The 72,089-nt window shown below is 43.2% G+C and overlaps 1 protein-coding gene across 1 annotated transcript; it reads left to right on the top strand.

Moving 5' to 3' along the window:
• The first annotated feature begins 48,795 nt into the window (after window positions 1–48,795).
• LOC138357744 (uncharacterized) lies at window positions 48,796–50,829 on the top strand. Its single transcript, XM_069314744.1, has one exon. The coding sequence runs from the start codon at window positions 48,796–48,798 to the stop codon at window positions 50,827–50,829; it is 2,034 nt and encodes a 677-aa protein (XP_069170845.1).
• Window positions 50,830–72,089: the final 21,260 nt, after the last annotated feature.

Below are 72,089 nucleotides of genomic sequence, written 5' to 3'. Positions count from 1 at the left end.
CAACTGTTTATCACTTGTATAAATAAAGTAAACTTTATATATTGCTATTTTTTACCGTCGATTCCTACAACTGTCTAAATTCTCTTCCTCTAATTCATTAGCAATTGTAATATACTTCAGAAAAATTCGTGACGAATATGAATGAAAAATATTAACATCTATACAAATTTCCCGCAAGAAACAACCCTTAACTCATGAAATACGTCCCAAATAATATGTTAATTTTCCGGTTAAAATCCAGACCAATATTCTGCAGCCGGAGATGAGAGAGATTCCTCCCTCCTGCTGGTCGAGCATCCTCAAGCATTTGTCCTTCCTTCACTGTAAGTACTTCGTTCTCTGGAGAGGCTTCTGGGAAATGAGGAGAAGCCCAAGTCCTGCTGCCCTTCACCGCTCAGAGCTTTTGATTAAGCGGCTATATATATCTATATCTATATCTCCCACGTTGTCTCTCTCACTTTCTCTCTCCCATGTTGTGTGTCTCACTTTGTCTCTCACGTTGCTGCCTGGAAACACAAACCGTAACTGTCTCTATTTTCCGCTTGTTTCAACTTGTAATAAAGTTGTTACATCTTGGCTTAACGTGTTTATGACGTATTAGAACGTTGTTACAACTTGCTATATTGGTTGTTATAACTGGATAGGAGGTGTTAAAACTTGTTCGAACGTTGTACCAATGTCGTAGTTTCGGTGTGTGTTTGGCGGCCTTCTGGTATAACATACAAAACTGGGATGGGAAGAAATGATAATGATATAGCTCATAATTTAGATAAATTTCAAAACTAATTACCTGTTGGTCGCTGCTAGTCCCACTGGGTCTTGCATCATCCCGGCGAGGTCGTGTTTTGTTGCTGAATTATTCTCCAGTATTACCTTGTGGTAGCATGTGGGCTCACCCTCCAGGCTAGGCTACAAACAGATGTACATTTATTTCTGAAATATGTTGAATGTATACAATTTATATTTATACATTTGAATCTCGTAAATTGCAAATATTTACGTGTTAAGAATATGTGAAAATTGAAGCTAGCTGTGAAAATGGATTATGCTGTGAGTGCTGGTTCCCGACTGTGCATAGTAACAGCTGGAGCCCGACAAAGGGAAGGGGAATATCGTCTTCCTCTTGTACAACGCAATGTTGACATCTTCAAGGGAATCCCTGTTAGTCCCTGAATCACTGTTAGTCCCTGAATCACTGTTAGTCCCTGAATCACTGTTAGTCCCTGTTAGTCCCTGAATCACTGTTAGTCCCTGTTAGTCCCTGAATCACTGTTAGTCCCTGAATCACTGTTAGTCCCTGAATCACTGTTAGTCCCTGAATCACTGTTAGTCCCTGAATCACTGTTAGTCCCTGAATCACTGTTAGTCCCTGAATCACTGTTAGTCCCTGTTAGTCCCTGAATCACTGTTAGTCCCTGAATCACTGTTAGTCCCTGTTAGTCCCTGAATCACTGTTAGTCCCTGAATCACTGTTAGTCCCTGAATCTCTGTTAGTCCCTGAATCACTGTTAGTCCCTGAATCACTGTTTCAATTAGTCTTAGAGAGACTAATATATTGATTACAAAAAATGGAACTAATCAGAAAGAGAGTAAATATAGTTTAGGCACAAAAACAATAAGAGATTGTCAGTAGCATCAAGTAAAGATAATAATTTGACAGCAATAACCAAGAATTTCCTTTTTGCATATTAAACAGCAAAAATAATATCAAACAGCAAAATTAAAAGAGTAGTCATGGAAGACATCGTATAAAGAGAAGCCAGAGATGTAACGGCTTCACTTTCTGCATCTCATCATACCTGAAAAAAAAGGCGACTTGAATAACAATTAAAAATGTCAAAGCAATAAAGACCATTTTCTTTTGATTAAATTTAATTACAAGGTAAAACATATCAAGATATCAAGAATATATCAAGATATATTCTTGATATATACGTGATAGTTTACTGTTTTTTTTAAGTGCTTTCAGTCAGGTTCATGTTTTAAAATTACGTCGCAATTAATTCTTCAGTAATGAGTCAGAATTGTTTTGCTCTAGTTCGGTCGAAACTATTAAGCCAGGGGAGATATTTTAGCTTTCATCCTGCTCTTCCATCCCTACTGCTGTCATCCTTACTGCCGTCATCCCTACAACTGTCATTCCAACGGCACTACGGGCTCACCATAGCCCGTGCTGCTTAGAATCTTTTGTTCCGAGTGGCTAAATCTAAAAACACCAAAAATACCTCCTGTAATATACTTTCTACTATCCTTTCTACTCTCCTCTCTACCATCCTCTCTACCATCCTTTCTACCATCTATTCTCCTACCACTACTATTCCCCCTAACTTGAAAAAAACACACACACGATTACTCTTGGTTTCTTTCGGTCTAAAGAAATCTGCGATGATATGACTTGCATCACTCGACGAAGCTAAAATAGTGAGGGTAAACTCTCTCAAACTGAACAGGTTAATCACGTTAAAAGGACCCACCTGCCTTGCTGGAATTTATATCTCACAGGCGCCGGGTTGTGTCATCGGGTGATTTAATTACGATTAGATTCCGGCAATCGTTATATAAACATGAAAGCCAGGATTTATGATTTATATTTTGATGTGAAATTAAGATTTGATAATATTTCGGTACATTGTCAATTGCTAATGATAACAACGTAACATTGAAATGCAAATTGCAACACCTATTTATTCGGAGAAAATAAGTTAGCATAACAATTTAAAAATTGAATTTTAAGCACACTCAAACGTGATTTTTGTTTTTCATTGGAATAATTATGTTTTAAACGTCATTAAGCATTCCAAATTTTTTAATTGTTTTATTGTTGTTTGTTATAGATGTGTCGCCAGACGCGAAGCTTCTGAGTGAGAGTATGACATACATCATATATATTATACATGTACACATTCTGACAAATATTTATAAAACGTTAATTCAAATAAATAGGCTTTATGAATATTTCATTGTATATTAAATACACATTCGGAACACCAAATGGAAATTTTGAAAACAGAGTGAATTGTGTTCACTCTGTTGAAACAATGAAAACACAGTTTTCATTGTTTCAATGAAAACATTGAAACAATGTTTCAGTGTTGTTGAAATATTGTGATTTTTTATATTAATTAAAAAGATATATAATTAAAGAATTAAACAAATATTTATAATAAATTAAAATTAAATTAATTAAGCAATTTATTAAATAATTAATTTAAAAAATCTGAAATTTCAGATTTAGAAACATTATGTAGTGAAGTCAATGGCGGGATCTTTTCCTACTTAGAATATTCGTATACCTTATGCCCCCAGGGATCCCCCAGAACCCTCTTTGGAATCTGTTTCCAATCATGACAACAGGTGGTAATCATGCCGGTACATACCTTTACGCAAGACTCGCATGAAGCAAAACATTATTTGTTTCATAACAATAAAGACAAAGTAAAAGACCTCTATAGCCTTTTACTTTGCTTGGGTCAAATGATGGTCATTTATTAATTGAATTGATGGAACCTGACTCAAAGAGGAGAGATCCTTTTCGAGTATAAGAATTGAGGTAAACTGTGCAAAGTTGAGTTGACTTCTGGCTCAACTCAATAGCGAATGAAAGCACAGCGAACAAGCAGAAGCAGATAAGTTATCGGACCTAGTCGTGTAGACGAAAACAGCCTCCATACGTGTAAACGGTGAACTGATATCAGGGAATTAGTGGTATGCATGAAAGTGTTCTTTAAGACCAGTTGGTTTAAATTCGAAAGAATTTCTCGGGGAAAAATGAGTAGGGGCGAGAGACCTTGGACAACCCGACGGCTTCCTGTCCCCGCTTTGGCCGCTGGATAGATAGTGAGCCCTCATGTAAATCCAGGTAGAATTAAGCACCATCTCTGAATTTATAAATGACAACATACCTCACCTAATTAATATAAAAAAGCACAAAAAGCTTAATTTTGGCGGTTCAACCAAAGGCTCGAATCATAAACAAAAAATCACTAAGAAACAAGGCGAAAGAGAGCCCAATACAAAACTATAAAAATATATTACACACAGAAATCACAATTGCGTGATGCATCAATTGAACAAATATGTCATAGATGACCATGTCGTAGCTCAGTGGATTAAGGCATCGTCTGGGATGCTCTCGGACGCAGGTTCGAATCCTCGTCACGGCCCTTGTGGATTTATTCATAAAAATATATAATAAAATGGTATACACACACAAAAAAACTTCACTGGAGAGGAAGGAAGCAGAAATTTCTTGAGGATAAAGCGCGTTGCAATTGAGAGAGCGAGGCTGCGACCAATACAATTACCCGGGTACCATTGCCAGCAAACACAGGCTGTGAGGCAACACCCACACCACACTACAGAGGCCAGCAGGCTTTACGGGATGGCTGGTGTCCTCAGTTTATCTCCCTTCATCTCCCCTCCGTGGACAGCATCCGGACACATGCTCATCTTAGTGAGGTGAGGGTCTGGTACGTGTGGGGTGAGGCCCCGGCACGTGTGTGGTGAGGCCCCGGCACGTGTGTGGTGAGGCCCCGGCACGTGTGTGGTGAGGTCCCGGCACGTGACGTGAGACTTGTTCCTCGAACTCATCCCTATCTTGAAATGAAATGAATTATAGTCCAGTTACTCCTTTACTGGTAACCGACCATTTGGTATCGCTGCGTGTTGAATCAACCGGACCTCGCGTTGTCAGGCCCGCGCCTCGCGTCGCCCGGCCAGCGCCTGACGTCGTCCGGCCAGCGCCTGACGTCGTCCGGCCAGCACCTGACGTCGTCCGGCCAGCGCCTGACGTCGTCCGGCCAGCGCCTCGCGTCGCCCAGCCAGCGCCTGACGTCGTCCGGCCAGCGCCTCGCGTCGGCCGTCCAGCACCTCGCGTCACCCGGCCAGCGCCTCGCGTCGTCCGGCTAGCGCCTCGCGTCGGCCGTCCAGCGCCTCGCGTCGTCCGGCCAGCGCCTCGCGTCGGCCATCCAGCGCCTCGTGTCGGAAAATCTGACACCATTTAATAATCATACAGACAGATAATAGTTGCTGTATTGTATAAACAAGTTACCCATAGAAAATGTAACTTGTAGTGGAATTATCGTCTATAGAAAACGGAATATCATTACCACACACTTATATATTCACCACCTATTATGGTGGGAATTATTCTTAAATACATTAGTCTTTGGACTTTACCATCATAAAAACATCTCATATAAATTAACTTAATTATCAGTATTAAAGTAGAGTAAATGTTACCCTTCTATCACTTTCTGTCATCTGGACAATGTAGGCCAGGCGTCAGTAGTATGGAGTGTCAGCCATAGCCATTATTGTTGTTGTCACCTCCGAAACGCGTGGAGCAAATTCGGCTCCTATCATATCTGGACAATGTCGGCCAGTAGCGTCAGTGAGGAGGGAGTGGCAGCCATTGTTGATACTAAGACCACAGAGGCTCACGGGAGCAAATTTCGGCTCCTGTTAATTTTACTTGGACAAAGTGTTATGGAAACCAAAGGTGTACCATTATCAACACGCTGTCAACAAATCAAGTTAAGTGTTCTTCCGAAACCCATTTATCTTTCATTTATGGCCATTAATGTCAGTATATAGGGTGATCTGGTTAGAGCACGAGATAGCCTCATACTAAAGGTAATTAAGCCAGGTCTTTAAGGTTCCATGTACAGTGTTTTCTCTGATATAGCTTGTCATATACTAGGTTTCTGGCTTCACAGCTAGCGCCCTTTTGACAGGTCAAGACGAGGAAGCATGCTTTGTGCATCAGTTACCAGGGTGATGGAAGCTACCTCAAAGAGGGAAAATGTGGTGTCTACATCCTGGTTATACCTGGTGGACTAAGGCCTGCTGTACAAATAAGATAAGGAACCTCTTCAATGTTTAATAATGTGTAGTTAATACTGTAGTGTGATTGACTGCATATATATTCAATTAATATAAACCCCCCCTAATGTATAGAGGATCGATTTGTGAGATTATGAGATTATTGCAGAAATACAGTCCACTTAACATTATACAAATTACTATCGAAGTATATAAATTAACGTAAATATAAATTCTATATAAATTCATATAAATTAAATAAATATAAATCTCACAGGTCGGTTCCCACACCTAGCGTCGTCCGTCCAGCGCTTTGCGTCGCCCGGCCAGCGCCTCGCGACGGCCGGCCAGCGCCTCACGTCGCCCGGAGAGCCTCGCGTCGTCCGGCCAGCGCCTCACGTCGCCCGGAGAACCTCGCGTCGTCCGGCCAGCGCCTCGCGTCACCCTGCCAGCGCCTCCCATCGTCCGGCCAGCGCTTCGCGTCGCCCGGCCAGCGCCTTCGCGTCGCCCGGCCAGCGCCTCGTGTCGGCCGTCCAGCGCCTTCGCGTCGTCCGGCCAGCGCCTCGCGTCGTCCGGCCAGCGCCTCCCATCGTCCGGCCAGCGCTTCGCGTCGCCCGGCCAGCGCCTTCGCGTCGCCCGGCCAGCGCCTCGCGTCGCCCTGCCAGCGCCCCACATCGTCCGGCCAGCGCCTCGACCGGACTTGGGCTAGGAACCGTATGTCATCCTGGCAGCCCACTTGCGTTCAGTGCAGCTGGCCAGTCGTCAGCACCGGACATATCAGCGTCAGCTGTGCCAAGTAAGTAAGTAAGGAATTATCAAAAGAAGGCACCAAACCGGGAAGGCTATGTAGCACCAGCTGTGCCGAGATTCACAGCTGGCACGGCAGCTGTCTGATGCTGCCGCCAACTGCGTCAAGTCAGCACAGATGGCGTGGCAGTTGAATGGTTTCGTCAAGTTTCGACAGTCTCCGTGGTGTAGTGGTAAGATACTCGCCTGGCGTTCCGCGAGCGCTATGTCATCGGTTCGTATCCTGGCCGGGGAAGATTTACTGGGCGCAATTCCTTAACTGTAGCCTCTGTTTAACTCAAGAGTAAAATGTGTACTTGGTTGTAACAACGATTCTTCGCGGCGGGGATCGTATTCCAGGGACCTGCCCGAAACGCTACGCGTACTAGTGGCTGTACAAGAATGTAACAACTCTTGTATATATTTAAAAAAAAAATGAACAACTCCTGTGACAGTATTATATTTCTATTGTGGTATATTTCTATCACCAGATTTCCATTACAAATCTAGTTATTATAACGTGTATCAGCGGCATCTTACATGAAATATATTAGGTCACCTGCGGTCAACTGGCGCTGAGTCAGCTGTAGTATAAAGGTAGTTTAATCGTCTATGGTTAATGGCATAATTAATCAGTTAGGGGGGATGCTCATTAAAGCATAACGATGCTATGAATCATGTATTATGATCGTAAGTAGTTCGATCCAAATGGCTATTAGTTTTATGGTAAAATGAAAGCAGAGGCCTATCTTCATCTCCAAGACGCCGGGAAAACATTAACCACCGTTAATTTTAGTGATTGATGGAAAATGGGAAACATTTGAGCAAATGGAGCATATCCAACCAATTCAGTATTTTGTCTCTCACACTATATGATCTTGTTGCATCGTTGCAATATATGATTTTGTTGCATTACGACAGAGCTTCTCTGAACCAAGTGTATTAGGAAGCTTGTGCACCTGTAGATTAGGCTTAAGACACTCACTCACTCACACAGTCTCACAGCCGATCAGACAACGTTCGGGATTCGCAATCCATAGACCCTGGTTAGATTTCCAGCGAGACAGATATATATAGGCAGTTTCTCTGTAATAACTGCTAGGTGATGCCTCTGTTCACCTAGCAGTTATTACATTAGATAACTGAAGGTTAGAGAGGCGGGCTCCAAGAGCTAGCAGCTTTATCCTGCACAAATGGTAAACACTCACACCCAGGCATACCAACCTCACCTCATTGTACCAGTTGTCAAAGCAAAAAGGGCGGGAGGTTGATCTTTCTCAGGTCCTGAAGTCCAAGGGCGCATCTCCAGAGCGCATGCCCAGCGATGTAGGCATAGTTTCATGGCCTATACTGGTGCCCAACCACTTGGGCTGGACGGTAGAGCGACAGTCTCGCTTCATGCAGGTCGGAGTTCAATCCTCGACCGTCCACAAGTGGTTGGGCACCATTCCTTTCCACCCGTCCCATCCTAAAGCCTTATCCTGATCCCTTCCCAGTGCTATAATAGTCGTAATGGCTTGGCGCTTTCCCCCTCATAGTTCCCTTCCCCTGGCCTATAATGAAAAAAAAAATCTTTGGATTCAAGATTGCCTAATCACGTGTAATAAAAAAATAAAAAAATGCTCGTGGCGGAGGTATCTAGCCCCATAGAGCGCAGGAATGCCTAATAGTTCTTGCAGCGTCAATTAAGGTTTCTCTCCCGGCATGCAGTTTGGCATGCAAGGCCCCGTTAAGCACCCAGAACACACCGGCTAACTATAGCTGATAGTTCATAGAATTTAACGCTCTCCTTTCGCTAATAGACTGTCTTAGGGGACACACGCGTTGGTAAGTTGCATACTTTTCCCCATTGCTGGTTTCAGTGTATTGGCTGAAGGGTATATGGGGCTTTACCCAAGACAATCTTTAATTAGATACTAGGTATTTAATTATTGGTAATTTATTATATAGGAATTTAATTTGTGGTATTGAGCGTTTGTGCTCAGTACCACAAATGGCAGTGAGATTTCTATTCTCCTATTAACTCGGTTATTTTAAATAACCTTCCTCTCCCTTCCTTCACGAAACACGAAGACTTAGTCTCGGTTTGGAAAAAAAATTGCTCCTTTCTTTTTCAAGCCTAAGGGTAGTCCCTTGATATTTATTATAAAAGTTAAGCAATTTACCTGTGATCGCAGAACTTTATATTTCGTCTTAATTAATAGGAAATGTTTTAGCTGAGAGTTTAATTAAATAGTTGAGCAAATATTTAGCTTTCCTAAAATATCAAGATTTAGATTCGGTCTCTCCCCAACCCGTCCTCTTACAAATAACGTCACTATTGGCGTTAAGGGTGTGTGGGTCTTGGAGGCTTCACTGCCTCCAAGACCCACACACCTTGTTTAACGCACACAACTATGCTATTAGTCAGTGAATGACTGACTAAGGTTAACAACCTTCTCAACTTAACAATTCATCTTGACACGAGACTTGATTTCCTTTTGAGAAAATGTTCCTTTACCCTCCTTTTTATCTGCATTAATATGTACCTTGTGGTCACGTTATCCCAAGACACTACAGAATAAGACATGTTCGTAAGGGGCTTAGCGTAAGTATTTTCGGTGTTAAATACGCACATCTTAGAATTAGTTCACACAAGACATCAGAATTGCGTCTTGCAGAGACGCGGTCTTGAATTGACGTTTTAATATACATCTTATTTCCTATTACAGATAGATAATATTTCAGGAACTGAGCCACGGTATTTGTTTGAGGAACTAGTGTCTAACTTTGATAGTTTTAGCGTGTTTAGACTAGCTGGGTTGTTATAAATTCCTAAAAATATGATTTCTAGTATGGCACCATCTTTTCTAAGTGGGAAAGGGGAAGAAGAGGGAACGATTATTGGCGGCCAAGAGGGCAGTACAGAGTGATTAGTGAATCCTTTTCACTGTCCGAAGATTCGGAAATAGACTAAGTGTTCTTTCCTTGGGATCTCTACAGTTCTGTTAGGTCTTACGAAGCACTACACTGCTAGGTTATCAATGAATTCACTGGTGTTGAACCTTTTATGTTCTGAAGGTCTTGTCTATTCCTTCGAGTTTGACTCTGCTGAAGAAAAGCTGATATGATTTAGCACATTACCAAAATATAGTGGTCGTGAGGAAATTATTTTTGAAGCTTTTTACTTCGTTTAATTGTGTTTAAACTGACCCAATGATATTTGTAATCACAGAAAAATTCAGAAGATGAACGGTATTCTGACCCATAGCCAAGGGTGTTTGAACTATTAAAACCAAGAACATGTCCAGATGAAAGATAAATGGAAGCCTTAAGAACTAATGTGAAACAAAGCTTTTCTTACAGTAAACTCGTGGAAGTTGTACTGGAAGATTGTGGTGTACCGGTTCCATTAATTACAATTCAACAGGAAAATGAAGTTTTGATTCCACAAACGAAGATGACAAGTGGTGTGTGTGTGTGTGTGTGTGTGTGCGTGTGTGTGTGTGTGTGCGTGTGTGCGTGTGTGTGTGTGTGTGTGTGTGTGTGTGTGTGTGTGTGTGTGTGTGTGTGTGTGTGTGTGTGTGTGTGTGTGGAGTATTAGTGTCTGTATATGTAATTGTTTATATCTCAACGTCTGTGTATGATAAAGCATTTGATAAACGGGATTCGTTTTGATGCATTGTTCTACTGAAATGTTAAAATATATTTTGCTCATCTCTCGCTTCTCGAAAGTTAATTAATAGTTAAACCCCATGCCAGGAATTCCTCCACTTACTGTTCGTCTTCTTGCTTCAGCAGCAGCGGCGGAGGGGTTAATAAACATGTTTCGTATTAATTACTACAGAAATTGAAGAGGTCTACCAGAGCAAGTAATTGTAATTGTCTTAGACAAACACCAACACACACACACACACACACACACACACACACACACACACACACATATTTGATTGACAGACAGAATGACTTTGATTGATTGACAGATTGACAGACAGATTGACATTTGTTTGATTGACAGTTGAGAGGCGGGACCAAAGAGCTAAAGCTCAACCCCCGCAAGCACAATTAAGTGAGTACACACACACACACACACACACACACACACACACACACACACACACACACACACACACACACACACACTCACACAGTGAGGATTCTCCACCTGGGATAATACAGACCCAAACAAGGCTTCAAGACTATAAAGCGTGGAGATAGAAGTGGCAGAGGGGAACAAACTTCGTCGTGCTGGAAACAAATAATGGGCAATCCATTCACCTGGGCTGTAGGAGACTCGAACCGTGAACCCTACGTGTATGAGCCCGAAGCTCTATCGACCGAGCTATTGAGTAGTGTTACTCAAGAGTAAGACTACTTCTTTGTCCTTTAAATAATGGCAAGAAGCTCCCTGAACACGATTCGAGTTAAATGCATGATTAAAATTAACCTAACCAGGGAAAAGGGGGCAGTAAGAGAAGGCATAAAAGGGGAAGGTGTGATAAAAAGTCCAGGAAGTATAAAAGACCAACATAATGTTATATATTGGCTTGAGCTGACACTTAGAAAATGGACATTTTTACTTACTTAGAAAACTTAGAAAATGGTCGTTTTGTTACCTGCTTGCTGTTCCTGCGGGGTGTGCAGTGTTGGTGTGCAGTGTTGGTGTGCAGTGTTGGTGTGCAGTGTTGGTGTGCAGTGTTGGTGTGCAGTGTTGGTGAGGAGTGTTGGTGGTGCTTCTTAAAGCACCAGTGTTGGTCACTGTGCCTTAAAAAGGACACTGTCAGGCTATAGGATGGTCTGCAGCGACAGACTATGCTGATATTTTTACTTAAGACGTAAAACCTGTTTACAAAGGCTGAATATATTCATAGCACCTTTATGCAGGCGATGAGTCACAATAACGTGGCTAAAGTTTGTTGACCAGACCACACGCTGGAAAGTGAAGGGACGACGACGTTTCGGTCCGTCCTGGACCATTCTCAAGTCGATTGAGAATGGTCCAGGACGGACCGAAACGTCGTCGTCCCTTCACTTTCTAGTGTGTGGTCTGGTCAACAAGCATCTTTATGTTTCTCTAGACAGCGTTGTTCAAATTCAAAAACTAAAAAGAAATAATAAATCTAAATGAAATACTTGTTCTTTAATAGTTCTAAATGGAATGAACAGGTTCGAGGAGCGAGTAAGAACATTACATCAATCATGGACAGCTCCCAGGGAAGGGAACTATCAGGAGAAAGCACCAAGTCATTACGACTATATAGCACTGGGAAGGGATCGGAATAAGGATTTGGGATGGGACGGGGGGAAAAGGAATGGTGCCCAACGACTTGGGCGGTCGGGAATTGAACGCTGGCCTGCATGAAGCGAGACCGTCGCTCTACCGTCCAGCCCAAGTGGTTCTAATCCAGGAGTTTCCTAGTATATGTGAGTAATCCAGTCCAGAACATATTGGCCCCGCAGAGGAGCCCAACCAACTCGGAAACCCCGCGGCCACCAGACGGGCCAACCAATTCTCCTCATAGCACGTCGCATTTTGACGTATACTCCGCCTAAGGCCAAAAAATCGTCTTACTAGAAAAATAGGAGCGGCTCGCGAAAGTGACATACTGTCCCGTTTTCTGTTTTGGGTCCTCTGGAAGGTTAGGATAAAGGCACTTTAGTACGATGGTTTCTTGACGTTGCGGAAGTCTTAGGAGAACGGGCTGGACGTGTTGCCTTTGTCGTTGTGTGAGCTGCAGGATAAGTCAGTATACTACACAGTCAGTATGTATACAGTCAGTATGCTATACGATCAGTATACATTTGTCTTAGCCTCGATTATACTAGCTGAATGGTAAGTATGCTACCATGGTGGCCTTGATAAACCCTCCCCCCCCCCCGCTTTGGGTACACCTTCAACCCAAAACCAAAAACCCAAAAGAACCCAAATGTTATCGCTCTTGGAAGAAGTTTGGTATTGTAAACTTACATTCAAATTTTCAGAATTATACAAACAAATTTTAAAAGATAATATTCCTGTGGATGGATGGAAGTTTGTCATATATTTCATACATTTCTTATATATGTATGTATGTATGTATGTATGTATGTATGTATGTATGTATGTATGTATGTATGTATGTATGTATGTATGTATGTACAAAGCACAAAATTTGCCCTTGTTAGGAGTTTTTGCTTTTAAAATAATTCTTCTGTCAATCAGATTTCGATATATAAATGTTATAGTTGATATGGAATTAAATAAAAAGATTAATATGTAATATATTCATGAGAAAATATGATTTTTGTTTATATTCCTGCAAGAATCCCGAGCCCACATATCAAAGAAAATGGAGGAATAAATTTTACAGAATCTTACATGAAGCAGCATTTCATATACATGCAATTTGTCCAACTAATTTCACGGGAGATTTGAGCAGATGCTCGAGAAGAGCCTTGTTGAGCTTTATAACACTCTCTTGAACACTGACACACACACACACACACACACACACACACACACACACACACACACACACACACACACACACACAAGGGCGACAGACAAGAGGCACTGAACTACAGGCCAGTGTCCTTGACTTGTATACCATGCAAGGTGATGGAGAAGATCGTGAGAAAAAACCTAGTAACACATCTGGAGAGAAGTGACTTCGTGACAAATCGCCAACATGGGTTCAGGGAGGGTAAATCTTGTCTTACAGGCTTGATAGAATTCTACGATCAGGTGACACAGATTAAACAAGAAAGAGAGGGCTGAGCGGACTGCATTTTCTTGGATTGTCGGAAAGCCTTTGACACAGTACCGCATAAGAGGCTGGTACATAAGCTGGAGAGACAGGCAGGTGTAGCTGGTAAGGTGCTCCAGTGGATAAGGGAGTATCTAAGCAATAGGAAGCAGAGAGTTACGGTGAGGGGTGAGACCTCCGATTGGCGTGAAGTCACCAGTGGAGTCCCACAGGGCTCTGTACTCGGTCCTATCTTGTTTCTGATATATGTAAATGATCTCCCGGAGGGTATCGATTCATTTCTCTCAATGTTTGCGGACGATGCCAAAATTATGAGAAGGATTAAAACAGAAGAGGACTGTTTGAGGCTTCAAGAAGACCTAGACAAGCTGAAGGAATGGTCGAACAAATGGTTGTTAGAGTTTAACCGAACCAAATGTAATGTAATGAAGATAGGTGTAGGGAGCAGGAGGCCAACTACAAGGTATCATCTGGGAGAGGAAATTCTTCAGGAGTCAGAGAAGGAAAAAGACTTGGGGGTTGATATCACGCCAGACCTGTCTCCTGCAGCACATATCAAGCGGATAACATCAGCGGCATATGAAAGGCTGGCCAGCATACGAACGGCATTCAGAAACTTGTGTAAAGAATCATTCAGAACTTTGTATACCACATATGTCAGGCCAATCCTGGAGTATGCAGCCCCAGCATGGAGTCCATATCTAGTCAAGGATAAGACTAAACTGGAAAAGGTTCAAAGGTTTGCCACCAGACTAGTACCCGAGCTGAGAGGTATGAGCTACGAGGAGAGACTGCGGGAATTAAACCTCATTTCGCTGGAAGACAGAAGAGTTAGGGGGGACATGATCACCACATTCAAGATTCTGAAGGGAATTGATAGGGTATATAAAGACAGTCTATATAACACAAGGGGAACACGCACAAGGAGACACAGGTGGTAACTGAGTGCCCAAATGAGCCACAGAGATATTAGAAAGAACTTTTTTAGTGTCAGAGTGGTTGACAAATGGAGTACATTAGGAAGTGATGTGGTGGAGGCTGACTCCATACACAGTTTCAAATGTAGATATGACAGAGCCCGATAGGCTCAGGAATCTGTACACCTGTTGATTGACGGTTGAGAGGCGGGACCAAAGAGCCAGAGCTCAACCCCCGCAAACACAACTAGGTGAGTACAACTAGGTGAGTACATATGAACACTCACATACGGACACTCACATGCACACGAACACACAATCATACACAATTTATTCCTGGTACATAAGCTGGAGAGACAGGCAGGTGTAGCTGGTAAGGTGCTCCAGTGGATAAGGGAGTACCTAAGCAATAGGAAGCAGAGAGTTACGGTGAGGGGTGAGACCTCCGATTGGCGTGAAGTCACCATTGGAGTCCCACAGGGCTCTGTACTCGGAACTATCTTGTTTCTGATATATGTAAATGATCTCCCGGAGGGTATCAATTCATTTCTCTCAATGTTTGCGTACGATGCCAAAATTATGAGAAGGATTAAGACAGAAGAGGACTGTTTGAGGCTTCAAGAAGACCTAAACAACCTGAAGGAATGGTCGAACAAATGGCTGTTAGAGTTTAACCCAACTAAATGTAATGTAATGAAGATAGGTGTAGGGAGCAGGAGGCCAAATACAAGGTATCATCTGGGAGAGGAAATTCTTCAGGAGTCAGAGAAAGAAAAAGACTTGGGGGTTGATATCACGCCAGACCTGTCTCCTGCAGCCGATATCAAGAGGATAACATCAGCAGCATATGCCAGGCTGGCCAACATACGAACTGCATTCAGAAAATTGTGTAAAAAATCATTCAGAACTTTGTATAATACATATGTCAGACCAATCCTGGAGTATGCGGCTCCAGCATGGAGTCCATATCTAGTCAAGGTTAAGGCTAAACTGGAAAAGGTTCAAAGGTTTGCCACCAGACTAGTACCCGACCTGAGAGGTATGAGCTACGAGGAGAGACTACGGGAATTAAACCTCACTTCATTGGAAGACAGAAGAGTTAGAGGGGACATGATCACCATATTCAAAATTCTCAAGGGAATCGACAGGGTAGATAAAGACAGACTATTTAACACAAGGGGCACATGCACTAGGGGACACAGGTGGAAACTGAGTGCCCAAATGAGTCACAGAGATATTAGAAAGAACTTTTTTAGTGTCAGAGTGGTTGACAAATGGAATGCATTAGGAAGTGATGTGGTGGAGGCTGACTCCATGCACAGTTTCAAGTGTAGATATGATAGAGCCCAATAGGTTCAGGAATCTGTACACCTGTTGATTGACGGTTGAGAGGCGGGACCAAAGAGCCAGAGCTCAACCCCCGCAAGATCAACTAGGTGAGTACACACACACACGTTAGGGAACGTCGCAGCTGAATGGACAGCGCTCTGGGGTCGAAGTCCTTAAAGCCTGGATTCGATCCCTGGCAAAGGGAGAAACAAATGGGCAGAATTTCTTTCACCCTGATGCACCTATTTAACTAGCAGCAAATAGGTACCTGGGAGTTAGACAGCTGTTACGAGCTGCTTCCTGGGTGTGTGTTTACTAGTTGTGTTTACTAGTTGTGTTTACTAGTTGTGTTTTTACGGGGGTTGAGCTTTGCTCTTTCGGCCCGCCTCTCAACTGTCAATCAACTGTTTACTAACTACTTTTTTTTTTTTTTTCCACACCACACACACACACACACACACACACACACACACACACACACACACCAGGAAGCAGCCCGTGACAGCTGACTAACTCCCAGGTACCTATTTACTGCTAGGTAACAGGGGCATTCAGGGTGAAAGAAACTTTTGCCCATTTGTTTCTGCCTCGTGCGGGAATCGAACCCGCGCCACAGAATTACGAATCCTGCGCGCTATCCACCAGGCTACGAGGCCCCTGTGTGTGTGTGTGTGTGTGTGTTAGAGAGAAATATATGTAATAGGCATAACAGAGAAAAAATAAATTGTTTTGAAAAGTATGTATTCTGTAAATTCATATAGTGAACAGAAATAGTAAATACACACACACACAGCAGCAGCAGACTATCTCCATTTATAATTCTTTATACAACTGCCATGTTAGTCGCTAAATATTCTCACGACTCAACACTCAGCTTGACACAGAAATAGCTCAGTGGAGAAACAGGTAAATAAAAAGAATGGAACATGATACCTAAACCAATAAAAGTGAAGGAACAAGCCAAGAGATAACGCGTAAATGATGATTACAAATGGAAGAGGCAAGGGAAGGGTCCCACGAACCTTGAAGAATAAGGAAGAGAGAGAGAGACTACGACTAAGACTTTCAGAGAGAGACTTTCAGACTAAGTCTGAACGGGAAGTGAACGTTCACCTTCACTTTTATGTTCATTGATTAATAATGGATTTTCTTTCTAATTAAGATTGAATTAAAAGGAGAATTGCTGTGTATTCACCCTTCATTAATGAGACAGCAGCCATACTGAGCTGCAGTATTGGTTGAAGTTAAGTCAATTGTATATATTAAACTAATTTCTTCAGGCCAAACTACCCCTGCACCCCTCAGGCTCTTGTCCGGAGTCTGGGAAGACCTTGTGTGCCAAGATGGTGTGCGAGAGGGAAGGGGGAAGGTGAGGCATCAGACAGGTGAGGGTCAGGTGGTGTCAGGTGGTAAGGGGAAAGGTGAAAGGGAATGTGTCAGGTGAGGAGATGATTTTTTGCCAGAAGGTCTGGGTGTCTGAGGGGTGTGAAAAGATGACATGTTAGCTCAGAAAATGAGTAGTAATCTCATTTTTGAGATTACTGGAACTGCTAGAAATGCTGGAAATTTGGGAAGTAAGAAGTATGCACGTACAAAAAAAAATCACTGCTGGAAATGGGGAAGTAGTAAGCAAGAACAAAAATGTGTAAGTAAAAAGAGAGAAGAGGAAAATACAGGAAGGTTTGGGTTCATCTGGACACGGGAATCACATGACCGTGAATCACTGAAGTGCTCATCGTGACTATTGCTCCGGCATTGTGGGACCCTGGAAGTGTGCACCACCATTGGTAATTAATTTCGGGCTTCGATAGACGTACAAAACTGACAGGCGAGTTGGGGTAGTTGGGGCCTCGAGGCTGGAGGAGTCATGGAAGTATCCAACAGTTGATGCAGGATTTTGAGTCCTGGATAAAGGTGACAGGCTTTCCAGGAGCCTGAAAATTTAAGATCTGAAACGATATATATATATATATATATATATATATATATATATATATATATATATATATATATATATGTATTGTTTAAATACACAGCAGAGTGATCCGATACACTCTTACTGTGTATCATAGTGATCCGATACACTTTTACCACCAACTGAGATAAACTAACAAAATATAGAAGTATTCATGTGTTAGACTCTGGGAACCAGTGTAGTCTGCTCGTCTTGCACGTTTGAAACTATCAAGCTGGACGCTGATAAAAACAAAATGCGTCGACGACATGACATCAAAACACCTGAATTGAACTAAATGTTGAAATTTAGTTCCAGGATGAAGCGCTGGAATTTGGAGATTATTCAGCACATCCAAGTTTTTAAAGCAGGAGGAAGCAGGAAGACTCTGAAGTAATATAAGATGCAGGAAACCCTTTACCATTATGAGATATTAGGCACTAATAATTTTGACTGTTTGCAGATACTCTAGCATTTTTAGCGTAGAATATTGTTGTTATTACATGTAATGAAATTCTTATACGTTGATGATATCTATGTATAGAAAGCAGGGTCTTGAAAATTAAATTAACCACATTGTTGGCATCGTTTCACGCCCATAAAATTCTACTTAAGTTTCTCATGCACGTGGAATTCCAAATTGCTGCGGTAGTTCCACCAGTGTTAAACATTAAGTTCAATGTTCCTTTTTCATTTCCTTGGAGTATCTGTATTATTTTAATTAAAAATACTTATTTACAATGTCGATATATCGAATTTCGTTTTCGTTGGGTGGGGAGGTACTTGACTCCAGGTGTAAAAACTAGGAATGATTTCCAGGATTTGGCAAATAAATGGGGAACGAACCCCATTAATGCTCGGTTTACCTTTATTGCAGATGGGGGCTCTCGTGGTACCCTCTGTTCTTCCATCCTCCCCCCTCCCCCTCTCAGCCTAACCACTTGGGCTTGGACATTAGAGCAACGGTCTCGCTTCATGCAGGTCGGCGTTCAATCCCCTACCATCCAAGTGGTTTGGCACCATTCTCCCCCCCCCTTCCAATTCCAAATCCTTATCCTGATCCCTTCCCAGTGCTATATAGTTGTAATGGCTTGGTACTTTCCCCCTGATAATTCCCTCGCTCCATCCCCCCATCACAGGGTCGAAGTAGCTCCATTTCCATCACGGAATCAGAAATAATATGGGTTTAGCCTCGCGGATGATGACCGCCGTTTCGGTCTCAGGCTGGCATCACACATGGGTCGAAAACCGGGTTTAGAAACCGTTTTAGCGACCATCGTGAGCTGCTACGTCCAGCAGTTACATACCGAACATCTTGAGTCCTAAAGGTGGTATCCCCCGATCATCTGGTGAATTTTACAATTGAGAAAACATCAACTGGAATGGAATAACTGGAATGGGAGTGATGATCATCTGAACGGCAATGGTATTTGGCTAAAAATCATACACTCTAAACATTTTACAAGAGCTTGGGGGAGAGAGAAACCAGGGAGGCAATGTTGCGAGACAGCGGGAAGCATTATTCAAAGTACATGCAAATGTTGCAGAAGCAGGAACAGACTTCACTCTGTACTGGTACCAAGCCGCTAGTGATTTGCATCTCAAACCTAGAGGCAACTCGCAAGTAACGTAAGGATTGATTTAACGAAGGTTCTGTGGATAAGCAAAGATCAGCATTGCACATTGCATTTTGCAATCAAGGCTCGGCGGAAGAAAATGATAGAATATTGCCGAGACATTTAAGACAACACGACCTTATGTCTCTGAAAAAAGGAAAAATTTAATAATTTAAAATGTGGTTAGGTAAAGATACTTTACAATTTATACGGCGATTGTCCATAAAGTTTTGATAGATGTGGTTAAAGATAATCCCCCTCGCCCTCCCAACCCTTAAAAAAGGGGTTCCTCTACGTAAACTATCCAACATCTACTTTAAAATTCATACCGAATCTACATAGAAATCCGTGCGAACGACAAACCGAAGTTACTGCCGAGCAATGTAGTGAAAATCTAGTATCAAGTTCCCCCCCCCCCCTGCCTAGGGCCTGCCTATATACAACATCAAAGACTTTTTACAACAAGAATTCTGCCATAGACATACGGGAAGTAAGCACTGTTAAAGGAGAGTCATCCTCAGTAAAGGTAATTAGAACACCAGCAAGCAGAACAACCATAACATTTTAAGTTTTAACAGCAAACTTTTTCACCGTAAGAACGCTTTTCAGGGGGACACTGAAGTCCCACACTATAAACATCATATTCCCGTGAAACTTTTATATATAAATAGGCCTTATATATATATATATATATATATATATATATATATATATATATATATATATATATATATATATATATATATATATATATATATATATATATATATTGGGGACCATTGCAAACAAGCTTGAATGGTCCCCAAGCATATATGCGAATGAAAACTCCACACCCCAGAAGTGACTCGAACCCGGACCGCCAGGAGCACATTGCAACTGGTGTACATGGTGCCCTAGACCACTCGGCCATCAGTGACCGTATAAAAAATGGTGATAGCCGAGGTTATTTGAACCACCACCCGACGGCACTTTGATGGTAATCTTGGGTGACGGTTTCTGCGTTGCGCTAGAGTAGTATTGGTACAGTGTGTGTGTGTGTGTGTGTGTGTGATGTATATGTGAGGGAGCTGTATACATATTAAGTTGTATGCTTGGTAAAGCTGATTTCACGAGAGAAGTTTTTATGTGGGTGGAATCTGTAACCTTAAGTGAGTTGTATAAGTACAGGCTATATGGCCATTGTATATCACAAAGATGTCACACTGGTATGATGAATTAATGAGAAAATAATTTTGAGTTAATGAGGAGACTTTAACGGACGTTCTGGTGATTTCCAGACACCTCCCTTAGCTCCCTCGGCCAAGATAAGACCAAAGCCGACCAAGACAAAACTCTTCTGAATTTCCGAACTGGAGCCCAACCAGGATTTTTACAGTCAACCTGCCTTCACGCCTTCTTCTGTCGTGGCTGAGTGGGTTAAAGCAGGTGTTTGGAAATCACCCGAACGTCCGTTCAAGTCACCCCATTGACTCGAAATGATTTTCCATTGTATATGTTAAGCCGGTGTATATGTGAAAGGAGACGAGCGTATGATAATAAATGTGGTTTAAAAATTTGGATTTTAGGTCTGTATTAAAACATTTATGATCATAACCAAGAATAAAAGCCGAGACTCCCACCTACAGTCTCCCACCCAGTTAATCTCTCCCACTGCATCCATCGCTAGACCAGTCCTCCCACCCACACCCACCCACATTAGCCTCCTAATAGCTTCATCTGTCATTGCCTCTCTTATCTTAACAAGACCAAGTCATCAGTGAAGTATTTCAACACAGCAGCCTTCCATTACCACATAACTGACCCGGCCTAGCCAGCGTGGCTACCAGGAGAAAGTCACTGTACTGGCCTAGCCAGCTTGGCTACCAGGAGAAAGCCACTGTACCGGCCTAGCCAGCTTGGCTACCAGGAGAAAGTGACTGTACCGGCCTAGCCAGCGTGGCTTCTAGCACTTCCTTCCTAACCCTTCAACGCCCCGTTGGAGGGCTAAAAGGATGTGACTTTCCTGCCCTTTTCCTGCGTTTTCTCACCCTCTTCATTTAATCGTCGTTTGACGAATGTTGTACGATATACCTCCATCCCATTATCGCCGATGAAGCTGTAATAACCAGTCATCACCGAACCACTTTATGTTCTCGACCAATACGATGCTTGGACGTGAGAGTGTAACTGGGGGGTCGGGGAAATAGCTCTATCTTGTCCAATATTCCACCCCCCAGTTAACTAACGAGGCCGGGGGAAACAGCTCTCTCTAGTCCGTTATCCCGTCCCCAGTTAGCTAACTATTCTAGAGCACTCCCAGAGTTCCTAAGGCAACCTCTCTCGTTCAACACCTTGTAACCTAGGTATTTGACTACCTAGGTGCTACGACTACAAGGCGCCGTAACTTGATCAGCTACCCAAAACTCTAGAGAGAACTCCAGAATAAATTTCACTGCCACAAACGTATAAGAGAAAACGAAAGGAAAGAAATGAATAGTGAGGGTTTGGGGCGAGAGGTAGAGAGGTGGGAGGAGCGAGGAGGGTCATTAGTTGAAAGTGAGAGTTAAGAGAGGGATGGAGGGAGAGGAGTGGATAGGTAGAAAAGTAGATAGTAGAAGTAGATAGTAGAAGACGAAATGCTGCCACCATCCATTCATGATCATTACATACAAGACAAGGAATGGAACTTGTCTGTATCACAATATTCACAAAAGATGTTATCAAGAGGTCATTATTAGTATGTCCCATCTTTATCATGTACTCATTAAATCATGAAACCAGTAATCACAGAGGCTTTCTCACCTCAACTCAACCTCTAGGGGACACAGTTAAAGGCAATTTAAATAATAAATTCAATTATATTTCACATACTAAGTATCATAATTTAAGCAATGTTCAAGAGATATATATATGTAAAGTGAGTTATCTTCCAAGAATCTGAGAACACTACAACTGACTGCCCCTGATCATCACACAACACTTGTAAAACACGACCAAGTCACCTTAATGTTCAACTCACCAAGTGTCTGCCTATAGCTGGATAGAGGGGGGGGGTCTATAGTTGACAGAGACTGTCCCGCCCTGCCGGCCGACAGCCTCCCTGCTAGGCCGTCTTCTCTCTTCTGCTGGCTCGTCTGCTGTTCTTCTCTTAATGCTCTCGAATCGATAGCTCTCCGAGTATATATTGGGGAACCTAGTAACTAACTCCGCCCACAAGTAGATAGCCTCAGGCACTCTACCAAGCCACTCCTTAAACGTCAGCATGTTTGAAGGCTACCAGGCTCCAATTATAAGATTAGTAGAAGTAAGGTGAAATTCGCATGATCTGACCTCAGGTCACTTGGTGGTCATTAACTCTTAGAGGTGTGAAACTCTGGCCGACAACTTGGCGCCTTCTCAAATCCCTGTCTGTGACTCATGTACTCTATGTATGTATTAAATACAACTAAACCAAACACTTTTACAGTGTTACAAGAGCAGTGATACCCAGTTTACGAGGAGAAGAACTACTGACATGGATAACCTTTTTAATTATTATATATCAGTTAAAAACTTAGGAAAATTTACAGAGATTTAAATTAGAGATTAGGGATTAATAATTAAATTAGAGATTTAGAGATTAAAAATTTACATCTACAGAGAAACGGGAATCAAACGAAGATATTTGTGGTAATCTCTAACTTGTTATTTTATTTTAATATCTCTGATGTTTATCTCTGGAGGTTAATATTAACGCCGGGGTTAATATTAACGCCGGGGGGGGGGTTAATATTACACTGGGGGTGGATATCATACTGGGGTGGATATCACACTGGAGATATCCAGTGGTGGATAATCTTACACAGTTTTACAATAATCATCCTCAATAAATTTAGATAAACTGAAAGAATATATAATCCTATACTAAATGTTTTGTTCATAACATCAGTTTCATATTGAATGAAATTAATAATATAATAAAAATCTATGTATTTTATCTTGGCAAATATGGCGAATATAATCACCCACGGACCACACACGGACCTCATACCCCGTTTTACCGATGATTGATGAAGATTAAGCCACCCAAGAGGTGGCACGGGCATGAATAGCCCCGTAATCGTTTCACCAGCAGCTCGACACTAATAGAGGCGGGGAGATGCTAGAGGCGAAAGAGGAGGACATCCCCAACCAGCTCTCAGGGCATGACCATACACACGCCATATCAACAAGATACATATATTGATTGATTGATTGATGAAGATTAAGCCACCCAGAAGGTGGCACGGGCATGAATAGCCCGTAAGTGGTGGCCCTTTTGAGCCATTACCAGTATCAAGAGCTGATACTGGAGATCTGTGGAGGCCCGACTGCACCCTGCGTGACGGGAGATGTCTCCCGGACCAAGTGGTGACCAGATGGTGACACATATATATTACAATCTTCGCTTTGAAACCCTAAATGAAGTCCATTTTATTTTTGTAGCTTCTACGTTTCCAAGAAAACGGTTAACGAGGTTGATCATTTACGTGGAGATACCATACTGTATTGAAGCATTGAGTCTGCATTATGCAAATTTACCCCTGAGGTGAAACTTTGACTCAGTGGTGCAGATGAGAGTCACAAGGTGAGGAGTGACATGTCGTTAATGGATATGCAAATTTCCTCTTAAGGCTTCAATTGAATTTAGCAGCAGTCTGTGTTACGGACTGAAGGTCTGTCTGTGGCTGTTAAGCAGTGAGAGGGGACATAGAAGCTTGAGGAGAGAGTGAATTGAGGATAAACACAGCCCGTTTTCTCAATATACGTCTTAAAAAAATAATGCCTGGTCTTTGCCAAGCCAGAAACGTAGAAGCCAGAGCAACCCACTTAACCCATCGAGGCCGTGGCACAGAAGCCGTCAATATCACAGTTTTAATTGGTATTGATCCGTTGACTTTTTAACGAAGTGTTAGCTTCAGTAAAAGGCAAATTCAACGTATCGGGTGAGAAAGTATTCAAAATGGAAGCTGAAATATATATGTATATATATACTCTCTCCCCAATTGTATTTCCTCTGCGTCGCTTCAGGGGAAGTGGGGAAGCAGAGAGCCATTGCTTCCCCTGTATTGCCATTTAATTTCTGTGTAACATTCACGCCATGGTGAATTTCAGCTTTAATGGACAGGAGCGGAGGGGGGAGTGGAAGTAGCGAGAGGAGCAGGAGATTTCATGTAAAATGGCTATTTATTAGGAGCAGATAGGTCTCTTCTCCTACGGGAGACATCTCCCGTCACGCAGGGTGCAGCCGCACCTCCTCAGATCTCCAGTATCATCTATTGATCATCTATCTCCAGTATCATCTATTGATATTGGTGATGGCTCAAAAGGGTCACCACTTACGGGCTATTCGTGCCCGTGCCACCTTTTGGGAGGCTTAATCTTCATCAATCAATCGTCTCATCCGCCCTATAGTGCCTGTTTAAAAGCGTTGTACGACATAGGGTGCTGGAAAGACGGGATACCACGAACGTAGTTCTCATCCTGTAACTACACTTGGGTAATTACTAAATTGCCCGGATCCAAATTCTAGCCTAGTCGAAATTTGTAGTGAAACGTCAATGTGGTTCTCATTGTCCTCTAATATATTCAAGGTCACTTTGACGTCACACAACAACAACAACAACAAGACGAAAAATATGTTGCTAGAAATCCTTGCAACCTGTAAACCAGTTTACTGTAAAAATCAACTTCGCTTCATCATCTACAACCTGAACTACAACTAAATTTTCAAAATAACTATATATCAATTGTGCTACAATATCGCAGACTTCACGCCAGAAAAGATGTTAAATTAGTGCACACCCCATCACCTTATGGCGACGATGGAGTCTCCAATGACCCACGAAAGCCACGTAATTAATCAACTTAACTACAGGCCTCACCAGGAATCATCTAGTTACGAATACGGACATTCTAATGAAGTGTGATTAACTTAGTGTGCTTCCAAAGCACTTGAAGAAACCTGAAATCTAGGAGGCAGTTACCAACATCCAAGTCAATGATATGAGAGCTTTAGTGCCCTCTGATTGACCCCGATACCTGAGAGGCAGATTTGATTGAGACATCAACAGAAACTTTCGAGCCAGTTGCAATCTGGAAGTTGCACTGACACCAAAGCGATCATCGCAGCTTTAGAAAAGTCTTGTAACCCTCAAACCGTTCACGTAATGAGAGTGCAAGGAGTAATGACACGTCAATATGAGCAATTAGTTTCATATATATATATATATATATATATATATATATATATATATATATATATATATATGTATATATATATATATATATATATATATATATATATATATATATATATATATATATATATATATATATAATATACTGCTTTTCCCGAATAGCTGCTTCTCGTCCATCTTCCATCCAACACAATAAGGATTATTTGATATAGGTTACCGACTAGTAAGAGAAGGTGTTGGTCCATGGGGGCATCAGTCGTGGAGCAGGTGTTGGTCCATGGGGGCATCAGTCGTGGAGCAGGTGTTGGATTTTGTCCCGTTTCATCAAGTCTTATGACCTGACGAACATCTACCATTAACTTGTTTTGTCTAACCATGCAGCCCGTTCCCGTGGTTTGTCACTTACTTAAAAATAATTTTTTGTCTAACCTTAGGAGACACGAACGAACCCAACCAACCCACTAAACATATCCAGACCGATACATGGAATACGTAGATATATGAGTCGTTATATAATAGGATACATATGTAACTTTGGTTACAAAAGCGCCAGAAACGCCATCAATTAGTTGAGTGAGGGCTGGACAAACCCACCTATATCCTAATGAGTCCAATGTACATTAGTCTGACGATCGTACAAATAGTATCTAAAATTCAACTATTGCATTTCAATTTTGACTCAGTCCAGACCGTCCAAAGTGAGCAGCATTAAGTGTACAAATGCCTTCCTTGATCAAGCTCCCAGGTCACCTTAGACAGCATATTCTGAGACTGAACACCTACTTGACGAGGTCATAGGTAAGATGAACTCAATTATATACAGGGTGAGGCCAAGCTCCAGGGGTTTGATTTGACAGTAAGGACTCGCGTAAAGTGGGATTACCACCGCCAAATTTCCGGCTTAATTGGGTGTGTCTGGTCTCCTGGAATTGTGGTGAAAATCTCCGAGGCAGAGTGGGAGGAGCAGGACAGGTTGAGGAGGAGAGAGATATAGGAAGGGAAGCGGAAAAAGATATGAGAGGAAGGGGGAGAATTTGAAAGGAGTTTGATGTTGAGGGGATAGGACAGGCTGGCAAAGGGGGGAAAAAGTGAGAGTGGGTGAGATACTGAGAAATAAAGACCAAAATTGTGGAGGTTGGAGAGGAGGGAGAGAAGGAGAGTGAGAGAGAATGAAGGCGTAAAAGAAATTGAAAGGAAATAAGAAGGTAGAAGGGAAAGTTACGGATATTTACTTTTTCTTGTAGGAAATTTTCATCGTTCCAATACTCTTCTCATTCGTGTCATAAGCCGGCATCATGATGATAGCCTTCCACAACAGTTCAATAGTGTTATCATTTCTGTACTGTTCCCCTGTGGTCCCCACCTCCCTCTGCACCTTTTATGGCTAATTTATCCTGTTGAAAAATGGCTAAATTTTCAACAGAAAATTGAAGTTTGTTGAAAATGTTAATAATTTTCAACTGTCTGTGGACCGAGGTGTTCCACAAAGCTTAATTCTGGCGTTGACTCTAAGCTTAGCTTATGATCTTTATAATTGCACATATAATTCTATCTATTATTTTTTATAGTAATTCAGTTTCACTCTCTTCCCAACACCTTTGTTTTTGTGCTTCACTCAACCTCGTGCATTCGAGTCCTGTTCGAATAGTCTGCTCTTATTTTCATATATGGGACACCCGAATTTTAGCTAAAGTTGATAATTTTGCAATTAAATTTATTAATTGTGGAAATTAAACAGCTTACCGGCTCTATGTCGTATAATCTTATCTCGAGACAGGGTTGTCATTCATTCATTAACTTAGGAGGGAAGGGAAGGGAATTATCAGGGAGAAAGCTCCAAGCCATTATAACTATATAGCACTTGGAAGGAGTCAGGATAAGGATTTGGGATGGGACGGGGGGAAAGGAATGGTGCCCAACCATTTGGACCGTCGGGGATTGATTGACTTAGGACTCGTAGTCCAATTCAATTTAACCTTTTAATTAAGCATCCTGACGCCTGCAAGCTGTGCTTCCAAAAATGTCGGGCATTCTTTTGTAGGCCCACAAAAATATATATATTTCACTTTCCGTTACTTCAGCCCTACAAAAGTCTCGTCTGCACTTATTTAGAGTAAGTCTCTAACGTCTCGCCATTCACTTCTATTTTATTTGCTATATTAAGGTGAAATATTTTAGTCTGACGAGACAAGTTAACGTCTCATCTTAGGGTAATTCACCGACCTTCCGCAACGAAGGTTCTTCTGTGTCTTCAGTCGCTGCCTCTGAGGAGATGGTAGCGCTGGTGCCTCTCTGTACCGCTGGTGGGTGTGTGTGTCTGTATCGCTGGTGCGTGCGTGTCTGTACGTTTGTGTGCGTGTCTATACGTTTGTGTGCGTGTCAATACCGCTTGTGTGTGCGTGTGGCAGTACCGTGTGCGCGCAGGTCAGTACCGTGGGTGAATTACGTTGAATTAGGACGTTGAATTTTGCACGATGTGGCAAATAGAGCGAAGGGCCTGCAAATCCGGCATAACCACATCCCACGCCCCCAAGGGCCTCAAATTGCACAATTTCAAATTCCATTCTCCCATGTTCTCCAGCCTCTGGAGGTTCAGAATGCTGTAATATAAATCCCCTGTAATCTCCAAGACAATTTTCCGATCCCTTCCAGTCCAGTAATCCTACACAAAAACAGGAAAATAACACCAGGAGATTTTTCCATCAAGGAGACAACGAGTTTATCACAATAGAATCCAAAATAAAAAAGAATTTTTCCAAAATGACCAAAATATATTTTTACATGAATTTTCGGAATTAATTATTTCTTATAATGATTTTCAGAATTATCTTGTATTTAATCTACTTTTTTTACAAGAAGTTTACTAATATGAATAATATTTAGTGTCAATCTTGTTTTTTTAATTACTTCATATAACATACAGAAGTATATTTTATTGGTGAAGAAGTAACCGTATTTTCTCAGTAAATTATTTTTATTAATTGACATGGAAATATGCGACTAACATTAGAGAAGTACGAGTCTCTAATGTTGGGATTACTTCGCCCGACTTGGGGCCACGAAGTTGGAGCTGTCTCTGAGTTCCTGTCATGTCTGTTTAATCCTTGGGCTGTGCTTTTCATGTCTGTTTAATCCTTGGGCTGTGCTTTTCATGTCTGTTTAATCCTTGGGCTGTGCTTCTGTCATGTCAGTTTAATCCTAGGGCTGTGCTTCTGTCATGTCTGTTTAATCCTAGGGCTGTGCTTCTGTCATGTCTGTTTAATCCTAGGGCTGCGCTTCTGTCATGTCTGTTTAGTCCTTGGGCTGCGCTTCCGTCACGTCTGTCTAATCTGAGGACATAAACATACAAACTGTTTACGAAAATGTAACCATTACAATACCTGAATATATGCTGGCGTGACGGTGTGGTTAGTTTTGGTCTCTATTCATAAGTAGACAGAGGCACGCGATTAAAACATGATTAATTACAACTAAAGTGAGCTGTAATATATTAATTATACATCTGATTAACTTTTTGTGTCTTGTATCTCGGCATTATTAAATGTTGAATTTAATAAATGTTGAATTTAATAAATGTTGAATTTAATAGAGGTTGAATTTAATAGGGGTTGAATTTAATAAATGTTGAATTTAATAGTTGTTGAATTTAGTAAATGTTGAATTTGATAGTTGTTGAATTTAGTAAATGTTGAATGTAATAAACTGGGCTTATTTATTCTCCATCATTTAACCCTTCCCTCCCCCCTCCCCCCTCTCCCATTTTTACTCACTGATCTCTCACTTCATTCTTCATTCATTAACCCTTCCCTTTCTCTCGCTTTCTGTACAGGTTTTTCCTCGTTACATTTCTTCCTGCCAATTGGCAGTGAGTGATGGTTGTTTTCACTGTGTTGTCGTGCGGGCGTGATTTTGACAAACGAAGTCGATTTAAAACTACGGACCATTTTGTAAAGATACTCTCTTCATGAAGCGTTATATCGGCCTGAGGACTCCTTCAAGCTTTTATATATAATATATAAGACACTATAATATTTGATTAGCACATGTAGGTTAGATGTCAGTTGGTTTTGTGTAGACTTGATCTGGCTTTGATACACAATTGCTGTTACGAGGGGTGTTTGCGTAACAAGTTCGTTATGTTACGAGGTGTGCAGCCACCGTACCTTATCCTCTGGGCACTGAGTTACGTCCGCATAGTTCCAGGCCGTTGTCACGTACAGTGGGATCGTTACTGCGAGTATTGTCGCAATCAACGCCTGGAAATTCACTGTTATTGTAGTTATCAGCGGAAGCCAGGCTACCCCCATAACTGGCCTTTGTGTCCGTATGGGACTGGAATCGGTGTCGATTGTTGTAATCCCGGTTACACTGGGTTCTGAGGATAGAGAAATGAAATGTAGTTTAACAGTCATGTTTAAACTACTCACATTGAGACTTGTTCCTATTTTACAGGACATGTGACATTGTTCACATATGAATACCTGATTCAAGTGTAGATTGTTGACCAGACCACACACTAGAAGTTGAATGGACGACGACGTTTCGGTCCGTCCTGGACCATTCTCAAGTCGATTGTGTAGATCATTGTAAAATTTGGTGAAGCAGGTGTATACTCAGAGGAACTGCAACTTGGCTCGCTCTCTCAATCAAGGGTGACAAAGTAATAGACGAGATGAACAGCAATAGACTCTACAAACTCTGCGAATGAATGGTCAGAAGGATAGATGGAAAACTATATTATACTTCCTCAGGATATATAAGGCTTTGTGTTATAGATATTTGCTATTTATATATTAAAATAAGTAAATAATTACTAAGTAGAAATCAATCCTCATTTGTCTCACCCGTTACTGTTTCACATTTGTGTTTCACATTTGTGTTGTGAGGCTGGTAAAGTGCGTAAATACTTTTTCGAAATGGAAGAATCACTATGGTGTAATCTTTATTGATCATATATTCTCTTGGTGGGCAATACCCCCACGCAACACCCTCACGCAACACCCTCACGCAACACCCCCACGCAACACCCTCACGCAACACCCCCACGCAACACCCCCACGCAACACCCCCAAGCAACACCCTCGCGCAACACCCCCACGCAACACCCCCACGCAACACCCCCACGCAACACCCCCACGCAACACCCCCACGCAACACCCTCACGCAAAACACCCTCGCGCAACACCCCCACGCAACACCCACACGCAACACCTCAAATGTCTTTATAAAATATAGCTTCATACTGCCCTGCCCCCATATTCCGTTATTTAAAAGTGTTTTTTATTTCTTTCCTACCTTTCTACCCTCCGGCCACCTTTCCCTCTCTCCTCCAGTCCCTCCCCCTCTCCCCAACAGTCCCTCCCCCTCTCCCCAACAGTCCCTACCCTCTCCCCAACAATCCCTACCTATCAATTCCACCCCCTCTTCCCTCCTATCCTCCTCAATTCATCTTGCTAACAGCTGCATCCTTCCTTGTCACTCTTATCTCCACAAGACCAAACTATCAATGGACGCACATTTCACCATAATAGTCCAATTTACCCTTTAAATGCTTCAGTCTCCCAGACTGGTCGGCCATCATCAGAACAGCTTGTTAAACGCACAGGTTCGCATCCCAATTAGGAGTTTCAACAGCAAGGTGTCGTTTCATTAAATGGTATGAGGGAAATGTGGAGTTACGTCCTACATTGACTTATGACCTGAAGTTTTTAATTAGCTGAACAAAAATATTCGTTATTCATGTGTTCCTTTAAAGTATGCCCAACCACTTGGGCTGGACGGTAGAACGACGGTCTCAATTCATGCAGGTCGGTGTTCAATCCCCGACCGTCCAAGTGGTTGGGCACCATTCCTTCCACCCCGTCCCATCCCAAATTCTTATCCTGACCCCTTTCAAGTGCTATATAGTCGTAATGGCTTGGCGCTCTTCCCTGACAATTCCCTTCCCTCCCCTCCCCACAGTCTTGCTAAATGATTTAGTTTTGTCGTTTACAAACTCCCACATTCCCCTCATTGACTTCATTCCTCCTGACTAAACCATTGATAAACATTAATTATTAGTTCTAAACATTAATCCTATTAGTTCCCATGTCGGGATGGTCCATGTAGCCAGGATCCTCTGTCGGCGAATATATAAATACTAACAATAAGATATTTGTATTAAATACAAAATGCAGAAATTCAGAAATTCAGAAAACACTCTTCTAGTGAGTGTAGGAAGCATGTTACATAATCCCCTATTGCACTCGAGGCCAACTTATTCACTCAGACGTGCTGCTTGTGTTTGCTTTTAAGAAATTGAGTGAAAAGTTTCGGTACTTTTCTTGGTGTGTCGATTCGAAGCCTCGACTGAAAACACCGACTTTGGCTGTGAAGAAAGACTTCTTCGCTTCCGCCTCATTCAGTATTCCAGCTCTGAGATTTTTGTCGTGAAAGTCTGAAGTGTTGGCGAGATGTTCCTGAGTGATGGGAGGCAGGTGGGATGTTCCTGAGTGATGGGAGGCAGGTTGTGGGATGTTCCTGAGTGATAAGAAGCAGGTCATGGGATGTTCCTGAGTGATGGGAGGCAGGTGGGATGTTCCTGAGTGATGGAAAGCAGGTGGGATGTTCCTGAGTGATGGGAGGCAGGTTGTGGGATGTTCCTGAGTGATGGGAAGCAGGTGGGATGTTCCTGAGTGATGGGAGGCAGGTGGGATGTTCCTGAGTGATGGAAAGCAGGTGGGATGTTCCTGAGTGATGGGAGGCAGGTTGTGGGATTTTCCTGAGTGATGGGAAGCAGGTGGGATGTTCCTGAGTGATGGGAGGCAGGTTGTGGGATGTTCCTGAGTGATAAGAGGCAGGTCATGGGATGTTGCTGAATGATAAGAGGCAGGTTATGGGATGTTCCTGAGTGATAAGAGGCAGATCATGGGATATTCCTGAGTGAATAGAGGCAGGTGGGATGTTCCTGAGCAACAAGGGGATATATTCCTCCCAAATTATTCAATCGTGTTGTTGTTGATTAAATAATACAAAGAGATGAAGGTGTATAACAAAATTTATTAATTAGATGATAAATATATCGACACGAAAATAGTACTCGAAGCTCCAGATACATATTTGGATAAGTTTAGATTCAGAAGAGATGTAGGTCAATATTTGTTTGTAAACGGAAGTGATGATTTGAGGAGATTACGAGGTAACGAAACACGGACTCTATGTCCTAATAAGCCATTTCGACTATATAGCACTGGGAAGGGATCAGGATAAGGGTTTGGGATGAGACGGGAGGAAGGAATTGAGCCCACAACCACTTGGACGGTCGGGGATTGAACGCCGACCTGCATGAAGAGAGATATGAAGCATGAAAAGCATGCTTCATGCATGAAGCATGAAATTCTTCAAGCTGAAGATCTGACAGCTAGAATCAAAACATGTAAATGATTTGGTTTGACATGACAGGTTGGGACAGGCATCGTATTGGCCTCCTGTAATTTCCTGTTTGCTTATGTTCTTGAGTCTTGTAAAGTTTGCAGATTTTTTTAAATTTTATTGACTATATATATATATATATATATATATATATATATATATATATATATATATATATATATATATATATATATATATATATATATATATATATATATGTCGTACCTAGTAGCCAGAACGCACTTCTCAGCCTACTATGCAAGGCCCGATTTGCCTAATAAGCCAAGTTTTCATGAATTAATTGTTTTTCGTCTACCTAACCTACCTAACCTAACCTAACCTAACTTTTTCGGCTACCTAACCTAACCTGACCTATAAAGATAGGTTAGGTTAGGTTAGGTAGGGTTGGTTAGGTTCGGTCATATATCTACGTTAATTTTAACTCCAATAAAAAAAATTGACCTCATACATAATGAAATGGGTAGCTTTATCATTTCATAAGAAAAAAAATTAGAAAAAATATAATAATTCAGGAAAACTTGGCTTATTAGGCAAATCGGACCTTGAATAGTAGGCCAAAAAGTGAGTTCTGGCTACTAGGTACGACATATATATATATATATATATATATATATATATATATATATATATATATATATATATATATATATATATATATATATATATATTAGGCAGTATATAAGGAAGATGTCACGGGCGTTTTAGCTGTGCGCCAGTGAATTGCTTTGTGCCTTTTCAAAATCAATCAATTCTAACGACGATTGATAGTTTCACGGCTTTGTTAATATATATATATATATATATATATATATATATATATATATATATATATATATATATATATGTATATATATATATATATATATATATATATATATATATATATATATATATATATATATATATATATATATATATATATATATATAATTTTTGTTTCAGCGTCTCAGTGTGGCGATCCAGAGGGGAAATGCTTGCTGCGTCCTCGGTTTCTGTCCAGAAGCGGAGGAGCTTCAAGAGATCCATAACCTTTAGGCATTTGTCTTGTATGTTTTGTAACCTTTAAATACACAATAAAGGAAAAAAAAAAAAAGGGAAGGGGGTGGTAGGAGAAAAGCACACAGAAACTGTATTGGAGGGGACCTACATTCCCTCCAATGCGTTATGTGTGGTTTCCTCCGAGGCTATGGGTCCCCCTTCTTCCAGCCAGAGGTGGTACTCCCTTCCCTATTGTTTAAAAATATATATATATATATATATATATATATATATATATATATATATATATATATATATATATATATATATATATATATATATAAATCCTCATTCATGCCTCTAAATTATAAATGGTAGTAATATTAAGCTTTAAAAATCCTCTTTAATTTATTCTTTAATTTGGAGAGTATCTTATCCTGTTTTATCTTAAAAATCCTGAAGCAAAAATGATGCATTCAGCTTCTTAAAGCACCGGCCAGTAAGGGGAACAGACAGCGTGGTATGTGTTCCTGAAGTAAGAGGACAAACGAATAAGAATATAAGAAGAAGAATATATTCTAAGAAGTATATATTATGAAGAAAATAATGATTTAGTTGCTGGCCTTACTGTCTGTGCTAGAGTGTCTGGGGTATGTTAAGTCGGCTCCGTTATCGTAATACTGACGAAGACGGCGATGAGTCACAATAACGTGACTGAAGTACTTTGACCAGACCACACACTAGAAGGTGAAGGGACGACGACGTTTCGGTCCGTCCTGGACCATTCTGAAGTCGATTGCCCTTCTCAATCGACTTGAGAATGGTCCAGGACGGACTGAAACGTCGTCGTCCCTTCACCTTCTAGTGTGTGGTCTGGTCAACTGACGAAGACATTAATTATTAAATAAACCAGCTACACATATGACAAATTAAAGTGACGACGTTTCAGTCCGTACTTGGCCAGGATCTGCCAAGCATTTACACATCCACTTACGAAACCTGTACATCTCTCCTTAATCATAGCAGTGTCGATAATATTTATTTAACAGTTTAGAACCTCTGAAGCACTACGAAGTTTTTTCCCACAATTCATTTTGGTTGGGACGTTTCTTAACTCGCAAAGATAGATATAGAAGTTTCGTATGTTGGTTGCGTAAATGTTTCATAAATTCTGGCCCTGGTTCCTCATAAAATCAAAACATTGGTGCTAAATAATTAAACGTTCGTTCGTGTTTATATAAAACGTATATTTCAATGTTTAGTAGCCTTTCTTGGAGAGCAGACTCGTCTTCAGCAGCCCGCCTCGCTTATGCCTTGTGATTTTGAATTCTATTATAGCGTATTCCAGATTTTGTCACGTCAAGTGTTATATGTTTAAAGACCTGAAGGTTTGTGGTAGATTGCCCGAAACGCTATGCGTACTAGTAGCTTTAGGTGTTGTATGTACTAGCTCTATCTATAAATCAGAATGTTTGTAAATCTGCATCTATGTATGTAATTTCCCTAAATAAAATATTATTATTATTATTATTATTATTATGTAGAGTGTTTGTGGTGTTTGAGATTGTGTATGTGTTGGATATTTACGTGTGTGGGGGAAAGGGGATGGGGGGAGGATGTATGTGGCCTGTGTGTGTGTGTTGCGTTGCGAGAGTGTGTGTGTATATATGGTGCGAATATATCATTTATTCGTTGTTTGACAACTGTCAGGACCACGCTGTCAATAGGCGTTCAATAATCCATTAAGTTTGTGTTACAGTAAAATATTTGGATCGAGTCTCTAGTATTTGCAAATGGAAATTGATTTACAGCCATGACATGATTTTTTGTTTAATATTAAAAATCAACTATAGTCCTGACTAAATTAATCAAAACAACATGATTTGTACATTAGATCGTCATGTATAGAAATGATATATTTCCTTAATTATTCCTAGCGAAAACTAGCAGGCAGTTAGAAACTAAGCAAAACAAACTAGGCGTCTTAGGTAATTTATCAGCACTGCTCCAGCTGAATACGTCAAAACGTTTGAGTATTTCGTCGGTTGATGAATACAGTATAATATGATTTATTACTATGCAATTCACTATTACTGTGCATTAGCTTCTAAACCGGACCTGGAAGCTTAGTAAGTGAAGGTTTCACAAAACTTCTTTGAGGCAGGATCGTGAGAAGTGGACATTGGCGGAAGGTCGTTGACATTCCATGCCTATCCCGTTGGGGGATAGTGGAATAGGTTGCAGAGGATCATAATAGCTCCAGACACTCATCCTATAAATTATAGGAGGAGTGCAATTGTAACCATGAAGACAATTACCACATCCCCCGAACTGACATCTCCACGAAGGAACAAACCTTTAATATCTGCACATTTTTGCTCGCCTCACAGTCTGCAATGATGGCCATTTAGTGAGACATGGTGAAACTTGAACAGATGAGAGCCCTTCAGAGCCCGGATTACCTCATCAGCGCTTGTCCCTGAGTCTTGGAATGGGCTGTTGGCCCGTAACGATGAGCTCATCACTCGGCTACGATGCCCAGGTAACACTCCCAACGGAGCCGAGTTAACCAGTGCTGAAGAGGCGTGTCCTCTGGCTCATTACCTCCTGATGGCCAGGCAATAGGGGCGACAGTCATTACCGAACATGCAGACGAGGAGTCACAATAACGTGGCTGAAGTATGTTGACTAAACCACACACTAGAATGTGAAGGGACGACGACGTTTCGGTCCGTCCTGGACCATTCTCAAGTCGATTGTGACTTGCACAAACGACTTGAGAATGGTCCAGGACGGACCGAAACGTCGTCGTCCCTTCACTGTCTAGTGTGTGGTTTGGTCAACATCACCGAACATACACACATACACAAACATACACACACATGAACGTGTAATTCTAACTAATTTCCTGACCAGCTGCTATATGGTGATCAGCAAATCCAAAATTTGATTCGTGTATGGTCGTACATCTGTGTCTGAGTTAGTCGACACAGCATTTAAGTACAATATTTACTTGACTGTGTATTAATAATCAACCCGTTCTCGCAAATTCGTATAGTCAATATTGACTTATTAAATAAGTGCATAGGTGATATACTAAACATAATAGATACCCTTAAAAAGCTTCATAGAAAACACCGACCTTACCTAACCTTCTTAGTATGTTAAGATAAGCATCTTATAGCTTCGTAATTACAATTATTACTTAACCTATTATAGGTATAGGTTAAGTAATAATTGTAATTACGAAGCAATAAGATTCTTATCTTAACATACTAACAAGGTTAGGTAAGGTCGGCGTTTTCTATGAAGCTTTTTAAGGGTATCTATTATAATTAGTATATCACCTATGCACGTAGTTAATAAGTTAATATTGACTATACGAATTTGCGAGAACGGGTTGTAATAATACACAGTCAAGTAAACAATAATATAAATTATTTATTACAATTATACGCTAGACAGGTCGGCTTCAGGACCTGCTCTCAGGATACCTGATCAACCAGGCTGTGAGTCGTACGTCAGGCTGAGAGCAGCCGCGTCCAATAGCCTAGTTGACCAGTCTAGCAACCAGGAGGCCTGGTCGACGACCGGGCCGCGGGGACGCTAAACCCCGTAAGCACCTCAAGGTAACCTCAAGGTAACCGGGGAGGGGGGTTTGGGGGAAGGGGTAGGGGCGTTGGACACTCTTAATAAGAGCGCGTAAATTTAGGAAGGTCGCAGATCTCCTGTGCCAGGGAAGTCCATTGCGGGCTCACCATAGCCCGTGCTACTTGGAACTTTTTGTTCCCAGTAGCTGAATCTACAACAACAACTACTCCATGTAGGAAGGTACAGTAAGGGTGATACAGATAACGAGAGACGATCAGCTGCGTTTTCAACTTTGTTTTAACGTTTTCAACGTTATCTTGTTTCAAACAAGATGACGATAGGACAATGCGCGTAAACCAGGACGGAAACTCGTGGGTAAACTTGGCGCTTAGGATTAGCCCAGATGGTCGATGCGAGAGTTGGAGTGTTACTGCCAGTGGCGACCAGGCAACCCGTCCTCACACTAGGCTGGTTAAAGCAGCGGTCGTCCTCCCCAGACAACCCGTCCTCACACTAGGCTGGTTAAAGCAGCGGCCGCCCTCCCCAGACAACCCGTCCTCACACTAGGCTGGTTAAAGCAGCGGTCGTCCTCCCCAGACAACCCGTCCTCACACTAGGCTGGTTAAAGCAGCGGCCGTCCTCCCCAGACAACCCGTCCTCACACTAGGCTGGTTAAAGGAGCGGTCGTCCTCCCCAGACAACCCGTCCTCACACTAGGCTGGTTAAAGCAGCGGCCGCCCTCCCCAGACAACCCGTCCTCACACTAGGCTGGTTAAAGCAGCGGCCGCCCTCCCCAGACAACCCGTCCTCACACTAGGCTGGTTAAAGCAGCGGTCGTCCTCCCCAGACAACCCGTCCTCACACTAGGCTGGTTAAAGCAGCGGCCGCCCTCCCCAGACAACCCGTCCTCACACTAGGCTGGTTAAAGCAGCGGCCGTCCTCCCAAGATGCACTCATCAATTTCAACATACTCTATATTAAAAATTGGTTTGTTTTCACATATAAATTAATATTATTATACATATAAATTACATGTATAGTTAAGCGTAGGTTAGGTTAGGTTAGGTTAGGTTAGGTTAGGTTAGGTGTTTAGGTTCTTTTGCCGATTATTTGTATTTGAAGTTCGTGGGTGAAGCAGTTATAGAATTGTGGTTCGAACAGAGGACGTGAGCGAAACACTTGTTCCTGAAAAGTTCGGAAGTCAACAGTTGTTAGTCCTGTGTAAACCGCTTTTCATTCATAAACAGCGGGTTTGGCGCCTGGATTAACAAGCTTGGATCTTTGTATGCGAGGACGGGCTGGACCAAGCGAGTGGCTGGCCAATACAGCGGCGATCAGGCGAGCGACGCGAATATTTCATTGTGATAATTTTTTCAATATGTAGTGCCATGGAAATGCCATATGATGGTACAGTTTACCATCATCAGCCGTATACCGATGGAACAACGAGCGCCTGGAAGGGAAGGAAAGGGAAGGGAAGGTAGGAGAAGGGAAGGGAACTATCAGGTCGAAAGCGCCAAGTCATTACGACTATATAGCACTTAGAAGGGATCAGGATAAGGATTTGGGATAGGACGGGGGAAAGGAATGGTGCCCAACCACTTGAACGGTCGGGGATTGAACGCCGACCTGCATGAAGCGAGACCGTCGCTCTACCGTCCACCCCATAAAATACCAGTCGAGAGCCTGGAGAAAATCCACGATATTAAAGCGTCAGTAATTACATCTTGCACCATTTGGTCACCATTTGGTCCGGGAGACATCTCCCGTCACGTAGGGTGCAGTCGTACCTCCAAAGATCTCCAGTATCAGCTCTTGATACTGGTAATGGCTTAAAAGGGCCACCACTTACGGGCTATTCATGCCCGTGCCACCTTTTGGGTGGCTTAATCTTCATCAATCAATCAACATCTTGATCACATACACCGAGCGTGGCACCAAGAACACACATGTCAGTGATGACAGTGGAGAGGGTGTGTAAAAAGGCTGCTCATATGCAGTGGATGTTTTGTTAATGTCGTGTAGCATAAAGATTTCGAGATGGAAAGTGAGGCAATATCGCCGGACGTGGGCCGGAAAAGCACGTGGAGGGCCGGAAAGCTATGGAGAGGGCCGAGCATTGGCCGGAAAGCTGTGTAGGGAGGGCCAGGAAGAGGCCGGAAAGCCAGCGGGGGTCGGACACTGGACGGTAAAGGCATCTGGGGAGGAGGAGAGGTGTATAGAGAATAGAAGTCAAGCCTGTGGAGGGTCAGACATTGACCGGAAAACCATTACGGACAAGGACTGTGGCACATATAAGGAAATATTCCTTCATACATATAAGGAAACATTCCTATGGCATTTAGGCCAATTGGTTTTACACTTGGAACAGGGAAAATTAAGGTCACTGGTTCGGGACATCTCTTTGGAAAGCTGGGATGCGACTGATGGAGAATGATTGAAAGTTGTCAAGACTAAGAAAACTACTGATTTATTAATTGCTATATAGTCGTGGTGGCTTGGCGCTTTCTTCCGACAGTTTCAGTTCCATAATAATTGTATGGGGGAAACTTAATGCAATCTAATGTAATGTCCTCTACAATATATTTTATAAGACTTCACAAATGGATTTGACAAGTGAGTCACAGTAGGTGAATGTAAACAGATATTGTCTTGCAGGAGAGAGTATTGGGGTTGACAAGCGTTCAAGTCCTTAGGCTAGGCTCGTTAAAGCTGCGTCCGCGCTTCCCCTCCCCCTTTCTCCCCAAGACGCATTCATAAACTTTAATGTATTGTGAATTAATAGGAGGTTTGTTATATATATGTTAATAATATTATATATATTCAGTTTATATGTATAGTTAGGAATCGGTTCGGTTAGGCGTTTAGGTTCTGTTGGCGATTTGAAGTACGTGGGTTAAGCAATTACGGGATACGACTCCTGAGGTCGACAGTGAAGCACTGTTCGGGATATGTTCGAACGTCATCAGTTGTGAGCCGTGTATAAAGCGGGTTTTCATTCATAAACATGGGGGGGGAGGGAGGGAAGGTGAGGGTTGTGGCAACATGGTGGTCTTTGTTTATGAAGACGGGTTGGGAAACTTAGAGTATGAGGGAACTATCAGGAGAGAGTGCTGATGATTGATTGATAAAGATTAAGTTACCCAAGAGGTGGCACGGGCATGAATAGCCCGTAAGTGGTGGCCCTTTTAAGCCATTACCAGTATCAAGAGCTGATACTGGAGATCTGTGGAGGTGCAACTGCACCCTGCGTGACGGGAGATGTCTTCCTTCGGAGAGAGTGCGTTGTTGTTGTTGTTATAGATTCAGCTACTCGGAACAAGTTCCAAGTAGCACGGGCTATGGTGAGCCCATAACTTACCTGGCACAGGAGCGGTGCCGTGGGAGAGAGTGCGAAGCCATGACGACTATATAGCACTGGGAAAGGGTCAGGGTAAGGATTTGGGATGGGACGGGGGGAAAGGAATGGTGCCCAACCACTTGGACGGTCGGGAATTGAACGCCGACCTGCATGAAGCGAGACCGTCGCTCTACCGTCCAGCCCAAGTGGCTGGACATGTATGAAATAAAACCCAAAGGTTTAATTGTCAATAGCGGAATTGTATGTAAATCTTCTCTCCAGCAGACATTACGAGCTATGTGAATGAGGTCTGCTGTACCTCCTGGTGTTGCTGAAGATTAGGCCCCCCACAAGAGGTAGCACGAGCCCGTAGATGGTATAGATGTTTGGAGTGAATGTGATCTGTGGTCGTGTAGCATCATGAAGTGTCTCTGTACCTCCAGTGTCTTGAAGGTGCATAGATCAGGTCCCGGTGAGTCCAGGGCCGGTGGATCTGGGGCCAGATTCACGAAGCAGTTACGCAAACACTTACGAACCTGTACATCTTTTCTCAATCTTTGGCGGCTTTGTTTACAATTATTAAACAGTTAATGAGCTGCGAAGCACCAGGAGGCTGTTTATAGCAAAAACAACAGTCGATTGGCAAGTTTACATGCTTGTAAACTGTTTAATAAATGTAACCAAAATCATCAAAGATTAAGGGAATATGTACACGTTCGTAAGTACTTGCGTAAGTGCTTCGTGAATCAGGCCCCCCTGGCTGCTCCACCAGCATCCATGGGCCCTGGCTGCTGGTGGAGCCAGCTCAGGTCGGCTGCTCAGGTCTTGCCCTGGGCACAGGGCAAGACCTGAGCTAGTGGTGGAAAGGGTTGAGCGAATTATCCCGTGATAATAGGAATGCCTTCGCGAGTGTCGACTGGTAATGAGCTCTGAAAATTAATCGTCCTACTTAAGGTAGATAAAAGTTCTAATTGAAAACCACAATATAGAACCAAGCCAAGAATTACGTATATACAAATTCCACGATAGCCAAATATACCTATAGACTGTTGTTGTTAAAGATTCGCTACCTGGAACAAAAAGTTCCAAGTAACACGGGCTGACCTATAGACGTGTCCTGTTTTCTCTTGTAAAGGCCTGAAGGTATGTTTTGTTTCCTAATATTTCCTGCGCATTTTATAACTAGTCTTCTTGACCCATTATGTTAAAACAGGATCTACAAAGCTTTGATAGGCTGAGCAGTTTACAAAATTGTAGGTATAATTATATTAAAACTGGGTATAATTAACTAGAAATATACCTGTTCTCCTTCGTCATATCAAACTGTTGCGGTTGGTACTTCCCAACGAGTGACAATACTAAGCACTCTAAGAACAGGCTTGGTAACATTCCCCTGAATGTTGGTATTCTGTGCACTGTAGACACTAGCAAACACCTTCACATTGACGTCACTGCATGCTTGGTAAACTCTCTCTCTCTCTCTCTCTCTCTCTCTCTCTCTCTCTCTCTCTCTCTCTCTCTCTCTCTCTCTCTCTCTCTCTCTCTCTCTCTCTCTCTCTCTCTCTCTCTCTCTCTCTCTCTCTCTCTCTCCCCTTTACACAACGTTGATGCTAATGAAAATCTACAATTTCAATCTTGTGCCGAAGCTAAAGAAAAGTGTGGAGGGTAGGTATGCTTGTAGCGACGGTCGTGGGTAGGTGTGGAGGGTAGACATGCTTGTAGCGACGGTCGTGGGTAGGTGTGGAGGGTAGGCATGCTTGTAGCGACGGTCCTGGGTAGGTGTGGAGGGTAGACATGCTTGTAGCGACGGTCGTGGGTAGGTGTGGAGGGTAGGCATGCTTGTAGCGACGGTCGTGGGTAGGTGTGGAGGGTAGGTATGCTTATAGCGATGGTCATGGGTAGGTGTGGAGGGTCGGCATGCTTGTAGCGACGGTCGTGGGTAGGTGTGGAGGGTAGGCATGCTTGTAGCGACGGTCGTGGAGTTGTGTGGTGAGAGTGGAAGATTGTTGAGATACAATAACTACCAACTCTCACGCTGCGAGAGCTGAGATTTAATTAAAGTGCCACAATAGCTTTCGGTGTTTACAGTGAGAATGATGCCTCGACGGTGCTTTGTCAGGCACTGCTTATTGTCCTCTGGCCCTCCCAAGTACTGAGCACGCGGGAGCAACAGGAAAAGTGCCATAGAAACCGCACAGTTCCTATTTTAAGATATAAATGAAAGGGATTAGGGGGTGCCTTGCAGAGGGTAATCTAACTTGAAAAATTTCTGCCGTTAGCCTAATGAATCCTGTAAAATCACAGCACTCTAGTAGGTCGACGGAACCTTGCTTTGACGATCTTATCTTCCCTCTCAGTTACTAACTTCTACTTTTAATCTTCCGGCTATTAAAAATAGTTAGGTATTTGCGAAATTTGGGTGAAGATCGCATGCAATAACTTAGCCTGGGCTTAACCCCAGATGAAGTTCGGTACTCGCTCAGAGAAGGATCGCGTATAGTGATGATCCTCACCCATGCTGTTAGGGAGAGGATTGTGATCTTAAGAGGCCCTACAGGAGGATAATGCAGATTGGACCTGTTTCTCCGTGCGATCAAGGGGCTGCGGGAGGCCTAGTTAGCACATAACGTCTAAGGAACGCCCTGAGGGCCTTAGGGTCTTGTGTGATAAGACACGGAATAAGAACCTCCTTTTTGTTACACACCCCCAGGAAGCAGCCCGTAGCAGCTGCCTAACTCCCAGATACCTATTTACTGCTAGGTAACAGGGGCATCAGGGTGAAAGAAACATTTTGCCCATTTTGTCTCCACCTCCACCGGGGATCGAACCCGGAACCTCAGATCTACGAATCCGAAGCGCTGTCCACCCAGCTGCCAGGAGATATACCATAAGGGCAAGGCAACCGCAGGAATCGGTAAAAGAAAATTATTACAAAATGAAGGACGCTTGGGGCAAGCAGCTTGGAGCCCCAGAGCCTCACTCTGAGCCTGGAGCTCATGGTATACGGACGCACACTCACCACTGATAATCAGCCAAAGTAGTTGCGATCCCTCCAGGAACTCCAATAAGTTTACTCAGGATTTTTACAGTCAAGTTTACTGTCATTCGCCCTCAGTCTCGCGTCACGGGAAATTGCTCGGCTTGTGCAAGTGAGAACCTTGATGTATTGAGATACGTTTATACACAGCCCGTGACCACTCCAGGAGCAGCAAGAGTGTCAGAGCGGGATTACGAAATATCAGTGTTAATCATCAAACAGTGAAGAGCTTATAGAGGTCAACTAAGTGTGACACACATCCTATACAGAAAAGATTAATGTTAATCTAGGCTTCTGGAATGATTAGTACTGTGAAAGAAGAGTACCGCGTCATCCAGCTGTTGGCGACACCCAACACCAATCAACACCAATCAACCAACCAATCAACAAACCCATGATTCCCTACCACCTAATGCGTCACTCCACCTAGTGCGTCCCTCACACACACACATGCGCCGCGTGTGTGGCTATCATAGATTAGACTAATCCTGTGCAATGTTGCATTAATTTATCCTTGGTGACTTGTTGTGCATTTCAATAGTTTGTTATGGTCCTGGTGACCGGTGTTCATTCTATCTTGTCTCGGCTCAGTGACTTGTGTTAATTGAAGGCCTTAATAATTGTCTTGGTGAGATGGTATTTGTTCTTCTGTAATTATTGTGGTCTCAGTGATTTGCGTAATTAATCACTGGGCTGTGGATTCCAGAAAGTTATTGTTGTGTGGGTTATAGTGTCATTGTCTTGTGTGCATTATAGTGTCATTGTCTTGTGATCATTATAGTGTCATTATCTTGTGTGGGTTATAGTGTCCTTGTCTTGTGTGCATTATAGTGTCATTGTCTTGTGTGCATTCAATGCCGTTGTGTGTTACACAACAGCATTGAATGCACAATGCTGTTGTGCGAACAGTGCTCCTTGTTACTGCTATCGTGGCGTGCTGATGATATCAGCGTATCCACAAGTGTTCAGTCAGTTCACTTTGTGTCTAAGCAAGTGTGCGGAGACGCCATGGGGGCGCCGTGGGGGGACGAGACCTGCGGTGTTAGTGGTGTTCTACACGCCTTTGGAAGTGATACTTTGGATTAACGTAACCCTAAAGTTCCCTGTATATTAATACATTTATTGACTACAAGTTTCCTGTATATTGACCACTGCCATTGGTTCAGTTGCATGCAATTACAGTCGTTGCAGAAATTATAAATATTCTCACAATTCGATACCTAAATCAAGACTCATTCAGGGCACGCTACACAACATGTGTTAGACCAATACTGGAATATGCAGCGCCGGCATGGAAACCGCACCTTGTGGAGCATAAAATCAAAATTGAAAACTACAAAGGTTTGCAATACGATTGGAGCCAGAGCTGTGAGGGTTAAGCTATGAGGAGAGGCTAATGCAACCTCACAACCCAAGAGGAATGAAGTAACAAAGAGGGGATATGATCACAACGTTCAAGATACTGCAGGGAATACCACCACCAGCACACCATCATCAGCACACCACTACCATCACACCACCACCACCACCACCACAATCACTCCCACAAACAGCACAACCAGTGCACCACACTACCACACCACCACCACCACCACACCACTACCATCACAACACTACCATCACAACACTACCACCACACCACTACCAGCACACCACTACCATCACACCACTACCATCACAACACCACCACCACAATCACCCCCACAAACAGCACAACCAGTGCACCACACTACCACACCACCACCACCACCACCATCACGGCGTGGCTCCCTAATCCCCGACCGTCCAAGTGGTTGGGCACCATTCCTTTCCCCCCGTCCCATCCCAAATCCTTATCCTAACCCCTTCCAAGTGCTATATAGTCGCAAAGGCTTGGCGCTTTTCCCTGATAAATCCCTCCCTCCCTCCCTACCTCCCTCCCTCCCTTGTGGGAGGGAGGGAGGGATGAAAGAAGTCAAGGTGGAGTAGAAGAACAGGAGAGAGAAAAATGAAAGCAAGTTCTCTTTTTCTCATTCTATCCCTATGAGGTATGCGGCCATTAGGAAACTTGCAGGTACAATTTACAGCATATATAAAGGCACACTCTGGCAGGCACCGGGAGCCCATATATAACCATTATGTCTCTTAAGAAAGTTACATAGTGAAACCTTAGCGAGAGGAAACCATAATACATTTTTATCTTGGCAATTCACTAAATGCACTTTTTTTTTTAAGTAAGCAACAGTTTAGAATCAACAACTCTATGTTTTGAGTAACTATATGTGACTATAGTGTCATAACTCACTATCTCTCTCTCTCTCTCTCTCTCTCTCTCTCTCTCTCTCTCTCTCTCTCTCTCTCTCTCTCTCTCTCTCTCTCTCTCTCTCTCTCTCTCTTTCTCTCTCTCTCTCTCTCTCTCTCTCTCTTTCTCTCTTTCTCCCTTTCTCTCTCTCTTTCTCTCTTTCTCTCTCTCTCTCTCTCTCTCTCTCTCTCTCTCTCTCTCTCTCTCTCTCTCTCTCTATATATATATATATATATATATATATATATATATATATATATATATATATATATATATATATATATATATATATATATATATATATATATATAGGAAGTTATGGCCCAATGTTGATATAAACAAAGGAACTCCAGTGGCAAATGGCATGAGTGAACCAGAGTTTCCATCTCATGTCTGTGAAACTCTATATATGATAAGAGCCGGGCCACAAAGCCCACAGTCTAATATTGACACAAGCAGGCGGCAAACGTTTCCCTTCCAGAGGCACGACAGTAAACACAACTTATCCGCCAGGCTGCACAGGGCGTCGGAAGACCTGACATACGGAAGGAGGTATAACGTGTGGGGCGTTGAAGCCCGCCTCCAGGCTGTGTGGACGCCTTGCTTGTTCGATAGCGGAGCGACTCTCCTCGGACCAAGATAGCGTGTGTCAGATGGCAGACGGTGCCTAGGATGGCACATGGGATGGCAGACGGTGCCTAGGATGGCACATGTGTTGGCAGACGGTGCCTAGGATGGCACATGTGTTGGCAGACGGTGCCTAGGATGGCACATGTGTTGGCAGACGGTGCCTAGGATGGCACATGTGATGGCAGGCGGTGCCTAGGAGGGCATATGTGATAGCAGACGGTGCCTAGGATGGCATATGTGATAGCAGTTCAAGGTGGTGCACATAATTACAATCCATAACAGGCCTGGATGATACACATGTCCAATATTGGCCAAATTATGGTCAATATAAAGACAGTTGATATCAAACATTCACTTCCAGCTGGCGTTAAATCCCACATTACACCAACACATATTAAACCCCCATGTAATAGCCACAATAAAGTCGAGAGAGCTGCACAACTTCGAATATTAACAGAAATTGTATACGTTCATGACCGCCTTTAGGCAGGGTAGAGAAATGATTACTCTCTCAATAGTGAGCTACCCGCACCAGGCACATATATCCAGTATACAGTATATCCAGTATATAGTCTACCCACTTCTGCATTACCTGTTAGGAGTGGTAGTTTTTCTCAGCGCCCAGAAGTAAGCATCATCTTCAGTATACAGTATATCCAGTATATAGTCTACCCACTTCTGCATTACTTCTTGGGAGTTGTAGCTTTTCTCAGCGCCCAGAAGTAAGCATCATCTTCACCTTAGGGATTTGTATTACCAGTCTCTAAGGTGACAATTTTTGTTTATGTTTAAACTATATTAAAGTCTCTTTGAGCAATTTGATCCTTGTGGACTTCTAAAATGTTCTTAGCGAGTCTCTTCAGTGTTGGGGAATTTTCTATCATGAATTAATGTTTAAGCACATGGAATACTAAATTTCTCTATCTCAAAGGGTTGGTGTGATATTGAGCTTAAGGCCTAATAACCTATGGAGGGTATTTAAGGTTCCTCACTGACTAACCAGAAAGTATTCCTTAATGCTGAATATTACTTAGGACTTAAGCCTCTTGGACTGACCACTGAGTCTCTCATGTTACTTTCAAGTACTTTCCTTCACAGTAGTGTTGGTGTGATTTATTTAAGACTTGACACCCCATGTACATTGGATAGGTCGTTAATCTCGACGCAATTAGCACAATATCCAAGAGTAACGTTAGTTTAACGTCGATTCAACGTTACTCCTTGATATTGAGCCCAGTATGGTGTTGGTTAGATAATTTCAGTTCCCCGATGGTGGTAGATTCCCGATAGATCTTAACTATCCTTTTTATAGTCCTTTAAAGTATCACAATATTTTTTTAATCATTCAGTCTTTTATGGCATCCGAAATTAAATGCAATATATTAATCGTCGCAGATCTATTCTTAATGGAAAAGTTGCATCTGTGCATTCCTGGACAATTTCCAATAGTATTGCAAGGTAAAGTTGTGCAACAAGTTCACACATACACATCATACATCCCCTCGTGTATGCCAAACACTGCAGCAAAACACTTCATGGAGCAAAGTAATAACAGACGAACTGAACTTAGTAAGTTTGTGAGCTAAACTATAGATGTGTAAATATCCCGGCTGGACCATCTGTGGAGGACCTCGCCACATGTGTCGCCACATGTGTCTCCTCATTTATATGCAAAGTTGAGGACGGTGAACAGTGCCGGGGGCACTGTGAAGCTGAATGTAACGCTTATGCACACGTGACACAGAGCTGTTCCAGGTCCGGTATTGCTTGCAAGCCCTCAGGGTTTTTTGTTTTTTAAGGACCGACAGTCAGGGAAGCAGTTGGCTCAGTCATTCAGTATCCGGATCAGCATTATACAGTTATTGTACAGCCAACTCAGTCATAAAACCTTCAGTGTATCGCTTCAATAGCAACTAAAATGTTGGGTTGGATTAGTCATGCAACAGTGTTGTCAGTCATGTAATAGTGTGGTCAGTCATGCAACAGTGTTGTCAGTCATGCAACAGTGTGGTCAGTCATGTAATAGTGTGGTCAGTCATGCAACAGTGTTGTCAGTCATGCAAGAGTGTGGTCAGTCATGCAAGAGTGTGGTCAGTCATGCAAGAGTGTTGTCAGTCATGCAACAGTGTTGTCAGTCATGTAATAGTGTGGTCAGTCATGCAACAGTGTGGTCAGTCATGCAACAGTGTGGTCAGTCATGCAAGAGTGTGGTCAGTCATGCAAGAGTGTGGTCAGTCATGCAACAGTGTGGTCAGTCATGCAACAGTGTTGTCAGTCATGCAAGAGTGTGGTCAGTCATGCAACAGTGTTGTCAATCATGCAACAGTGTTGTCAGTCATGCAACAGTGTGGTCAGTCATGCAACAGTGTTGTCAGTCATGCAACAGTGTTGTCAGTCATGCAACAGTGTGGTCAGTCATGCAACAGTGTTGTCAGTCATGCAACAGTGTTGTCAGTCATGCAACAGTATGGTCAGTCATGCAACAGTATGGTCAGTCATGCAACAGTGTGGTCAGTCATGCAACAGTATGGTCAGTCATGCAACAGTGTGGTCAGTCATGCAACAGTGTTGTCAGTCATGCAACAGTATGGTCAGTCATGCAACAGTGTTGTCAGTCATGCAACAGTGTGGTCAGTCATGCAACAGTGTTGTCAGTCATGCAACAGTGTTGTCAGTCATGCAACAGTGTGGTCAGTCATGCAACAGTGTTGTCAGTCATGCAACAGTGTTGTCAGTCATGCAACAGTGTTGTCAGTCATGCAACAGTGTTGTCAGTCATGCAACAGTGTTGTCAGTCATGTAATAGTGTGGTCAGTCATGCAACAGTATGGTCAGTCATGCAACAGTGTGGTCAGTCATGCAACAGTGTTGTCAGTCATGCAAGAGTGTGGTCAGTCATGCAACAGTGTTGTCAGTCATGCAACAGTGTTGTCAGTCATGCAACAGTGTGGTCAGTCATGCAACAGTGTTGTCAGTCATGCAGCAGTGTTGTCAGTCATGCAACAGTGTGGTCAGTCATGCAACAGTGTTGTCAGTCATGCAACAGTGTTGTCAGTCATGCAACAGTGTTGTCAGTCATGCAACAGTGTTGTCAGTCATGCAACAGTGTTGTCAGTCATGCAACAGTATGGTCAGTCATGCAACAGTATGGTCAGTCATGCAACAGTGTGGTCAGTCATGCAACAGTATGGTCAGTCATGCAACAGTGTGGTCAGTCATGCAACAGTGTTGTCAGTCATGCAACAGTATGGTCAGTCATGCAACAGTGTGGTCAGTCATGCAACAGTATGGTCAGTCATGCAACAGTATGGTCAGTCATGCAAGAGTGTGGTCAGTCATGCAACAGTGTTGTCAGTCATGCAACAGTGTTGTCAGTCATGCAACAGTGTGGTCAGTCATGCAACAGTGTTGTCAGTCATGCAGCAGTGTTGTCAGTCATGCAACAGTGTTGTCAGTCATGCAACAGTGTTGTCAGTCATGCAACAGTGTTGTCAGTCATGCAGCAGTGTTGTCAGTCATGTAATAGTGTGGTCAGTCATGCAACAGTATGGTCAGTCATGCAACAGTGTGGTCAGTCATGCAACAGTGTTGTCAGTCATGCAAGAGTGTGGTCAGTCATGCAACAGTGTTGTCAGTCATGCAACAGTGTTGTCAGTCATGCAACAGTGTGGTCAGTCATGCAACAGTGTTGTCAGTCATGCAGCAGTGTTGTCAGTCATGCAACAGTGTGGTCAGTCATGCAACAGTGTTGTCAGTCATGCAACAGTGTTGTCAGTCATGCAACAGTGTTGTCAGTCATGCAACAGTGTTGTCAGTCATGCAACAGTATGGTCAGTCATGCAACAGTATGGTCAGTCATGCAACAGTGTGGTCAGTCATGCAACAGTATGGTCAGTCATGCAACAGTGTGGTCAGTCATGCAACAGTGTTGTCAGTCATGCAACAGTATGGTCAGTCATGCAACAGTGTGGTCAGTCATGCAACAGTATGGTCAGTCATGCAACAGTATGGTCAGTCATGCAACAGTGTGGTCAGTCATGCAACAGTGTTGTCAGTCATGCAACAGTATGGTCAGTCATGCAACAGTGTGGTCAGTCATGCAACAGTGTGGTCAGTCATGCAACAGTATGGTCAGTCATGCAACAGTGTGGTCAGTCATGCAACAGTGTTGTCAGTCATGCAAGAGTGTGATCAGTCATGCAACAGTGTTGTCAGTCATGTAACAGTGTGGTCAGTCATGCAACAGTCTGGTCAGTCACACAACAGTCTGGTCAGTCACACAACAGTCTGGTCAGTCATACAACAGTCTGGTCAGTCACACAACAGTCTGGTCAGTCATACAACAGTCTGGTCAGTCACACAACAGTCTGGTCAGTCATACAACAGTCTGGTCAGTCACACAACAGTCTGGTCAGTCACACAACAGTCTGGTCAGTCACACAACAGTCTGGTCAGTCACACAACAGTGTGGTCAGTCACACAACAGTCTGGTCAGTCACACAACAGTCTGGTCAGTCACACAACAGTCTGGTCAGTCACACAACAGTCTGGTCAGTCATACAACAGTCTGGTCAGTCTCGTGAATGTGAGCAGTAACTCGGCGGAGAAATCTCGACCCAAAAAAAACAGGTTTTTTTTGGGTCTCGACCCAAAAAAAACTGGAAAAACAAGTTTTTCATAATATTAGATTCAAAATAGATTCATAATATTATTTTAAAATAGACAACAATCTATCAATTGATTGATTGATCAGGATTAAACCAGCCAAGAGGTGGCACGGGCATGAATAACCCCGTAAACAAACAACCAATCGTTTTATTCTTTAATTACTCTCTATAGAGCTTCACGCCTGAAGCTGTAGAGCCCTCATAAATACATGGCAATGGAAATGTTGTAGATGAGATATGATCGTACAGTCAGTATGTAAAGAGCATGAAAATGGGAACGTTATAGGGAAACTTGGGAATTGGTCTTGACTCCTTGATACATTTACAACATGTTGACAGGTGTTGTCTCTCTCTTGCATTTACAACATGTTGACAGGTGTTGTCTCTCTCTTGCATTTACAACATGTTGACAGGTGTTGTCTCTCTCTTGCATTTACAACATGTTGACAGGTGTTGTCTCTCTCTTGCAACAAACCTGATAATATGTGACTTGGTTGTAGTTCGGAAACCGCTGTTGTTGCAGTGGGGTTGTTGTTGTTGCTGTAGATTCAGCTACTCGGAACAAGTTCCAAGTAGCACGGGCTATGGTGAGCCCGTAACTTACCTGGCACAGGAGCGGGGGCAAGAAGCACGGGCTATGGTGAGCCCGTAACTTACCTGGCACAGGAGCGGGGGCAAGAAGCACGGGCTATGGTGAGCCCGTAACTTACCTGGCACAGGAACGGGGGCAAGAAGCACGGGCTATGGTGAGCCCGTAACTTACCTGGCACAGGAGCGGGGCAAGAAGCACGGGCTATGGTGAGCCCGTAACTTACCTGGCACAGGAGCGGGGCAAGTAGCACGGGCTATGGTGAGCCCGTAACTTACCTGGCACAGGAGCGGGGCAAGAAGCACGGGCTATGGTGAGCCCGTAGTGGGGATGGTCGGGGTTATTGCGGTTAGTCACAGTTGGAGTGGGAGCAATTAATGTGGCTCAAGGAGAGGGAGATTAGTCGCATTTGTAGTGAGGAGAAACCCTGATTTAAAGTCAGAGGATTGACCAAGTTGTACTGCCAGGTAAGTCCACTACGGGCTCACCATAGCCCGTGCCACTTGCCCCGCTCCTGTGCCAGGTAAGTCCACTACGGGCTCACCATAGCCCGTGCCACTTGCCCCGCTCCTGTGCCAGGTAAGTCCACTACGGGCTCACCATAGCCCGTGCTTCTTGCCCCCGCTCCTGTGCCAGGTAAGTCCACTACGGGCTCACCATAGCCCGAGCTACTTGCCCCACTCCTGTGCCAGGTAAGTTACGGGCTCACCATAGCCCGTGCTACTTGCCCCGCTCCTATGCCAGGAAAGTTACGGGCTCACCATAGCCCGTGCTACTTGGAACTTGTTCCGAGTAGCTGAATCTATAACAACAACCAAGTTGTATTACGGGCTATTCATGCCCGTGCCACCTCTTGGGGTGGCTTAATCTTCATCAATCAATCACCAAGTTGTATGGAGAAAATAGTTTAACAAATTCATAATTATTATGAATACATTACTTTAACATAATAGATAAAATAAGAAGAATAGGGATGGTAGGAGAAGAAAATATTGAAGTGTTCAGTGAGAATCCACAAGGTCTTCTCTGAATACTCTTTATTTTCTTCTTCGAGGCAATGGGTCTCTACAGTTGAGCCCAGAGGTGGTACCCCTATATTTTATATAGGGGTACCACCCCTATATTATGATTCTATTGAGGCTACCCCCCCCCCTCCCTCTCCCATTGTCGAACTACTGACATTATGCAACTCAATAATATTTGCCTAACTTCCTCTTCCACCTAATTCACTATTGGGTAAACAGAGAAATTATGTAAAAGAAAAAAACAATCATTTCTGTCCCACCTGGTGATCCCCGATTGTGAGCAGAGAATGAAGCCAGCTGTATCACGAGACCTCCCTATGTTCCATTGGAATGCCATGATATAATTGACGTTCGTGCTACAAAAATTGAGTCCCTTCTGCGACCTACACCACACAAGATTACATCAGCAGGTTACAGTGGACGTCGCCGAGACCTCACTAAGACATACAGTACAGACAAGAGAGATGGTCCCTGGTTCAGTTTCATAATCTCATGATGGGAAAGTGAACGCGCCCCGGATCGACACGATTACAGCCTTATTTCGTAGCGTTACCTCTATGTTGTCTCTCATTTATCTCTAAGAATATTGCCTTCTGTTGACACGAATATTATTATCATGACTGTTCGCTTCAGGGGGACTGTTCCTGTACACGTCAGCTGTCAGAGTTCCTGGTAATATTTCGTAGATTTAAGTCTCAATAAAAAGGGTTTAATTAATGTCTTGTAAGAAAGGTTAAGTCTATATGAATAATGTATTCTGACGGAGCGGATTATTGCATGGGGGGTCTTCCTTATACTCTGTACTGGTACAATGTGCCCGCTTCCTCCTCGTGGTACCAAACGCAACTGCAGGTGTACCTAGGGGAGGGCACGGACATGTCTTTGTACCCAGGGGAGGGCACGGACATGTCTGTGTACCTAGGGGAGGGCACGGACATGTCTGTGTACCTAGGGGAGGGCACGGACATGTCTGTGTACCTAGGGGAGGGCACGGACATGTCTGTGTATCCAGGGGAGGGCACGGACATGTCTGTGTACCCAGGGGGAGGGCACGGACATGTCTGTGTACCTAGGGGAGGGCACGGACATGTCTGTGTATCCAGGGGAGGGCACGGACATGTCTGTGTACCCAGGGGGAGGGCACGGACATGTCTGTGTACCTAGGGGAGGGCACGGACATGTCTGTGTATCCAGGGGAGGGCACGGACATGTCTGTGTACCTAGGGGAGGGCACGGACATGTCTGTGTACCCAGGGGAGGGCACGGACATGTCTGTGTACCCAGGGGAAGCAGGCACGTGTCAGCGTACCCAAAGGGGGTGACAAGAACGTGTCGGTGTACCCAAGGGAGGTGACAATAACGTGTCGACGTACCCAAGGAGGATGACCAGAAAGTGTCGACGTACGCAAGGGAGGTGACAATAACGTGTCGACATACCCAAGGGGGATGACCAGAAAGTGTCGACGTACGCAAGGCGGGGTGACAAGAACGTGTCGACATACCCAAGGCGGGGTGACAAGAACGTGTCGACGTACCCAAAGCGGGGTGACAAGAAGGTGCCGGTGTACCCATGGGGCCAGGGACGTACCTGTGTACCCAGGAAAGCACCGACGCCTCTAGATCAACAACTGTCCCCACATGAACCTCATAAAACAGCGACGCCCACACAAGCGAGCCTCCACATGAACCTCATAAAACAGCGACGCCCACACAAGCGAGCCTCCACATGAACCTCATAAAACAGCGACGCCCACACAAGCGAGCCTCCACGTGAACCTCATAAAACAGCGACGCCCACACAAGCGAGCCTCCACATGAACCTCATAAAACAGCGACGCCCACACAAGCGAGCCTCCACATGAACCTCATAAAACAGCGACGCCCACACAAGCGAGCCTCCACATGAACCTCATAAAACAGCGACGCCCACACAAGCGAGCCTCCACATGAACCTCATAAAACAGCGACGCCCACACAAGCGAGCCTCCACATGAACCTCATAAAACAGCGACGCCCACACAAGCGAGCCTCCACATGAACCTCATAAAACAGCGACGCCCACACAAGCGAGCCTCCACGTGAACCTCATAAAACAGCGACGCCCACACAAGCGAGCCTCCACATGAACCTCATAAAACAGCGACGCCCACACAAGCGAGCCTCCACATGAACCTCATAAAACAGCGACGCCCACACAAGCGAGCCTTCACGTGAACCTCATAAAACAGCGACGCCCACACAAGCGAGCCTCCACATGAACCTCATAAAACAGCGACGCCCACACAAGCGAGCCTCCACATGAACCTCATAAAACAGCGACGCCCACACAAGCGAGCCTCCACGTGAACCTCATAAAACAGCGACGCCCACACAAGCGAGCCTCCACATGAACCTCATAAAACAGCGACGCCCACACAAGCGAGCCTCCACGTGAACCTCATAAAACAGCGACGCCCACACAAGCGAGCCTCCACATGAACCTCATAAAACAGCGACGCCCACACAAGCGAGCCTCCACATGAACCTCATAAAACAGCGACGCCCACACAAGCGAGCCTCCAGCACACATATTTGACCAGACAGCATCGATCCTCCGTTAAAGCTCTTAACTTAGATCTATGACACCAACATTATTTCATCGACAGCGTCGTTTGACTCCCTCCGAGGCGTTAAATTGCCAGGGGTAAGAACATGGTTGAGGTCTGCGGTCTATCCTTCTCTCCACCTTATATGTTAAACTGCAGTTCTATGTCCATATATAATAAACATATGTCCAATATGTTAAACTGCAATTCTAACCTGATAATGCTTATGCCACATGGAGAAGAGATTTGTCAAGATTTGTCAAGATTTGTCAAGAATCTACCATTAGACCCTATATATTTGTCGAAAATAATTTCTGCAATAAGAAAAAGGCTACGCTAAAGATTTTAAGTCTACTGTTTCATTAAATAAAAACAAAATATCTGAGATTCAAACGACTGTTTTCTTTCGTTGTCGATATTTTAAATATTGCGTCTGGATATGATATTGAATTTTTGAATTAAAATTATATGCATTTCACTCACAAATTTCATATTACTGATATATTAACTTAATATTGTGACAGCAACACATCAGCAACAGGTTACTGGAACAAAAACTTTCATGAAATGCCATCAGTCAAATTTTCCAAATGAATTACCTCGACCTTTTAATTTTACTCAACAAGAAATCTGATTGGACGTGGGAGTGAAAACTTGGCCAAAGTTCACACTACTTATCACTCACTCTCAGGTGGTCGCCCACCGTACTCATCATTGTCTCTCAGGTGGTCACCCACCGTACTCATCATTCCCTCTCAGGTGGACACCCATAATAATCATCCCTCACTCATCCGATCCAAATATCGACATTCCTTCTCAAGTCATGCAAGACCCTAATGACCTGAACTCCTCCCTAGCATTAAGACCTGACCTCCTTCCCCCCCCCCCCACCCTGCCTAGTTCATGACCTCATGCCCAGTATTATGACTTCCTTAGCTGCCAGACTGCTCTTTGACCTTAAGGTCCCAATCTCTCACAACTCACGACTAGTGCTCTAAACTAATGTCCTTTTCCTTGTGGCTGTGAGGCACTGCCCTGTACAGTAACTCTTTTCTCCATGTAATCAAGTCCCATACATTAGTCAGGACTCCTTGCAAGGATTTTTCAAGTAACTGTCCTCGTCTCCTTATTCCTGCTCCCTCAGCTTCCTACCTGGAGGATGGCATCTTGCCTTATGATGCTGCGTAAGACGCTTCTATTTAAAAAAAGATATTTCGGGATTTTTTTTAATATGATCATACGCTAATTTGATTGTTTATGTAGAGAGAAAAAACACACATTGCATTTGCATGCGGAAAATTAAGTCTTCAATTGGTGGTTGAGCAAAATCACGAAGTCCTGTCTAAATCTGAACGTTCTAAATCTAAAATCTAATAATAAATAATCTAAAATTAATTATATTTGCACCACTGTATATCTCTTTATGCCAATATAATTATTGTCTTCAGGAGACAATATTTTTTTTTTCGGTTATGAGTGAATTACTTCCTTTACACTCGAGATCTTTTACAAACGGAAGTGAACTCGCTAATAAACTATGGCGTCCTAACCCGACCTGTTATAGGGCTCGTCACACAACGGTTCGAATCCCGTCCTCGCTAGTGACACTGTTCGTATCTCTTCCTGCATCAAGACCTCACCCTTTGTTAAATTGTTCAATTTCTGCTGCCTACCGGTGTCTCCTCTGCCTTCTGGTGTCCCCCTGCCTTCCGGTGTCCCCCTGCCTTCCGGTGTCCCCCTGCCTTCCGGTGTCCCCCTGCCTTCTGGTGTCCCCCTGCCTTCCAGTGTCCCCCCCCCCTGCCTTCCGGTGTCCCCCCTTGCCTTCCAGTGTCCCCCCTGCCTTCCGGTGTCCCCCCTGCCTTCCGGTGTCCCCCCCTGCCTTCCAGTGTCCCGCTGCCTTCCAGTGTCCCCCCTGCCTTCCGGTGTCCCCCCTGCCTTCCGGTGTCCCCCCCTGCCTTCCGGTGTCCCCCTGCCTTCTGGTGTCCCCCTGCCTTCCGGTGTCCCCCTGCCTTCCGGTGTCCCCCCTGCCTTCCGGTGTCCCCCTGCCTTCCGGTGTCCCCCTGCCTTCCGGTGTCCCCCCTGCCTTCCGGTGTCCCCCTGCCTTCCGGTGTCCCCCTGCCTTCCGGTGTCCCCCCTGCCTTCCGGTGTCCCCCCTGCCTTCCAGTGTCCCCCCCTGCCTTCCGGTGTCCCCCCTTGCCTTCCAGTGTCCCCCCTGCCTTCCGGTGTCCCCCCCTGCCTTCCGGTGTCCCCCCCTGCCTTCCAGTGTCCCGCTGCCTTCCAGTGTCCCCCCCTGCCTTCCGGTGTCCCCCATGCCTTCCGATGTCCCCCCTGCCTTCCGGTGTCCCCCCCTGCCTTCCGGTGTCCCCCCCTGCCTTCCAGTGTCCCCCTATCGCCCGATGACATTACCCATCACCCCCACAGCAGCACGCACAAGATACAACACAAATAGAGGCAACTACAATTTACCTGCATGAGACTACTAACCTCTCCCTCCCCCCCCCCCCCCATCCACTTAGGCTGGACGGTAGAGCGACGGTCTCACTTCATGCAGATCGGCGTTCAAACCCCCGACCTTCCAAGTGGTTGGGAACCATCCCTTCCCCTCCCTGCCCCATCCCAAATCCTTATCCTGACCCTTTCCCAGTGCTATATAGTCATAATGACTTGGCGCTTCTCCTGATAATTCATTTCCTTTCCCCCCCCCCCTCACTGCAGCACCTCCCCCCATCCCCCCTTCACTCCCAATCAACCTTGCACACTTTGCAACAGTGGAAAAGTGCTCATCTCTTCTCAAACTCGGATCTTCAGATTGGTTTCGGAAAAGTGATTAGCAAGCAAGTGAAGATTGGCTCTAAGAGATTCTAAAAGTTATGTTGGGCACTTCCAGATGTTTTCTAATCAACATTCCTTGACTGAGTGGCATAGTACACAATGCCATGAATGATAAGATAAGAGAGAAAGTGGGTGAAAATAAAAGGCAAGAAAAGAACAACAACATAAAATAAAGTAATATACACACACAAAGCAATAAAAATAATAAAGTGTTCTGTGTATCTTAAACCTGACGAGTTTGATAAAAAAAAAATTAAATTTTGCCCCGAGGGGCGAGTTTATTGGGCAGCGCCACTCATCTTGTGAGTGGACACACCGCCATAGCAGAATGTACAACACTCCCCAATAGGAAGAAAACCCGCTGTTTGATAGTTATAGAGAAGTAATGGTCCCAAACAGCAATTATTTATTTTGCGTTGGTTTAATTATCGTTAATGTGAAATTGCGGGCAAAACGTTATTATTATTATTCCTTCTTGAGAAAATCCACTAAGGGTGTTGAGGTGGCGCGAACCTTATACATGTTAGTGTCATGTCTATACATGTATAAGGTCATGTACATGTCTATATAAGGCCTTATACATGTCTATGTGTATACCTGTACTTATTAATGTCCATTCGTCCTATTTTAATACGATGAAAAAGAATACTTTTAAGTTTCCTTTTTTGGAGGTTGGTGATTAATCTGTAACAGAATACAAATGATTCGTTTTAAGTAGAAAGTCTAACAATGTGAGATTAAAAAAAACTGTTTATCTTGTAACAAGTCTATGTGCACAGTGGATTTGTTCAGCAGTACTTATATATGTTCTTGAACTAGTTATATAGAAACTATGTGGTTGATAGAACAAATATATCGTGATAGATCACCTGAGAGTAGACTTTTGTATTTTTGAATTTGAACAAACCGGAAGAATGTTTATATATGTTTCTAATAATGGATAACTTGACCTAACAATCCTGGGCCTAATGCATGCTATCTGAGGCCTAATATGTGCTATGCTAGGCCTAGGAATATTTAAGTATGATTTTTCAGCTTTATGTTTTCCGAACTTAAAGTCCAAATTAGTCCAAAAGTGGCTTACTGGGACTCCATTGTTAAATGTTGAAACGATCGACCATAAAGTTACAAAAAATACAGTCATTTGAAGACAATGATCTGCTGTGTCCACAGAGTGAATAACTATTCACAAGTCAAGATCACAGCAGTACACAGTAGTACCTATGCCAGTACATATGCAGTTCACAGCAGTACATATGCCAGCCCCTGTACACAAACCAGGCCCTGTATAAACCCAGGCTCTGTACAAAAATGTTACAAACACAACAGTACGCACCACACACACACACACACACACACACACACACACACACACACACACACACACACACACACACACACACACACACACACACACATACACACACAGGGGCCTCGTAGCCTGGTGGATAGCGCGCAGGACTCGTAATTCTGTGGCGTGGGTTCGATTCCCGCACGAGGCAGAAACAAATGGGCAAAGTTTCTTTCACCCTGAATGCCCCCTATTACCTAGCAGTAGACAGGTACCTGGGAGTTAGTCAGCTGTTACGGGCTCCTTCCTGGTGTGTGTGTATGTGTGTGTGTGTGTGTGTGTGTGTGTGTGTGGTGTGTGGAAAAAAAGTAGTAAACAGTTGATTGACAGTTGAGAGGCGAGCCGAAAGAGCAAAGCTCAACCCCCTCAAACACAACTAGGTGATTACACTCAATCACACACACTCTCTCTCACACACACACACACACACACACACACACACACACACACACACACACACACACACACACACGCACCCAGAGCAGCGTGCGTGCGCTTACATCCCCCTGAATATATCCCCAACAACACATACGAAAATGAAATCCATAGTATTGAAACGAAATTCTAGCAGTAATATGCTCTGTGTTAGGCACATAGAGCCCCTTAATAGACCCCCAACGTGGCTCACTCAACTTCCTCTCATGGATACAAAAAACCCAGAAAGCTCCTCTATCAGTTTAAATTTGGCAGCAGCACTGAAAATGTAATTTGCTGTATATAATGACGACAAATTAGTTGAGATAATCTCACGCCAACATCATGGACGTGGTGGAATTAAATCGCTCACTTCTAATGAAATTTCATTCAGACATGAATTCCAGTTGCTATGATTCGCCAACCCGTTCTCGCAAATTTAATAAGTCAATATTGACTTATTAAATATGTGCATAGGTGACATACTTAACATAATAGTTTCCCTTGAAAAGCTTCATAGAAAACAGCGACCTTACCTAACCTACTTAGTATGTTAAGATAAGCATCTTATTGCTTCGTAATTACAATTATTACCTAACCTATACCTATAATAGGTTAAGTAACAATTGTAATTACGAAGCTATAAGATGCTTATTTTAACATACTAAGTAGGTTAGGTAAGGTTGGTGCTTTCTATGAAGCTTTTCAAGGGAAACTATTATGTTTAATATGTCACCTATGCACGCAAAAAATAAGTCAATATTGACTTATTAAATTTGCGAGAACGGGGATTCGCAGAAAGAGTTGTAATTAGGAGTGAACATAACAATTATCACTATGTAGTATGGACTGTTTTTTTTTTGGTCGGGGGGTGGGGGGTAGTTAATGTTGTACTGACCATAAATTTAATATTAATTCTAGATTATTATACAGGCTGAAAATACATATTCCATTTTACGGAAAATTATAAAAATATATCAATTTTGGAATAATACTTTCAATATATTTGTTGTTTCATAACCTTATATTTAGATATATATAACATAATTTGGCACGGTGAGTGCAATGAACACCCATTTTAATACACATTAATGCATCAGCGTGAATACACACACACACACACACACACACACGCACACACACACACACACACACACACACACACACACACACACACACACACACACACACACACACACATACACTCCCATACACTCCCATACAGAGCCCAATAGGCTCAGGAATCTGTACACCAGTTGATTGACAGTTGAGAGGCGGGACCAAAGAGCCAAAGCTCAACCCCCGCAAGCACAAATAGGTGAGCACACACCCACACACACACACAGGGACGTTATAAAGAACTTTTTCAGTGTCAGAGTAGTTAACAGGTGGAATGCATTAGGCAGTGATGTGGTGGAGGCTGACTCCATACACAGTTTCAAATGTAGATATGACAGAGTCCAGTAGGCTCAGGAATCTGTTCACCAGTTGATTGACAGTTGAAAGGCGTGACCAAAGAGCCAAAGCTCAACCCCTCCAAGTACAAATAGGTGAGTACAAATAGATGAGTACACACACACACACACACACACACACACACACACACACACACACACACACACACACACACACACCCACACACACACACACACACACACACACACACACACACACACCTAATAGATCGGGTAATATTACTCTCCCACATCCTGTAAACGCTGACTTGTCTGAAAGAAATATGACTGTCGATAAGCGCGTCAGGGTGAACTAATATATATTTAGTGATAAAGGGGAGAGCAACTCTGAATCGCCAGGCACGTACGACGCTCGAGATAATTATTTTAGGTAGAGTTGAAATACATGAAATTGAGAGACGACAATTTTATCTATATTATAGCGCGTCGTTTCTCAGCCTTTGATAAAATGTAGTGCCAGCCTGTTGGGCCTTTTTAAGGTTCATTTTGTGTGAAGGTTCTTGTCGAAAGGTTTGCCATCTTCCGTAAGACTTGTGGAGAGTTATAAGCATCCTCCAACTGCTTCCGTAAGACTTGCGGAAAATTATACGTATCCTCTAACAGCTTCTGTAAGACTTGTGGAGAATTATAAGTATAAACGGCCCAAGACTTTTCAACACTCTCCCTCTACACGAAAGGAGCATAACTAACTGATCCCTTGTACGGTGTTTAAGAGAACTTGATGAACACCTCCAAAGGATACCTGATCAATCAGGCTGTGATTCATTCGTCAGGCTACTTGCAGCTGCGTCTAACAGCCCTGATTGACCAGGCCACCAACCAGAAGGCCTGATCAGAGACGGGGGTCGCGGGATCAATGATCCCCGGAACAGATAGACAGGCAACTGGAAGGTAGATAAGCTACCAACAGCCTTCGTAATATTTACGACGAATTATATCAATCCACCAAAACACGGCTCTGCCAGTGGGAGAGAGGTCCGAGTGAGGGAGATGGGTGAGGGCAACCCGTTCTCGCACTTTCTTAAAGTCAATATTGACTTATTAAATACGTGCATATGTGACATACTAAACATACTAGTTTACCTTGAAAAGCTTCATAGAAAACACCGACCTTACCTAACCTTCTTAGTATGTTAAGATAAGCATCTTATTGCTTCGTAATTACAATTATTACTTAACCTATACTGTTGATAGGTTAAGTAATAATTGTAAATAAGAAGCAATAAGATGCTTATCTTAACATACTAAGAAGGTTAGGTAAGGTCGGTGTTTTCTATGAAGCTTTTCAAGGTAAACTAGTATGTTAAGTATGTCACATATGCACGTATTTAATAAGTCAATATTGACTATACGAAAGTGCGAGAACGGGTTGGTGAGGGAGCTACCACCTGACGCAGTTAATAACTTACGGGCTCACCATAGCCCGTGCTACATGGACACTTCGTTCTGCGTAGCTAAATCTAAAACAACAACAACAGCTAATAACGCCGCGTAACAACGCTGGCACTCTTGCGTTATCAACAAACGTTTCATCACCGTCACGCTCCGTCCACCTGACCATTAACGCTCATGGCGTGAGCTATTGATATCAGTGTGTTGTTAACGAGGCAATGAAACTATGCCTCGTTGGAAGCATGTGTGATGGTTTAGTTATTGTAGGTGCATATGTGTTGAGGCTTACACCTTGTCAACATATGAGATTGAATAAACACATGGATGACACATATCCGTTGATTTGGACTACACTCACCCTCTCTGATATCCAATTCCCAGAGGAAAGGATCACAAACTTTTTACTAAAATTTCTTCTATGTAGTCTTCCACAGAGAGCTGGTGCCGGGTAATGCCATCAAAAAGTGACGGAATTCTTGCTGGAAGCCTCGAGTGAGCTGCGATGAGGAACCCATGTCAGCTGCTGGTCAAAGGCTAACACAGAGAATTGGGTTTCCTGCACTCAAGAGCTTCGGCGACCATCTAAGGAAGGATCAGGTTTAAGGGAATCTTGACGGATGCGGCAAAGAGCTGGGTGGTATCTTGTGTCAGACGTGGTGTGGAGCTGGCTGGTATCTTGCGTCAGACGTGGTGTGGAGCTGGGTGGTATCTTGCGTCAGATGTGGTGTGGAGCTGGGTAATATCTTGCGTCAGACGTGGTGTGGAGCTGGGTGGTATCTTGCGTAAGACGTGGTGTGGAGCTGGGTGATATCTTGCGTCAGACGTGGTGTGGAGCTGGGTAATATCTTGCGTCAGACGTGGTGTGGAGCTGGGTGGTATCTTGCGTCAGACGTGGTGTGAAACTGGGTGATATCTTGCGTCAGACGTGGTGTGGAGCTGTCATGACCGGAGGAATATTAAAGTTAAAATCCATAAGACTTAAACACGAAGATTTTCTCTTTCAGCCTTAACCAAAGCCCAACTGATCCTCGCTACAGAAGCCTATATAGTTATCTGATCACTCAAGATTCGACTGGAATTATGGAAGAGACTGATACAGGTCTGTGACCCCTAGTTAACACACCGGATATCTCGCGGGTCGATGGTTAACGAGGTCATTAAGTAATTTTGTTTGTGTCGGCGTCATCGTAAACAAGAGGTTTATTCGTAGTTAACATGATATTGGGCTAATTAAGCGTCTGCAGCTTTCGTCTTCACTTGGAATTATGTGACGCGCGATCATACACGAGATGATTTACAGGATATTACATGTAAGGTACGTGAGATCTCCCTCATCCTCACCCGCTGGAGTAACGTCTTACCCATCCTTACACGTTAGAGTGAGATCTTTCGTATCCTCGTACGCCAGATTGAGATCTTTCTCATCCTCGCACGCTAGAGTGAGATCTTTTTTAGGCAGTACGAGGAAAGAAGAGAAAATGAAAACTCTGAGAACAGGAGAGAACTTTTACTATATAACTAACGCAGTTACACTACAGAAACCAGCCAGCCACTTAACCTACAGAGAGCAGCCATCTGCTTAACCTACAGAAACTAGGCCGAGGCCACAGCTAACACTGCAAACTCAATGGAAATTCAGTCCCGAAGCGATGAGCTGCTCCAAATCATCATTTCCTTGCGACACTCTAAATTAGCTGAACATACGACACATCTGCTTAAGCTTGTTGGGTTCCACTCGCTGTTGAGGCTTCGCTGTGGCTTGCAGGGGTCCCTCAGGGAATATGCTAATCTTCATTAACCCGTCAAGCTAATTTGGGAATTATTTAGTGGGCATATTTCACAGTTTAACTATGCCCTGATGCCTTGTAAGCCTTGGTAATGTTCTGGAGGCTAGTTGGGATGGGGGAATGAGGGGAATGGGTCGTTGTGTTGTCGTTCGAGGCGTGTCGTTAAGAGACGCGTGTCGGCAGATTAAATATTTCAGTTTGATCAGCTTCGCTTTTGGTGTGTGTGTGTGTTGTGAATGGTCACCTTTATTTCCGTCGGGGTTTGGCGTGCTTGTGAGATCACTGGTTACACGTATTTCGTGTGGTACGCCTGCCTCGCACGGCACGACTGCCTCGCACGACACGACTGCCTCGCACGGCACCACTGCCTCACACGACACACCTACCATGTAACGACTCACAACATGAGATTCAAAACTTCTTCCCTAGGAAAGATCTCTGCCTCTCAATACTGAACACACACTTCCCTACTCTGCTCCCACCCTAAGGGCCTCTCACGCAAAGTGTGTATATATATATATATATATATATATATATATATATATATATATATATATATATATATATATATATATATATATATATATATATATATATATTATAATAAGAGGCATGATCTCCTTGCTAAGATAAGGAGATCCTGTCTATTCCTTTACCGCCTATTCAACAACATATCTGCATTTTCTAGTATAAGAAATCAACATCAACGACAACAACAATACGTGCTCAGAAGCCTGTGTGTGTCTAGACAAGACCCCCCCCCTCCGTCCACCCTCTAGTACCCGAGACACCTAGACACCTGATGTCTGGGTACCAGCGCCACTCGCCGGTCGACCAGCCCTTAACTGCTAGTTTGAGACTGCCGGCGAGAGTTACCTGCTCATCAGAGCCATCTACAACTAGGTGTAGCCCACATATATAATCAGCTCCCTACTGGCCAGGTTTTTACGGGCTCACCATAGCCCGTGCTACATGGACACTTTGTTCTGGGTAGCTAAATCTGAAACAACAACAAATCAACTTCTGGTTGATTTGTTGTTTAACTTTTTGCTACTAGGTATAACATATATATATAAATATATATATATATTATTAAATATGACCGAAAAAGTAAGATTAATAATTCTAACACGAATTTTCTCCAATGGTTTCGTCGAAGACATCATAAGAAGGAAAGTGAAAAGCCATGCAACCTCTGAAGAGACAACTAACACAACACCTATACCCCCTATTAGACTATTTTACAGGAACTTCTTTTCCACAGCTCATAAAACGGAGGAAAGGGTCCTGAAAGATATTGTTAATAGAAACGTTATCCCTACAGACAAAAATCAGAGGATACAACTGACGATTTACTATAAAACCAGAAAAACGGCCAGCCTACTCATGAGAAACTCTCCAGACACAAAACAGAACGCTTTAAAAGAGACTAACGTCGTCTATGCCTTCAAATGCACACTTGGGGACTGTAAGCTCCAAAAAAACCCAGTATATAGGCAAGACAACAACATCTCTTTCTAGGCGTTTAACGATGCATAAGCAACAGGGCTCCATTAAGGAACATATAATCTCTTCCCACAACCAAACCATCGCCAGAGAAATCCTAGTAAACAACACAGAAATCATCGATAGATACAGCGATAGCAGGCGGCTTGACGTTTGCGAGGCACTACACATCAAGAAGTCAACACAAGCAATCAACAGCCAATTATTACACAACTATATTCTACCCACCTCAAGACTCCGCTCCAATATAGAAGCATCAAGAAATATGGACCAATAGGCTTTCTACAAACACTTCTATTCAAAATCCATTGTTTCGTGTTCTGTCTTGTGTTGATGAAATTAATACCCTATTAATACCCTTGTTCTGTCTTGTGTTGATGAAATTAATACCCTATTAATACCCTTGTTCTGTCTTGTGTTGATGAAATTAATACCCTATTAATACCACATTTTGTTCTGTCTTGTGTTAATGCCACATCACCCCTTCCACCTCACTCAAATGTAGATATAAAATCGGAGATACGTAAGTTCTATTCAGTTGTGTATTTGTGAACTAAAGTCTTTGAAAATGTAATAAGTTTTACGAAACGCGCCCGTGTCGCGTCAGACTAGAAATAAAAATGAATTTTGGAGAATTGATTTTTAATTTACCTCCAACAGTGAAGCGTAATGTACGAAAGATTGAGAAAATTCGTGTTAGAATTATTAATCTTACTTTTTCGGTCATATTTAATAATATATGTCTACAGGAAAGACTGCTACCAAAATATACAAATATATATATATATATATATATATATATATATATATATATATATATATATATATATATATATATATATATATATATATATATATATATATATATATATATGTATGTATGTATAATATTTTAAAATAAGCCCTGTCTTATGTCGCAAGCATAAAGATACGCTTTAAGCTTCAAAACAAAAAGCATCGAACAAAGACTTCAAAAACAAATCCATTAAGCACATGTCAGGGCTACTCCAGGGAAATGTTTAAGATGCTTGGAAGGGGCGTGGAGGAGGAGGAGGGAGACAGTAATGAGACATGGGTTATGTCTCATTACTTTGTCTCATGGGCAGGAAGACGGGAGGGAAAGAAGGAATGAAAAAGAGGTATTATAGGAACAAAAGTTAAGAGTTGAAAATGTTAAAGAGAGCAAAATGGGACAAATATGGCGGAAGCGAGAGGTAACGAAGAGAAGGAATATAGAGAAGTTGATGAGAAAGATAGAGAAGGAAAGACATGTAAATAAAAGAGAATGTAAATGTTTATTTTACATAATTGAGCCTTATTCATATTTGTTCGTAAACCAATACATGAAGCGACTACATTCAAGACTAAAGTATACTTACTGGTCGGTTAGTCATCTATTGTTATGGCTGTAAGTGCCCACCAGAAGTGAGTATGCTTTACCTAAACCCATTACCAAACACAACTCCTTGTACCACTCCTGTCATGAGTTTGTGCTGTTTTTAACCGTCTTTGACATCTTCGGAGCTGGTTACAAACCCACCATAACGTCCCAATGATAATATAAATTCCACGTTCGTATCCTTGGTACATCAGTATAGGTCAGTCGAGTGGTGTGTGCGGATCTATTATAATAGAAAATCACCTCTTTGGTTATCTCATTAGCTCTCTCGTTCCCTGGGAAGTTTAAAATCACACAAAAATAATTCAATTATTATTTGCCAATGTTTCTGTTACGTCAAGTAGATGTTATTTTGTTCCTAAACAATAGAGAGAATGCTTATCGGTTCAGCCGCAGACGTGGCCATTTATGTATGAAATGCAAGCCGGTTACCTTGAGGTTACCTTGAGGTGCTTCCGGGGCTTAGCGTCCCCGCGGCCCGGTCGTCGACCAGGCCTCCTGGTTGCCGGTAAATAGACATTTTGGCCTTCCTGAACATGGTTAGAGATCAGTTAAGACAAGGCAGTGCAGTGAGTTCTTGCGCACTCGACCACGAAGTTCTTGGTTGTGGGAGGAGGAGAGGGAAAATTTTAGAAATCCAGAACGGGAGACGGAAGGGGAAAAACGGGATGGATGCTGCTCTTGATCTTACAGCGAACAATGGCTGGCTCGTCTTTGACTGTAATGTTGTACGATGCTCCACCATCTCACCAGTGATGCTGCTGGCGCCCAATTACACAGTCTTGATTGCAATTCTGCTGTGAGAAGCTTAGTTCCGTCTGATGCCAGCTTAGGTTCAGGGTGCTATGGCCTGTTTGTAGAGACGTGGCATAGATATGATGAATCTCTCGCAATCTCCTCTCTGTATCCCTCTCTCTCTCCTCTCTCTCTCTCTCTCTCTCTCTCTCTCTCTCTCTCTCTCTCTCTCTCTCTCTCTCTCTCTCTCTCTCTCTCTCTCTCTCTCTCTCTCTCTCCTTTACCAATCTAGCTTTCTCAAAGAAGGCACATCTTTATAGTTTCATTTATAAAATGGGAAATAGTTCAGTGTTATAGAAAAATTAAATTAGGCTAATTTATACATGTTTCCCACGAGTCGTCAACTCTGTATATTTGAAGCAACAGGGAGGGAAAAAAAAGAGACATTTCATTAATGATCTACCTATAAAAAAGTTAACAAATTTAACTTTAAACTAGACTGTTGTCGCAACATAACAGATCTGTTACAAATAAATACAAGATTTATCACAATTAAAAAGGTTAAGAACTTGAGCTCAGGAAGATAAACAGCCAAGTTTCTAACCAGCCTCTGGCGGGCTGTGGTCACCGTCTTAGCCACGTCGGAGTTCGTAACCTAGCCTTGGTCCACCAGACTATCTTTTCAGGAATAGGGGAGCAACTGTTGGTCCGCCAAAGCTAATTTTCTTTTGATGCTGGAAAAAATGTCTACTGAGGGTAGACATGTATAGAAAGCCGATTTTCGTCCTATATACAATGAACAAGATTAGAAACGTCGGGATGAGACAAAGGTTACAGCCTTTAGGAGGGTTTAGAGTTCTGGACTGGCAAATCTCTGAATTTGAATGAACGTAAAATACACAAATTTATAAAAATAATAACATACGTTATGAGATTTACCTTGATTGGAGATAAATCAAGATAAATCTACGTAAATCTGGATCCACGCGTCCTCCACACTCTTCCAGAAAACCAGTTTAACACAGGACACAATAATAATTTAGATTAACAACAAATGTTAATGTAATCTAACATTTTTCTTGAAAAGGCAACAGATAATTATCTTTCAATACTAGGGTTAATTGAATTAAAATGTCTTCATTTATTATCCCTAAGATCTAATTAATACAAACATATATATTGGATATTTGTCAAAATATCAAATATATTTGATATTGACACCATTCCTTCCCCATTCCAAGTGTTATATAGTCGTAATGGCTTGTCGCTTTCCCCCCTGATAGTTCCCCCCCCCCCTCTCCCCCCTAATGTACCCCCTATGGGGGGGGGGCGGGGGGTGGGGGGATCCTGCTACATGGTGTCTAATTTATGTGGAAAGTTTGGTGTAATTCACAACGTGTGTCGACCAATATTTAGTTAAGATTATCTCATGTATGTTAATTTACTTTTATTCGATTGTTTTACGTTATTTTTGGTGTTATTCACAAGAATTAGTTGTATGCGTGAAGTTCAGGTGTGGCTGGCTCTATGTGTGTTGCTGGCTCTATGTGTGTTGCTGGCTCTATGTGTGTGGCTGGCTCTATGTGTGTTGCTGGCTCTATGTGTGTGGCTGGCTCTATGTGTGTTGCTGGCTCTATGTGTGTTGCTGGCTCTATGTGTGTGGCTGGCTCTATGTGTGTTGCTGGCTCTATGTGTGTGGCTGGCTCTATGTGTGTTGCTGGCTCTATGTGTGTTGCTGGCTCTCTGTGTGTGGCTGGCTCTATGTGTGTTGCTGGCTCTATGTGTGTGGCTGGCTCTATGTGTGTTGCTGGCTCTATGTGTGTTGCTGGCTCTATGTGTGTGGCTGGCTCTATGTGTGTGGCTGGCTCTATGTGTGGGGCTGGCTCTATGTGTGTGGCTGGCTCTATGTGTGTTGCTGGCTCTATGTGTGTGGCTGGTTCTATGTGTGTTGCTGGCTCTATGTATGTGGCTGGTTCTATGTGTGTTGCTGGCTCTATGTATGTGGCTGGCTCTATGTGTGTTGCTGGCTCTATGCGTGTGGCTGGCTCTATGTGTGTGGGTGGCTCTATGCGTGTGGCTGGCTCTATGTGTGTTGCTGGCTCTATGTATGTGGCTGGTTCTATGTGTGTTGCTGGCTCTATGTATGTGGCTGGCTCTATGTGTGTTGCTGGCTCTATGTGTGTTGCTGGCTCTATGCGTGTGTCTGGCTCTATGTGTGTGGGTGGCTCTATGTGTGTTGCTGGCTCTATGTGTGTGGCTGGCTGTATGTGTGTGGCTGGCTCTATGTGTGTTGCTGGCTCTATGTGTGTGGCTGGCTCTCTGTGTGTGGCTGGCTCTATGTGTGTTGCTGGCTCTATGTGTGTTGCTGGCTCTATGTATGTGGCTGGCTCTATGTGTGTTGCTGGCTCTATGTGTGTGGCTGGCTCTATGTGTGTGGCTGGCTCTATGCGTGTGGCTGGCTCTACGCGTGTGGCTGGCTCTACGCATGTGGCTGGCTCTATGCGTGTGGCTGGCTCTACGTGTGTGGCTGGCTCTACGCATGTGGCTGGCTCTACGCGTGTGGCTGGCTCTACGCGTGTGGCTGGCTCTACGCGTGTGGCTGGCTCTACGCATGTGGCTGGCTCTATGCGTGTGGCTGGCTCTTTACGCGGGGCATGACAATCTATTAAAGAGGTCATTGATAGTATGGTCAACCACACAGCCGCCTAAAGACCAAAGTTTCCTATAGTAGTCAACCATATAACCCTTCAGGGGGGACTTAAATAGGCCTCCATCCCAACACCAAACCAAAGCTTAATAATAATAATGAAACTTGTAGTATATTTGTTGCCATAGTCCGCTGAAACGCCGTAAAACGTGGGTTTAGGTGATGGCAACGTCACCAACTCGAGTCAAGTTACAGCCCCGCTCCTGTGCCAGGTAAGTCCACTAGGGGCTCACCATAGCCCGTGCTACTTGGAGCTTTTTGTTCCCAGTTGCTGAATCTTAAACATCAACAACAGTCACCAACTCCTGGGCGTGCTGGGCACCAAAGCCCTGTGTCTCCGGACGTTTTTTTCAGCCTCGGGCTTTGTTTACCGGGATGGCTGTCTTCTATACGCTGTGGCTGCACGCGAAAATATTCAAGAAAAGAAATGCGTGGAGGTGGACTCAACGCGGAGCCCAGGGCCAAGCAGTAGCTTTTTTTTTTTTTTTCCTGAAACTGCACTGGGAGGGGGGTCATGGCCAGAAACATGGGCCAAACTATGTGCTCGTCCCAAACTAGGAACTCGACTTCGCTAGGAACAGAAGAGCTTCTGACTCCTTTCAGGTTAACTAGCTTGTCAGAGCTAGGAGCAGAGTTTGGAATTCAATATATATGAATTTAACCCATCCTGAGAATATAGAAAAGCTGAAAGTTTTTTGGCAAAGCATTTCGTTATAATAGCGTTTAAATTTTTAAAATATTTTAAGCAAGGAGGGGTAATGAACAATATATTTTAACCTTTAACATTATGAATATGCAATAATACTGCAGATTTTAATTAAGAAAAAATTTTGTATATAAGCAATCTGTTCGTTCGAAAATCGTTGCTAGTAGTCAGTAGTTATGCAACATGGATAACACAAAATCTGGTCATATTCGGTTGAATATGACCAGATTCCCAAATAAATCTTTTAGAGCTAAAACGATAATATATTTTTAGTATTATAG

This window comes from Procambarus clarkii, chromosome 7, assembly GCF_040958095.1.
Source record: "Procambarus clarkii isolate CNS0578487 chromosome 7, FALCON_Pclarkii_2.0, whole genome shotgun sequence".
Classification (NCBI taxonomy): domain Eukaryota; kingdom Metazoa; phylum Arthropoda; class Malacostraca; order Decapoda; family Cambaridae; genus Procambarus; species Procambarus clarkii.
This window is presented reverse-complemented; position numbering and strand designations above follow the sequence as displayed.

Bases quoted from the DNA above. Each gene is read 5' to 3' on its own strand.
- LOC138357744 (XM_069314744.1), top strand. From the start codon at position 48,796: ATGCAACAGTGTGGTCAGTCATGCAACAGTGTGGTCAGTCATGCAAGA.